Here is a 72,089-nt window from a genome sequence, read left to right on the forward strand (position 1 = left end):
CAAAAACAAAATAAAATGACATTCTAAGAATAGCACACATCATGTGAAGAAGCAAAAACTTAGGACCAACCGATAGTAACCGATAATTGTTGATGAAGAAAGGTGGGATGCCCACCGGGGCATCCCCAAGCTTAGATGCTAGAGACTTATTGAAATATTATGTTGGTATGCCTTGGGCATCACCAATATTGAGCCTTTGTGTCTCCTTAATTCCTTTTATATCACGGTATCCCTAAATCTTAAAAACTTCATCCACACAAAACTCAACAAGAACTCGAAAGATAAGTTAGTATAAACCAATGCAAAAGCCTTATCATTCTCTACTATAGAAAATCACTAAAATTATTATTCAAAATTGCATACTAAATTCCTCTGCATATTTAATACTCCTATCCTCAAATAGAATCATTAAACAACCAAACATATGCAAACAATGCAAACATAACAGCAATCTACCAAAACAGTACAGTTTGTAAAGAATGCAAGAGTATCAATACTTATTTAACTCCAAAAATTATGAAAATTTACCACATTGTAGAAAATTTATCATATATTATTGTGCAACAAGTTTCATCATTTTATCACATTCTGACTTTTCTCGGGAATTTTTTCAACATCGGTAAAACTTTCTGTTTTGAAACAGCAACTCATATACTTGCAAAATAAGCATGGTGAATGATATCCTTGACATTTTTATTGAAATGAAAGATGCAAAAAATTATTCTAAATAACAGCAAGAAAATCCTAGAAAAATAAAATGACACTCCAAGAAAAACACATATCATGTGATGGATGAAAATATAGCTCCAAGTGAGGTTACCGATAATGTTGAAGACAAAAGACGGGATGCCTTCCGGGGCATCCCCAAGCTTAGTTGCTTGGATATTCCTTGGATATTACCTTGGGGTGCCCTGGGAATCCCCAACCTTAGGGTCTTGTCACTCCTTATTCTCCTCATATCGATGTCTCACCCAAAACTTGAAAACTTCAATCACACAAAACTTAACGGAACTTCGTGAGATAGGTTAGTATGATAAAGCAAATCATTCACTTTGGTACTGTCAAAAACAAGATTCATAATTGTTTTCACACAATTCCTAATTTACCTTATCATTTCCACAAGTTATATTGATGAATATAAGCCATAGAAACTAGGAAACAAGCTAACTATGCATTGAAAACAGAATCTGTCAAAAACAGAACAGTCTGTAATGATCTGGACAACAACCATAATTCTGCTACTCCAAAAATTTGGAAAACCTGGGAAATTTGTATATCAATCTTGCGTAGAAAGAATCAGGATTTTATCACGCTTCTGTAAAAAATGAAAATTATTTTACTGGGCACAACAGTTCCTGTTTTTCAGCAAGATCAAATCAACTATCATCCACACTATCCCAAAGGCTTTACTTGGTACTTTATTGAAACAAAAGCTATAAAACATGATTACTACAGCAACCTAATCATGTGAAAACACAAAAACAATAGGTAAAAGTGTTGGGTTCTCTCCCGACAAGCGCTTTTCTTTAATGGCTTTTCAGCTAGGCATGATGATTTCAATGATGCTCACATAAAAGATAAGAATTGAAACATGAAGAGAGCATCATGAAGCATATGGATAGCACATTTAAGTCTAACCCACTTCCTATGCATAGGGATTTTGTGAGCAAATAAATTATGGGAGCAAGAATCAACTAGCATAGGAAGGCAAAACAAGTGCAACTTCAAGATTTTCAACACATAGAGAGGAAACTTGATATTATTGAGATATGTAGAAGCATATGTTCCTCCCTCATTGCAATTTTCAGTAGCATCATGAGTGAATTAAACAATATAACTATCACATAAAGCATTCTTTTCATGATCCACAAGCTTAGACATTTTATTCCTCTTCACATAAGCAAATTTATTCTCATGAATACTAGTGGGAGAAAACTCAACAAAATAACTATCATGAGAGTGAAAATTAAAATCATGATGACAAGTTTCATGGTTATCATTATTCTTTATAGCATACATGTCATCACCATAATCATCATAGATAGCAACTTTGTTAAAACAGTCAATTGAAGCCTCATCCAAAATGGTGGATTCATCACTAAATTAAGTCATGACCTCTCTGAATCCACTCTCATCATTATAATCATCATAAAATAGGAGGCATGCAATCAATATAACAAATTTGCACATCAAATCTTGTGGGACTAAAAATAACATCTTCATCAAATATAGAATCGCCAAGCTTATGGCTTTGCATATCATTAGCATCATCGATATCCAAAGAATTCATACTAACAACATTGCAATCATGCTCATCATTTATACCAAACATACTATTGAATTATTCTTCTATCAATTGAGCACAATTTTCCTTTCCATCATTTTCATGAAATACATTATAAATATGAATAATATGATGCAACCTCAATTCCATTTTTTGTAGTTTTCTTTTTATAAACCAATCTAGTGATAAAACAAGAAACTAAAAGATTCAATTGCAATATCTAAAGATATACCTTCAAGCACTCACCTCCCAGGGAACGGCGACAGAAAAGAGCTTGATCTCTACTACGCAACTATATTCTTGTAGACACGTGTTGGGCCTCCAAGCGTAGAGTTTTGTAGGACAATAGGAATTTTCCCTCAAGTGGATGACCTAGGGTTTATCAATCCGTGGGAGGTGTAGGATGAAGATGGTCTCTCTCAAACAACCCTGCAACCAAATAATAAAAAGTCTCTTGTGTCCCCAACACACCAAATACAATGGTAATTTGTATAGGTGCACTAGTTCAACGAAGAGATGGTAATAAAATGTAGTAATGATAGTAGATATTTGTTTTTGTAATAGTAACAATAAAAACGGCAAGGTAGAAAGTAACAAAAGTGAGCACAAACGGTATTGCAATGCTTGAAAATGAGGCCTAGGATCCGTACTTTCACTAGTTCAATCTCCCAACAATGCTAATATAATTGGATCACATAACCATCCCTCAAAGTGCAACGAAGAATCACTCCAAAGTTCTTATCTAGAGGAGATCATAAGAAGAAATTGTTTGTAGCTATTCTTTCCAATCGATTTATCCAAGAGTTCATACTAAAATAACACCAAGTTATTCTTTTTGGTCGACCTATCAAGAGTTCGTACTAAAATAACACTAAGTTATTCTTTCCGATCGATCTATCAAGAGTTCATACTAAAATAACACCAAAGCAAATTAAGATTCATAATACTCAATCCAACACAAAGAACCTCAAAGAGTGCCCCAAGATTTCTACCCAAGAAACAAAATACAAGAACGTGCATCAACCCCTATGCATAGATTACCCCAATGTCACCTCGGGAATCCGCGAATTGACTGCCAAAACATATATCAAGTGAATCAAAATAGTACCCCATTGTCACCATGGGTATTCATATGCAAGACATATATCAAGTGCTCTCAAATCCATAAAAGTATTCAATCTGATAAGAACGAAATCTCAAAGGGAAAACTCAATTCATCACAACAACATTGAGAGGGAGAAACACCATATGATCCAACTATATTAATAAAGCCCCCGATACATCAAGATCGTGCCATCAAGAACACGTGAGAGAGAGATTAAACACATAGCTACTGGTACAAACCCTCGGCCCCGAGGGTGGACAACTCCCTCCTCATCATGGTGGCCGCCAGGATGATGAAGATGGCCACCGGTGATGATTTCTCCCTCCGGTGGAGTGCCGGAACGGGGTCTAGATTGGTTTTTCATGGCTATAGAGGCTTGCGGCGGCGGAACTTCTGATCTAGGGTTACCCCGGGGGTTTTGGAATATTTGGGAATTTATAGGGCGAAGAGGTGGTGCGGGAGGCCACCGAGGTGGGCAGAACCCACCTGGGCGTGCCTGGGGCCCCAGGCACGCCCTGGTGGGTTGTGCTCCCCTCTGGAACTTCTCTGGCCCACCGGGTGTCTTCTGGTCCAGAAAAAATCTCCAAAAAGTTTCGCTGTGTGTGGACTCCATTTGGTATTGATTTCCCGCGATGTAAAAAACAAGCAAAAAGCAGCAACTGGCACTATGTCAATAGGTTAGTCCCAAAAACTGATATAAAGTTGCTATAAAATGATTGTAACACATCCAAGAATGATAATATAACAGCATGAATACTTCATAAATTATAGATACGTTGGAGAAGTATCACACCTCCGCCCCATATGAAGGAAATATGCCATAGAGGCAATAATAAAGATATTATTTATTTGCTTATATCATGATAAATGTTTATTATTCATGCTAGAATTGTATTAACTGGAAACTTAGTACATGTGTGAATACATAGACAAACAGAGTGTCACTAGTATGCCTCTACTTGACTAGCTCGTTGAATCAAAGATGGTTAAGTTTCATAGCCATAGACATGAGTTGTCATTTGATTAACGGGATCACATCATTAGAGAATGATGTGATTTACTTGAACCACTCCGTTACCTTAGCATTTGACGTTTAGTATATTGCTATTGCTTTCTTCATGACTTATACATGTTCCTATGACTATGAGATTATGCAACTCCCGAATACCGGAGGAACACTTTGTGTGCTACCAAACCTCACAACGTAGCTGGGTGATTATAAAGGTGCTCTACAGGTGTCTCCGATGGTACATGTTGAGTTGGCATAGATCGAGATTAGGATTTGTCACTCCGATTGTCGGAGAGGTATCTCTGGGCCCTCTCGGTAATGCGCATCACTATAAGCCTTGCAAGCATTGTAACTAATGAGTTAGTTGCGAGATGATGTATTACGGAATGAGTAAAGAGACTTGCCGGTAACGAGATTGAACTAGGTATTGAGATACCGACGATCGAATCTCGGGCAAGTAACATACCGATGACAAAGAGAACAACGTATGTTATTATGCGGTTTGACCGATAAAGATCTTCATTGAATATGTGGGAGCCAATATGAGCATCCAGGTTCCGCTATTGGTTATTGACCGGAGACGTGTCTCGGTCATGTCTACATAGTTCTCGAACCCGTAGGGTCCGCATGCTTAACGTTCGGTGACGATCGGTATTATGAGTTTATGTGTTTTGATGTACCGAAGGAAGTTCGGAGTCCCTAATGAGATCGGGGACATGACGAGGAGTCTCGAAATGGTCGAGACAGAAAGATCGATATATTGGACGACTATATTTGGACATTGGAAAGGTTCCGAGTGATTCGGGTATTTTTCGGAGTACCGGGGAGTTACGGGAATACGAGGGAAGAAGTATTGGGCCTCATGGGCCAAGTGGTGGAAGAGATGAGGCAGGACAAGGCAGGGCGTGTGGCCCCCTAGCCCAAACCGAATTGGACTAGGGGGGCGGCCCCCCTTTCCTCCCTCTCCTTCCTTCTCCCTCTCCTACTTCCTTTCCCCCTCCTAGTAGGAGTAGGAAAGGGGAGTCCTACTCCTACTAGGAGGAGAACTCCTCCTCTTGGCGCGCCCTGCAAGGGCCGGCCAGCCTCCCTCCTTTCTCCTTTATATACGGGGGCGGGGGGACACCCAAAGACAAACAAGTTGATTGTTCCAAGCCGTGTGTGGTGCCCCCCTCCACCATAATCCACCTCGATCATATCGTAGTGGTGCTTAGGCGAAGCCCTGCGTCGGTAGCAACATCATCACCGTCATCACGCCGTTGTGCTGACGGAACTCTCCTGTGAAGCTCAGCTGGATCGGAGTTCATGGGACGTCATCGAGCTGAACGTGTGCTGAACTCGGAGGTGTCGTACGTTCGGTACTTGGATCGGTCGGATCATGAAGACGTACGACTACATCAACCGCGTTCTCTTAACGCTTCCGCTTACGGTCTATGAGGGTACGTGGATGATACTCTCCTCTCTCGTTGCTATGCACCACCATGATCATGCGTGTGTGTAGGAAAACTTTTCAAATTACTACGTTCCCCAACACCATATACCATGAAGAAGGGAACGTAGCCCATGGATTTGTTTGGCGTTGTGCGCAAGCTCCAGAGGACGAAGGGGAGTTCTTCCACCCAGTAATTTCCCTTGGCCCGAATGAGAGGCTTGATGAGTCGTGGCTTGAGGCATTGCATGATCAGCCCATTAGCTCGTTCGGCCTGTCTGTTGGACTGAGGGTGTGCCACAGATGAGTAGTCGATGTGGGTCTGTCATTGGTGAAAGAAGTCTTTGAACATCGAGGCGGTGAAGTTGGACCCGATATCCATGATGATGCTTTGTGGGACGCCGAAGAGGTGGATGAGGCTGAAAATGAATTTCACTGTCGTATCGGCCTCCGCGTTTGTTATCGGTTTGGCCTGAATCCACTTGTTGAGCTTGCCGATTACCACTAGTAGGAATTTGTGGCCTCCTGGTGAAGGAGTGAGCTATCCAACCATTTCCAACCCCCACACCACGAACGGCCATGTCAACTGGTGCGTGAGGCCAGAAGAAACTGTGGCAGAAGGCCTTTGCTGCAATTGTTCTGGAGGCTGCATGATGCCCACAAGCCCCGCATGTATTTCTTCGAGGACTTTCTTTCTCTCCTCTTCTGTGACGCAGCGTTGAAAAATGCCCACCCTGGCTACGCTTGTAGAGATCGCCATTGATTATTGTGTAGGACTTGGAGTGACAGACGATGTGTCGGGCCTCCGTTTTGCCTTGGGGGAGCTCGCCCTTGGTCATATAGGCGTGTAATGGTTGGGTCCAGTCTTGAGTGAGGACTACCATTACGTCCTCCTCTGACATCTTTGAGGGTGGTGGGGTATCCTTCGGAGCTGCACTTTTGGAGGTGTCGGGGCCTATTATGGTTTCATCGAGGCCTTGGATCTTGATGGATGGCTTATGTAGTATCTCTAGGAAGGTCTTGTCCAGCATAGGCTCTCTTGACAACCTGACACATGCTAGGTTATCTGCTATGATGTTGTTGCTTCTCTTGACATGGTGTAGCTCTAGTCCATCAAACTTCCCTTCTAGTGCTCGGACAACAGCGCGGTATGTCGTCTTAGGATCTTTAGTGTCGAACGTTTTCATGACCTGCTAGACCACGAGGTTGGAGTCGCCTCGGCATATGAGGCGTCGAATGAGGTCGCAATTCAGAGTCCATGAAGGAGGCCCTCGTATTCCACTATGTTCTTGGAGTTCCGAAAATGGAGTTCAAGGATGTCATTCGTTCTGTTACCTCTGGGAGAAAAGAGGACAACCCGGCTCCCAGTCCTTGCACTATCATCAATCTATCAAAGTACATGGTGGAGTAATCTGATAACCCACAAGTATAGGGGATCATTTGTAGCCTTTTTCGATAAATAATTGTGTCGAACCCAACAAGAAGCTAAAGGTAGAACAAATATTCCCTCAAGTTCTATCGACCACCGATACAAGTCTACGCACACTTGACGCTTGCCTTACCTAGAACAAGAATAAAACTAGAAGTACTTTGCAAGAATAAGACAACGAATAAATTGCAAGATAATAAAAGTTAATTTTAGATAGGTTTTTGTCACACAAGAAGGTTATTTGTACCTAGGTGATTGATAACTAAACTGGTAATCATTATTGCAATTTGATATGAGGGAGAGGCCTGAGCTAACATAATTTCCCCACTTGGATCATATGCACTTATGATTGGAACTCTAGCTAGCATCCGCAACTACCAAAGATCATTAAGGTAAAACCCAACCATAGCATTAAGTATCAAGTCCTCTTTATCCCATACTAAACAACCCCCTTACTCAGGCGTAAGCTTCTGTCACTCTAGCCACCCACCATAAGTGAATCATGAACGTATAGAAACACCCTACAACGAGGATCCCTCAAGTTTGCGCGACACGAAGGGCACCATAGGAAAACACCAACATAAAATATACAACTCAAAACAATCACGATCATCAATCAACCCATAGGACAAAACAGATCTACTCAAACATCATAGGATAACCACATATCATTGGATAATAATATATAGTGCACCATGTTTAAGTAGAGCATTGCAGCGGGAATAGAGAGGTTACACCACTCCATAGAGGGGAATAAAGTTGGTGTTGACGGTAGCAAGGTTGTCAATGTAGATCGTCGTCACGATACTTTCCCCGGTGGCACTCTGGCGGCACTAGGGGGGAGGGGGAGAGAGCCCCCCTCCTTCTTCTTCTGCCTGGGCCTCCCCCCTAGATGGGAGGAAGGGTTCCCCCTCTCGTCCATGGCCTCCATGGCGGAGGAGGGGCCGGTGCCCCTCCTAGATTGGATCTATCTCTCTATTCTCTTCTTTTTTGCATTCCCGTTTTCTGGCCAAAACCGTTTCTTAAACTCCCAGAGATCCGTTACTCGGATTGCGCTGAAATTTTAACATGATTTTTTTCTAGATATAAGCTTCCTTGCGCCCGAAGTAGAGCCCCAATCAACTTACTTGGTGCCCACAAGGCACCACCGCCCGCCAGGGAGGAGGTCGCGCCCTGGTGTCTTGTTGAGGTCGTGGGCCTCCGTTTGCATTGATTCCACCTCCCGAAAATCATATATATTCCAAAATAATTCTCCGTAAATTTTTATCGCATTTAGAATTCGTTTGATATGGATATTCTGTGAAACAAAAAACAAGCAATGAATAGGAACTAACACTGGGCACTGGATCAATATGTTAGTCCAATAAATCATATAAATGTTGCAAAAAATATGTGAAGTTGTATAATATTGGCATGCAGCAATAAAAATATAGATATGACGGAGACATATCAGCATCCCCAAGGTTAATTCTTGCTTGTCCTCGAGTAGGTAAATGATAAAAAAGATAATTTTTGATGTGGAATGCTACCTAGCATAATCTTGATCATATATCTAATCATGGCATGAATATTAAGACACGAGTGACCCAAAGCAATAGTCTATAATTTGACATAAAAACTTCAATACTCAGGCATCCCAACAAACAATCATGTCTTTCAAAATATCAATGCTAAAGAACGCTATCCCTACAAAATCATATAGTCTTGTCATGATCCAGCTTCATAACACAAAGTATTTATCATGCACAACCCCGATGACAAGCTGAGCAATTGGTTCATATTGTTTAACGCGCTTCAGCTTTTTCAACCCTCACGCAATACATGAGCGCAAGCAATGGACATAGCACTATGGGTGCAATAGAGTATGATGATAGGAGTAAACATAGAGGAGGCACAAAAGTAAGAAAGTCTCACATCAACGTGGCTAATCAACGTGCTATGGGGATGCCCATCAATTGATAACAATGCGAGGAGTAGTGATTGCCATGCAAGGGATGCACTAAGAGCTATAAGTGTATGAAAGCTCAATATGAAAACTAAGTGGGTGTGCATCCAACTTGCTTGCTCATGAATACCTCGGGCAGTTGAGGAAGCCCATCATCGGAATATACAAGCCAAGTTCTTTAATGAAAAATTCCCACTAGTATATGAAAGTGACTACATAGCAGACTCTCTACATGAAAAATGTGGTGCTACTTTTAAGCACAAGTGCGGAATTTGCATGCACATTCAATCTTTTTCTTTCCGTTTTTCTTTTTATTTTTTTGGGCTCTTTATGGCCTCACTTTTTCCTTTTTTTCATTTTATCCGAAGTCGCATCTCGACTTGTGGGGGAATCATAGCATCCATCATTGTTTCCTCACTGGGACATGCTCTAATAATGAATAATGATGATCATCACACTAATATTTACTTACAACTCAATATTACAATTTGCTACCTAGAACAAAGTATGACTCTATATGAATGCCTCTGGCAATGTACAAGGATGTGCAATGATCTAGCGTAGCAAGGATATCAAAAAACAGACAAGCCATGGAAATACCGTGCTAGCTATCTTATGATCATGCAAAGCAATATGACAATGAATGCTCTAGTCATAAAAACAGAACGGTGGAAGTTGCATGGCAATATATCTCGGAATGGCTATGGAAATGCCATAATAGGTAGGTATGGTGACTGTTTTGAGGAAGATATAACAAGGCTTATGTGTGATAGAGCGTATCATATCATGGGGTTTGGTTGCACCTGCGAAGTTTGCACCACGTCTTGAGGTGAGAAAGGGCAATGCACGGTACCAAAGGGGCTAGCAAATTGCGGAAATATTAAGAGTGCATATAATCCATGGACTCACATTAGTCATAAAGAACTCACATACTTATTCCAAAAGTTTATTAGCCCTCGAAGCAAAGTACTACTACGCATGCCCCTAGGGGAATAGATTTGTAGGAAAAGACCATCGCTCGTCCCCGACCGCCACTCATAAGGAAGACAATCAATAATAAACCATGCTCCAACTTCATAGCATATAACGAGAGACTATACGTGCATGCTTAGGGAATCACAAACCTTAACACCAATATTCTTCCTAACCACAACCGTCTACTAGTACCTCCCACATATTATCATCTATATATCGCAAAACATTGCAAGGAATCAAACAAATCATATTCTGTGATCCACAAGTTTTATGTAGGATTTTCTAACTAACCATGCAAATGACCAATTCCTATTGACTCTCTAAATAGATATAAGTGAAGCATTAGAGTTTAATTATTTCTACAAAATATCATGCTCTAATAAATAAAAGTTAAGCAAAAGAGTATTATACAAATAACAGTTTTCCTTGTGAAGAGAAACATGCAATCCAAACTTCAAATGATATAAGTGAAGCACAATGAAGCATTCTATGAAGCAACACTCAAATGATATAAGTGAAGTGCAAAGAGCATTCTATAAATCAACCAAGGACGATCCCATACCATCATGGTGCATAAAAGAAAAGTGAAAACTAAACACAAAAGACGCTCCAAGATTTACGCATATCACGTGAACAAAACGAAAACCGAAACATACCAATTCTTGTTGAAGAAAGATGGGATGCCTTCCGGGGCATCCCAAGCTTAGACGCTTGAGTATCCTTGAATATTTACTTGGGGTGCCTTGGGAATCCCCATGCTTTATCACTTGCCTCTCTTCCTTCTCCTCATATCGAGACCTCCTCAATCTTTGAACACTTCATCCACACAAAACTTAACAAAAACCTTCGTGAGATCCATTAGTATCATAAAGCAAAGCACTACTTTAAGTACCATTGCAAACCCATTCATATTTTTTTTTCCATTATCCCTACTGTATCCTAACTTATCCATGGCTTATACCAATGATACAATCCATAGTTTCATCAAAACAAGCAAAACAACGCATCAATAACAGAATCTGTCAAAAACAGGATAGTCTGTAGTAATCTGAAGATTGACCATACTTTTGTAACTCCAAAAATTCTGAAAAATTACGAAAAAACAAAAAATTTGCATATAAGTAACGCGTAAAAAATTCAGAAACTTTTGAAGTTTCAGTAAAAAATGTAAATTCACGCACTACAGCCAAAGTTTCTATTTTTGCACCGCACATACTAACAAGCAATATAATCATCCTAAAAGAAAATATTGGCACATTATTTTTATAATACAATGGATTTGTAAAATGGGATAATTATTTTTGTTTAAAAATTTCTGTAATTCAAGATTTGCAAAGTTTCCATGGGCATGAAAAAAGTTCAAGGAGCTCCCCCACTTCAACGGTGCTCGTCTTTCTTACTTTCACTTTTCTTTTTGAATTTTTTAAGTTCCACTCTATATTATTTTTGTTTTTAAACTTTATAAAAGCACACAAGAGAATAAAATGACTCACTAAAACTTCCAGGTTGTCTCCCTGGCAGCTTTCTTTAAAGCAATTAAGCTGGGCATAAAGTGCTCAAGTAAACGATCCACCCGAATCCCAAGGTATATCAAACCAATTTTATTTAGCAATGATTCATAATTTAGTAGTGAGCACAAAGAAACAAATATCATGCAATGACGAAGTCTAAATCTCTTATTGTGCATTGGCACGTCATAAAAGAACAATTCATGCACCTCAAGTAAAGGCCAACAAATAGTGTAAGTAGTTTCTTGCAATTTTATCGTGTTGGAAACATAGAGAGGCGGAGATATAGTTCCTATCTTATAATAGTTGCAAGTAGGATCAGCAAGCACGTGCATATTATATTCATCAAAATCATCATGTGTAATAGTAGAACGCAACCCATCAATATAATCCTTAATAAGAGCAAACTTCTCCGATATAGTGTAGTTTCGAGAATTCAAAAAGATAATAGGACTATCACATGTGCGTGCAATAGCAACAATTTCATTCTTAACATAAGGAACCATAGCAAGTTCATCTCCATAAGCATAATCCAAATTGGCATCTTGGCCGCAAGCATCAAGTTCATCAAAAAAGGATATTTCAAATGAATCAATGAGATCATAGCAATCATCATAATATTCATCCTTCGCTAAGCACAAAGGGAAATTAAATAATGTATGAGTTCAAGAGTTACTCTCATTAGAAGGTGGGAACGTGTAGCTAATCCACTCTTCCTCCGTTTGTTCTTTGCTCTCCTCATCATCTTTTTCATCCAATGAGCTCACAGTTTCATAAATTTCTTCTTCCATAGATTCCTACAAAATATTAGTATCTTCTTGGACAGCGGAGACTTTCTCAATAAATACATTAACATCGGAATTGTATTTATAATTCTCATAGCAATATTTAAGTATAGAAAAAAATTTAGGTCGATAAACAGCATCATCAAAATCTTCATACTTTGCAAACAAAGATTCAATTTCGTAAGCACCCTTAAAAGCAACAAATTCTTCTATTCATTCTACATCATAGTAATAATATCTACCATTAGCATAAGAAGCCAAAGTTTCATTATCATTAAATTCACATGAAAACGGAAGGTGTCGAGCCTTCGTCCTAGAACAACAAGTATAATCATATCTCGAGCATAGATTCCAAGCATACCATTGCAACATTTCAATTTGACCCCATAAGAGTTTTCCTTTTTGAGTCAAGCGATACTCCCTAAAGTATTCACATTCATCCAACGTGTGTCCCATTATCAAGTTGAGTGGGGTTTTCTCAGGATTATCAAAGTAGTGTTTAATATTTTTCACATATCGAGCATTGAGGATTTTAGGAGTTTCTCCATCTCCATGAGTAGCAAGTACAACTAATTTTTTTGGTATTTCGTGTTCCATATCCATAACTAAAGATAAAGAACAACTTAGAACAGAAGATAAAGACTACTTAGTGATAAAGCAACCAAGCACACACGAGAATATTCACCCCATGCTATTGCTCCCCGGCAACGGCGCCAGAAAAAGGTCTTGATAAAGCACAAGTATACGGGATCATTTGTAGCCTTTTTTGATAAGTAAGAGTGCCGAACCCAATGAGGAGCTGAAGGTAGAAAAAATGTTTGCTCAAGTTCTATTAACCACCAATACAACTCTACGCACACTTGACGTTTGTTTTACCTAGAACAAGAATAAAACTAGAAGTACAAGAATAAAACTACGAATAAATTGCAAGATAACAAAGTTACTTTTAGTAGATAGCTTTTTGTCACACAAGAACATTATTTGTCCCTAGGTAATCGATAACCAAACCGGTAATCATTATTGCAATTTTATATGAGGGCGAGGCATGAGCTAACATACTTTCTGTACTTGGATCATATGCACTTACGATTGGAACTCTGGCAAGCATCCGCAACTACCAAAGATCATTAAGGTAAAACCCAACCATAGCATTAAGTATCAAGTCCTCTTTATCCCATACGCAACAACCCCCTTACTCGGGCGTAAGCTTCTGTCACTCTAGCCACCAACCATAAGCGAACCATGAACATATTGCAACACCCTATAGTGGGGATACCACATGTCTGCGCGACATGTAGGGCACCATAGGACAGCACCAAAATAAAATATACAACTCAAAAAAATCACGATCATCAATCAACCCATAGGACAAAACAGATCTACTCAAACATCATAGGATAACCAAATATCATTGGATAATAATATATAGTGTTGAGCACCATGTTTAAGTAGAGCATTGCAGCGGGAATAGAGAGGTTACACGACTCCATAGAGGGGAATAAAGTTGGTGTTGACGGTAGCAAGGTTGTCAATATAGATGGCCGTCACTTTACTTTCCCCAGCGGCACTCCGGCGCCACCGGGGGAGAGTCTTCTTCTTCCTTGGCCTCCCTCCTAGATGGCAGGAGGGTTCCCCCTCTGGTCCATGGCCTCCATGGCTGCGGAGGGGTAGGAGCCCCTCCTAGATTGGATCTATCTCTCTGTTCTCTTCTGTTTCACAATCCCGTTTTCTAGCCGAAAACCATTTCTTAAATTCCCGGAGATCCGTAACTCCGATTATACTGAAATTTTAACACGATTTTTTTCTAGATATAAGCTTCCTTGCGCTAGAAGTAGAGCCCCAACCAACTTAATGTGGGGACCGTTGCATGGAAAACAAAAACAATTGTACACACACACAAGATCTATCCATGGAGATGCATAGCTACGAGAGGGGAGTGTATGTCTATGTACCCTCATAGACCGCTTAGCGGAAGCATTTATCAACACGATTGATGTAGTCGTACACATTCACGATCCAATTGATCAAGTACCGAACGTACAGCACCTTCATGTTCAGCACACGTTCAGCTCAATGACGTCATCTCCTTCTTGATCCAGCAAGATGGGCCAAGTAGTAGATGAGTTCCGGCAGCACGACAGCGTGATGGCGATGATGGTGAACTCGTTCCATAGGGCTTCACCATGCACTGCAGAAAACTAGATGGAGGATGAAACCGGGGAGAGGGGCGCCGCACACGGCCCATGGATTGTTGTGGGTTGTGTGGCACCCCCTCTCTCTCTCATATATATAGGTGGGTGAGGGAACGCAGCCAGGGTGCACCCCAAGGGTCCCCCCCCCTTGGGCGCCTGCCCTATGGCGCCCCCTTCCTTATTTGCAATCGGGGGGAGGAACCGGGAGGAGAGGGAAGGCAAGGGGAGGCCGACTTCCCTCCTTCCTATTCTCCCCAAGGGCTGCAGCCAGAGGAGGGGCGTGCCAACCCCTTGTGGGCTGGTGTGCTCCCCTCGTTTGGCCCATCTAGACCATTAACCTCCCGGAGCTTCCTGGAACCCCTTATGGTGATCCAATGACTACCTGATACATTCTGAAACCTTTTCGATAACCAAATAGCATCATCCTATATATTAATCTTTACCTCTGGACCATTCTAGAGCACCTCGTCATGTTCGTGATCTCATCCGGGACTACGAACAACATTTGGTCGCCAACTCACATAACTCATATAATACTATATCGTTAGTGAACGTTAGGCGTGCGGACCCTACGGGTTCGAGAATGATGTAAAGATGACCGAGATGCCTCTCCGGTTAATAACCAATAGCAGGACCTGGATGCCCATATTGGTTCCCACATATTCTACGAAGATCTTTATGGGTTAAACCTTTATGACAACATACGTAATTCCCTTTGTCTGTCGGTATGTTACTTGCCCGAGATTTGATCGTCGGTATCTCCATACGTAATTCCCTTTGTCTATCAATATCAGTACTGGCAAGTCTCTTTACTCGTTCCGTAATACATCATCTCATAAATAACTCATTTGTCACATTGCTTGCAAGCTTCTTGTGATGTGTATTACCGAGAGGGCCCAGACATACCTCTATGATACAAGGAGTGACAAATCCCGATCTTGATCCATGTAAACTCAATAGACACCTTCGGAGATACCTGTAGAGCATCTTTATGATCACCCAGTTACATTGTGACATTTGATATATAGCACACAAGGTATTCCTTCGGTATCCGGGAGTTGCATGATCTCATTGTGAAAGGAATATATGTTTGACATTAACAAAGCAAAAGCAATAAACTAAACGATCATATGCTATGCTAATGGATGGGTCTTGTCCATCACATCATTCTCCTACTGATGTGATCCCATTATCAAGTGACAACGCATGTCTATGGTTAGGAAATCTAAACCATCTCTTATCAACGAGCTAGTCTGGTAGAGGCTTACAAGGGATGTGGTATTTGTTTATGTATCCACACATGTATTTAAGTCTTCGGGCAATACAATTCTAGCATGAATAATAAACCTTTATCATGAATAAGGAGATATATAATAACAACTTTATGATTGCCTATAGGGCATATTTCCATCAGTCTCCCACTTGCACTAGAGTCAATAATCTAGATTACATAGTAATGAATCTAACACCCATGGAGTCTTGGTGCTAATCATGTTTTGTGCGAGGAAGAGGTTTAGTCAACAGGTCTGCCACATTCAGATCTGTATGTATTTTGCAAATTTCTATATCTCCATCCTTGACCTTTTCATGAATGGAGTTGAAGCGTCTCTTGATGTGTTTGGTTCTCTTGTGAATCCTGGATTCCTTTGCCAAGGCAATTGCCCCAGTGTTGTCACAAAAGATTGTCATTGGGCCCGATGCGCTGGGTATTACACCCAGATCGGATATGAACTCCTTCATCTAGACTCGTTGATGTGCTACTTCCGAAGCAGCTATGTGCTCCGCTTCACACGTAGATCCCTCCACGACGCTTTAGTTGGAACTGCACCAACTGACAGCTCCACCATTCAATGTAAATACGTATCCGATTTGTGAGTTAGAGTCATCTGGATCTGTGTCGAAGCTAGCATCGGTGTAACCCTTTATGACGAGCTCTTCGTCACCTCCATAAATGAGAAACATATCCTTGGTCCTTTTCAGGTACTTCAGGATATTCTTGACCGCTGTCCAGTGATCCACTCCTGGATTACTTTGGTACCTCCCTACCAAACTTATGGCAAGACACACATCAGGTCTGTGTAGTGACCCAACCTCGAATGGTCAAGCCTCTGTGTGTATCTGTGCCATCCCTAGGTTAGTATGCTGGCACACATAGTACATGAATGTATATATCAAAGTGTAGTCACATGTATAAATAACGTAAAATTGATATATATATATATAAGTCTCTGCGGAAATAATCAAATGAGTGTAGACCGTAACCTTGTATCGTAACTCTTACTCGTTGAAGAAATATCTGCAACATGAGACGTTGCGGCCGTGTAGGTCGGTACATTGAATGTACCGGCAAGATCACTGTAAGAAAAAAACAGATGGTAAACTATACTATATGCAATATGGCTTTGTGGCTGTATATCTTAGTTTTGTTTGCGTAAAAGCTGGTTTTATATTCCCTATATCAAAGGAATATCAGGAGTCTGTACTACTGAGTTTTCTATCATGACATGGTTCCGCCAACCGATGTCTCATAGCCCAAAATTATCATAAGTTGCCCACAATTATGTTATCAATCCGGTGTTGAGAGTTCCGAGATAGATCCAAGTCCAGATGCTCAAATTGTCTATAACAGGGGACACGGCTGATAGACTAGGTTTTAACCCTCTGCAGAGGTTTGTACACTTTACCTGCAAGATTCAATCCCTCTTTTTATGTTCTCGCACTTCATGATGTTTGAGAACAAGACGACCAAAACATGGTATTTCGAAGAGTTCCCCTGACCACTGTTCGATGCCCATCCAATCCCACCATAGTTCGGCATCTACTGGCACCGTCCCAGCCAGAGTCACCACTAAGGCCAACCAAGCCAGAGCCCATAGTGACTTGCGGTTGCACATGTAAGCTTCCGGGCATGAAGTATTCTTCCGTCTCTTTGAGTTTGGGTGAAGCTTTCCGCAAGATGTCATGGCGCTTCTCCATGCATCCCAGGTCATCCACTGGTTGCTCCAGGGTGCCCATCTAAACCATCCTTCACCCAGTAGTGTGTATTGCATTCTTGTCTCGAGTGTTGAAGTCTTGAGGTCTTGAAGATGCAGTCCTTGTCGATGCCATCATGGAGTTGTCGTCATTGCCGTAGAGTCCTCCATTCTCACACCACTCCCGAACACTCATACCAACCCCATCTACTATAGCGTAGCATTTAAACTACATTACGTCCCAGACTTGATAACAGAGATGGGTTCCTACCTCATGCATTCTACTCGACTACAAGAAGTGAAAAACACTACTGGAGTGATCATGAATGGTGACACTAAATGCAATGAAAACATGGGTATGAATAACATGGTCAAAGTGAACTTGCCTGGTATGTTGATGAACATAATAACGCTCTTGTAAACTTTGATAAACTATTCGTCACTCCGAGAAAATCTTGTCGGTGTACAAAAGTAGGGGCTCTCCTTTTGCACCCCTTAACTTGTGCACAAGCAGTCAGAGCCACGCCCACGGCCACACTAAGTAGGGCAGGGGAGGGATGCCAGAGCAACGCCAGGAACAGAGACGCTAAGAGAGCTTGAGGGTGAGGTGGACTCCCCCAGCAAGACTCTTGCCGGGGTGGCTTCCGCAGCCTCGACAAGATCCTTGCCGAGGCAACTTGCCTGACGGCAGCAGAGGACGCCACCCTTGAGCCTAAGGGGTTCCTACGCCACATTGGAACCAAGGCTTGGGAGGCACCTCTGTGCTGGCATGCAGATCTTTGTAGAGATCATAGACACACAAGATCAGATGGAAACCAGACGACGACGATCCTTGGCGAGACCCTTGCCATGGAAATCCACGAGACCCCCGTCAATGTCCTTGCCGGGGACGACCGCGGTGCCGCAACGAAACCCTTGGCGAGACCCTTGCCGAGGACGCCTGCGGGGCCGCAGCCAGGGCCACGTCTGCCAAAGACTCCACCGCCGCTCCCATACAGCTGCCAGCTCGATCAACTGAACAGGCATCTGTGTGGCAGCGTGCGGCCTCTGCACCAACTCAGCAAGCACCTGCATGGTGGCATGCAGATCTTCGTGAAGGCTCCACCACCGCGCCAGCCCAGTGACCGGCCAACATGGCGCTACAACGCCTCGTCAGCTTGGACGCGCGTCGGAGCCAGGTGAGGCGATGACAGCTGGGACGAGCTTCCTTGCCGTCCCCAATAAAGCAAGAGGGGCACGTCGGCAGCGCATGAAAGCGTTCGTCCGTCGGTGCCAGGGGATAGACTCAGCCCCTGTACACCTTTCCACCTCCTGTGTGCCACTGTGGAAACCCCTTTTTGTCTATAAAAGGAGGCCTGAGGCGTACTGGAGGGGGATTCGGATCTTTTGGACTAGAAAGCCACCGCAGCTAGTTCAAGAACACAAGAACACCTCAATACGCATACAAGCAGGACTAGGGTTTTACGCGTCTCCTCGGCCCGAACCTGGGTAAACAATTTGTGTGCTGACCGCCAGACCCGCTCTTCGCACAACCCCGCACCCGCCAACCGTAGAAGGGATCCCAATGACCCCATATGTGTCGTTTCCCACAGACATCTCTGGCGCGCCAGGTAGGGGGTGCGCAGTTGTGAGAATCCGGCCTGGACGAAGCAACGGCTTCATCGTGGTCGTCACTTCAAGCAAGGAAATGACCGAACAAATGGCATCCTCGGTGGACGCGGCGAACACTCACGCAGCGGCAGAAAATCTAAGTCATACAAAACCTTGAGTAATTCCTTTTTATATATATGGTTATCATCCTCGACGATCTTACCCTTTGTGTGGCAAGCCTGCATGCAATGGGGCCCTACCACTATTGGCAACGCCCTCGTTTTGTTTCGAGTCCGCTCAATAGTTCGAGCGACTGCGTCGAGAACGCGAGGGCGACCTTCTGCGATTGGCAACGCTCTCATTTTATCTCGAGTCCGCTCAACAGCTTGAGCGGCCGCGTCAAGATTAGCGAGGTGGTTTACCCGACAGCAAGCATGCCCGGTAGGCCATTGAGGATCCGTCCTCAAGACGCCGCCTAGGCTTCCACGCCGGCAAACCTACACGAATAACGTAGGGTGGACATACAAAGGGAAATCAAACAGGATAATAACATGCATCATTTCAAAAGTACTGCAGAGTTATATTACATCATTTGTCGCTGCGGTTCTAGCTAAAGATAAAAATTGTCTTGGTCTTGAACCTGCAGCGGCGATAAGAAACGGGGTGCCTAGTCCCGACGTTGGCCTTGTACCCTCCGAAGTCCATCGATGCGGCCAATGACGGGCTCAATGCGCTCCTCGAGCTGCGCGGGGTCCACGTCATCCGGCAAGCTATCCAGCGAAGCTTCAAAGTTGAGGTGAGGGTTCCAGTACGCCATCTTGGTGAGGAACTTGGTCATGGCACCCCGACAAAGCCTCCGAGCCTCTTCGGCCAGAGAGGCCGCCCTGTTGGAGTGGAACCACTCCAGGGCCCCGAGAACACCCTCGAAGAATAGATTCAGCCTGGCGTTAGGGCTCACATTTGGCTCAGGGACGTACCTCACATTTGGCATCCCCATCGTAGCCAGTTGCGTGGTGATCCTGTCGGCGACATCGGCGAGGCGTCTGTTCCAGAGCTTCTCGCCCGCCACAAACTCTGTGTGGCTGGCGGCGTCGTTCTTCCGCAGCTGCTTCTCCTCCTCCAAACTCTTGGTTAGGGTCCCCTCCCGGGCCCTATGTGACGCCTCGAGACCGATGCGCCAGGTGTCTTCCAGTTATTCGATGTTGTTGCCTTGTCTTTGCTTGCGTGTCATGCATTGCATATCATGTCATCATGTGCATTGCATCATCATGTTTTAAAACTTGCATTCGTCCGGGTTCTCTGAGTTATCTCTGTTGTCCGTTCTGAGCCCAACCACACTTACACGCGCCCGCGGCATGTTCGAAATAGTATTTTATAAGTGGCCAGAAAATGTTCTCGAAATGGGATGAGAGTTGACGTGTGGTCTTATTGTAGTGTAGATAGATCGCCTGTCAAGTTTCATCGCATTCGGAGTCCGTTTGACGCCCCAATGGATAACTATAGAGGCATTATAGCCGGTCTAACGTCGGACGTTTTTGGTCTCCGGAAACAGTCGCCGGGCCTCACTCTCTTCTCTTCTCTCAGCTCGAGACCATCTACACAGCTCACTACCTACCGCCAGGCCTAACCTAGGCTCTCTCGTCAGTCCGCTATCAACCACCAGGCCCCGAAACCCTCTCTGCACAGTGCATCAAACCTCATCGCGCACGCGTCCGAAAGTTGTCCCGGACCCGACCCGGGCAGTCATTACCGATGGGTCCGGATCATCCCCAAACGTCCATAAAACGTCTCTGTTTTCTTAATTGAGCTCCCTAACCTATTTATCTGAGACCGTCTGATTTTGATCGGAGGGTCCAAAACTAATGCTTTTGTCCCTATATATAGACGAACCCCTACCCAAATCAGATCAAACCCTAAGATCCAGGAGGTTGTCCCATCGCCGCCGCCACTCTTCTGGTTCCCCTCGGGATCCCTCCTGATCTCTCCACCCAACCAGCGAGCTTCCTTCCGATCCCTCCCAAATCAATCGCAGTAACCTCACTCCGTTCGAGAGGAGCTCGACCCCGAGACTCCAGGCTCCTCTCGCGCCCGAGGGGCTCCCCGAGCACCTCGCTCATGTCGGCTCTGACACCGAGCCACCGGCGAGCAGCAGCTGAAGAGCCATCGCCAGGACAGCCCCGTCGCGCTCCCTTTTTTTCCCTTCCTCCCGGGCTCACTTCTCCTTCCGTTCTCTGATCCCTCTCTCTCTTCTCGATGGTGTTGCCCGCAGGAGCCACCATGAACATCACCGCAGTAGCCGCTGCCCCGCCAAGTCCCTCTGGAGCCTGCAGTCACCTCGCGTCGCACCGCCGGTCTCCTCTCCAGCCAGGCCTGACCCTGCTCCTCCCCTGTGCCTGAAGCTTGATCCGCCGGCCTCTGTTTTCCCTGTATCGAGCAGAGGAGAACGCCAGTGCTTCGCCTCGGCCCTCCTCGACCTCCTTCGCCCAGGACCCGGCCAGATCTCGCCGTTCCCGATCATCCTCCGTGCACCAAGTCCATCCAGCCGCCGCTGCAAGTCCCGTCGCTGTCGCGCCTCCGTCGTCTTGCCTCGAGCGCCGTCGTTCCCCTGCTTGCAGCCACGACGCCCAATCGCTCCTCTGCTTCGTGCAATAGGACGAGCGCCGCCCCTCGTTGACTCGATCCGGTGTCAGTATGAACGATCGCCACGGCCCGCCTCTCCTCGGCCTCGTTCTGCCCCGCATCTCCAGTGCCCCGGCCCAACTTCTCCCGGGAGAGAGCCAGCCTACCCCTCCTCCTTAAACAGGCCGAAGCCCATGGGTGAGGCCACCCCAAGCGCCCCTCCTTTTTTTTCTCTTACTGCTGGGCCAGTTCAGTTTTGGCCCAGTGGATGTCTTTTTTTGGTTCTGCGAATTTAGCTAATTTCCAGGGTTTTGCAGATTTACAGATAACCCGCTAGCCTTCATGCATTTAATATCTCACAAACTAAGCATCACATGTAAAAACTTTGTATATGAAACTTGCTTAGTTTTTCATCTAGTTTCATAATATGTCTTTTTCATCCATGTTTAAAATGTTGTTTGTTTAAATTTGCTCCTATGTCATGTTAAAATGATTTATTTCATAACTAAATAACTGTAACTCGGAATTTAATAAACTTTATATGTAATTGGGGTGGAAAAATGCCTAGTTTACCATGGTGCACTCATCTTGCATGTTTAACAACTATAAAATTTGGTTTAGGGAAGAACAGTACCAAACCTAATATATGCATATGAGGATTTTTCCGGACTTGTTGTTTGTTGTTCCGGCCTCATTTAAACTTGCCTAGATAGGTAGTTTTCATTTGCTTCACCCCTTGTCATGTTAATCAACATTTAATATTTTTGGGTACACAAACGAGATCGAACTAAATAACTTGTTGTGGTGTTTCGTCAATATGCAACTCGTTGCATATTGAGCTCCATTTAATTTGTAGGATTGTTTGTGCATCTTGCCATGCCATGTATCATTAAACCGGACATGCATCATACTTGGTTGTGCATCATGCTATGTCCATGTGATGATTGTTTACTATGTTGTTTGCTTTCTTTCCGGTGTACTTCTTCATTCCGGTAACGTTGCGTTTGTCAGGATCCGTTGGCTACGTCCGTTTATCTTCTTCATGGACTCGTTCTTCTTCCTTGCGGGATTTCAGGCAAGATGACCATACCCTCGAAATCACTTCTATCTTTGCATGCTAGTTACTCGCTCTTTTGCTACGCCTATGCTGCGATACCTACCACTTGCTTATCATGCCTCCCATATTGTTGAACCAAGCCTCTAACCAACCTTGTCCTAGCAAACTTGAGAGTTGGTTTTACTCGTAGCTAGTCTCATCTGAGTGTGCCCTGAGAACGAGATATGTGCAGATCCTATCGGGATTTGTCGGCACATTCGGGTGGCTTTGCTGGTCTTGTTTTACCTTGTCGAAATGTCTTGTAACCGGGATTCCGAGTCTGATCGGGTCTTCCCGCTAGAAGGAATATCCTTCCTTGACCGTGAGAGCTTGTGATGGGCTAAGTTGGGACACCCCTGCAGGGTTTTGAACTTTCGAAAGCCGTGCCCGCGGTTATGGGCAAATGGGAATTTGTTAATGTCCGGTTGTAGAAAACCTGAAGTTGACCTTAATTAAAATACATCAACCGCGTGTGTAACCGTGATGGTCTCTTTCCGGCGGAGTCCGGGAAGTGAACACGGTGTTGGAGTTATGCTTGACGTAGGTTGTTTTAGGATCACTTCTTGATCATAGATTTCTCGAAAGTGCTTTGCCTTCTCTTCTCGCTCTCTTTTGCGTATGTTAGCCACCATATATGCTAGTCGCTTGCTGCAGCTCCACTTCATACCTTTTACCTTACCCATAAGCTTAAATAGTCTTGATCGCGAGGGTGTGAGATTGCTGAGTCCCCGTGACTCACAGATACTTCCAAAACCAGCTTGCAGGTGCCGTTGAACCGTGCAGATGATGCAATCAAGCTTAGGAGGAGCTCGATGAAGATCTTGTCCTTTGTGTTGTTTTGATCCAGCTGATCAGTAGTGGAGCCTAGTCGGGACGATCGGGGATCTGTGTAGCATTTGGGGTAGTCTTGTTTTATTTTGGTTCCGTAGTCGGACCCTGATTGTATCTGGTTGATGTAATGCTTTATATATGTAATTGTGTGCAGTGGCGATTGTAAGCCAACTATGTATCTTTTTCCCTTATGTATTACATGGGTTGTGTGAAGATTACCTCACTTGCGACATTGCTTTCAATGCGGTTATGCCTCTAAGTCGTGCTTCGACACGTGGGAGATATAGCCGCATCGAGGGCGTAACACCCTGGCCTCCGAGAGCGTCCCTTCGAGGCCCTCCAGCTTCAGTTTTAGGTCCTTGATGGATTCGTTGGCCGTGGAGAGTAGCTCGGCCTTCTCGAGGACTGTGGCATGCACGTCAGCCATAGCGCCCTTGGCTGTGTCCCTCTCCCCCGTGAGCTCCTAGGCCTGCCGCTTCAGCCCATCACGCTCCACCTCCATCTCATTTACCTTGCCGGCGTAGACCTGGGCCTGAGCATTGAGGGCCTGCTTGTACCTCTGCTCCAGTTCTCAGGTCCGCTGCACGACGAGCTCCTGGACCTCCTCATCCTTGCCATGGAGTGTCGCGGCGAGCTTCTCCTCGCGGGCAGCAAGGTCCTCCTCCTGGGAGTTCAACTCGGCCTGGTGCTGGAGCCGAGCGGCCTCCTCCTTGGCGGCCTGTCGACTCACCGTCTCCTGGGCCTTCTCGATGTCAGCCTTCTTCATCATGAGCTCGAGCTTGCGCTCGGCCAGCTGGTCCTGGGCGGCCTTGAATTGCTCACAAGCCTGGCGGAACCAAGCCTGTGCCTCGGCGACGCGCTCTTCGAGGTCTGCCTCTGCCTTGTCCACCGCTGGCATCCTAGACTTGGCCTTGTCCAGGTGGGCACGGTGAAGTGCCTGGAGCTTGTGGAAGCTGGCTCTCACGCTCTGGAGGAGCCACTCTTCCTGAGAAACGCCGCCACCGACGCTCGGTCCGTCGACGACCTCGAGCCCGGCGGTGCCAAACACCTCGTCATTGAACACCTCCCCCTCGGCGGGCGCCCTGGTGCTCGCCGTCCATGGGAGGTGGACGAACAAGTCGCCCACCTTCAGATACTTGCCCGAGCCAGGGGTGGCGGAGGAGGAAGGCTGGTCGTCAACCACCTCCTCCTCAGAAGCGGCCTTGTTGGCCTCCCTGGCAGGCCCCTTGCAGGCCTCCTCGGCTGTAGCCTCGCCGGGCTCCCTAGCGGATCCCTCAGCGGCGTCCTCGGCAATGTCCTTGGTGGCCTCCTCAGCGGGGATCTTGTCGGCCTCGGCCGCGGCCTCTCTGGTGACATCACCAATGACGGTATCCACGTCCTCCCGGTCCACTGAGGAAGGATCTGGATACCAAGATGCAGAATGAGGCGAAGCCAAGATCAAGATTTGAAAGAAGAAAACGAGCAGGAACGGAAGGCAAACAACTTACCTGCGCCAAGCTGGGACGAAGTGGGACCCTCCCCACTGGCATTCGGTGTGGGGGCGGAGCCGCCGGCGCCCGGGTTCACCTCCTCCTCCTCCGTGTGCATGGGCTCGGTGCTTGGCACCCTTGCGGGGGACTCCCTCGGGGTGGCGTGGTCGATGGGGGCGGCGCATTGGGGTTGGCCCTCAGTGGCTCCTCCTGCTGCCGTTCTCGTCCTGCAACCACGGCAAGGTCAGCACCAGGAAACCATGCCGCAACCCACGTCAAGGGGGAGTGAGTGATGAAAGCACGCTGGGGGCTGTGCCGGGGGCTGCTCTCTGGGTTGCTCTCCACCACCACCAGCGGCCTGCTTGAGGTGCCCGCCGGGGACTGGCCGCCCGCCGAGGCCTTGACCCTCTTCGCCACCCTTTGGGCCAGCGTCTCCCTATACCTGCGAGCATGGAGACAAGTCAAGAGAAGTGGCACGGTCCGAAGGGACGGAGATGACGAAAGGCCAGACACTTACTTATCCTCCGCCTCTTCTTCTGTGGCTTTCCTCTTCCTCCTCGAGCTAAGAGACCCGAGGTCGAAGAAGACCTCCAAATCGTCACCTGCGGGAGGAGGGGAAGCAGGTGGAGTTGGGGGCGCTTGGACGGAGAAGGGGCAGCTTCTTTCTTCTTCGCCACCACAACCCTCACCGCCTTCCCCGCCGCCGCGGCCCTCGTCTGGCGCATAGGCGCCACTGGAGGTTGTTGCGGTTGTGCGGCCCCGCCGGACTGGACCGGCTCACCAGAGACAGTCCGCCGCAGGACACACCCTCTCCCCGTGATCGGGGGCTTGACAGCCTCAGCCTCCTGCGACGACGACTAGTCGACGTTATCTTCAATGAGAGGGGCCCCGGTGCCGGCGCCGCTGGCCTCCCCAGCGGATTCCGCCCACTAGGCGAGCTCCTTCTCCTTTGCTGCCGTCACGGCCTCATCCTCCATGCCGCCAGTGTTGCCGGCCCCCTTGGCTAGCTCTGCCTCCGCCGCCCTACGGCGATGTAGTCCAGCTCCGCCTGGGTGGTGTCCTGGATGAGCCGCGCTCCTCGCGGACGTACCCCTCCACCAAGGTGTCAAAGAACTCCCGCACCCGATCCTCCTCCGGCTCGTCCCAATTCGGGTCATGGCCGTGCGCGTTGAAGTCCGGCATCATGGCGACGATGTCGTTTCGGCGAGATTTGTTGCTCAGCAGGACCACCCCTGTCGGTAACCCAAACAAGGGCCCCTTGGCGACCTTGCCATCCTTTGCGGCCTTGCCGTCCCTTTCGGCCCCGCCATCGCGACCCATGTCGAGCTGGAAAAGCTGCTGGCAGAAGTGGGCATGCAGCATCACCGTGAAGTTGTGGTTCAGCCCAGGGCAGAGCCGCATGATGTCGACCGTGTTGCTAAAAAGCCAAGCAGGCCTCCCCTTGTTGTGTAGAGGAGCGATCCGGCGGCAGATGTAATCCATCCCGATCATCTCCATTGTGAGCCCGGCAGCGGCAAGGCGGTGGATCCTAGTGGTGGCGACCGTGAGCCTCCTGTCCTGAGCGTCGACGTCACCCCAGTCATCTCTACGGACCGGCGGCGTCTGGCGAACTTGGCAAAACTCCAGAGGGTCCTTCTCCTCAATGCAAAACCACCGGCTCTGCCATTCCTCCCACCTCTCCTTCTGGGCGCCCTCTGGATACGTCCCCCTTTCTAGGGCCCTTGGGATCCAAGTGACGCAACCATTGATGGCGCCTCCATTCTAGATCCGAGGGTAAAAGTAGTGGCGGAAGAGCGTCGTGCTAGGGAGCACTCCCGTAAAGCCCTCGCAGAGATGGGCGAAAAGAGCCATGCACGCCATGGCATTCGGAGTGAAATCCAGAAGGTGGAAGCCGTAGGTGTGCATGATATCGCTGAAGAAATCAGAGAAAGGGGGGCAGAGGCCATAGGAGAAATAGTCGACGAAGAATGGGTACCGATTCGGGGCGGCCTTGGCGCAATTGGCGAGGATAACACACGTGGCCGGGTGCCCCGTCGTCTCTCCCCCATCTTGCACCCCCACAGGGGCTTGAAGTTGTCCCGGAGGTAGACCGCGTTGACCCTAGAGGGGAAGTAGGCGAGCTACGTCTGTCGCACTCTCCAGCAGCTCTGCCCCCCCGGCGTCCCTAGCCACTCCTTTGCTCTTGCCGGTCTTGGGCGCCATGGCGGCTGCGAGAAGTGGAGGAGGAAGGGCAGCGAAAACGCGGCAGCGGCGAGTGAGAGCAGAGGCGTGAGGAGGAAGAAGGAGGGGGCGGCGGTTCCGAGATTGGAGAAGACACAGGGGGTAAATGAGCTACGCGCCCGCGGTCGTTCCTTTTTACGGGGAAGGTGCGGGCCGCCTCTTTACCACGATGTGACGCATGCGTGTAGAAACTGACCCACGCATGACCCCCACGTCACGCATGACCCTCCACGTCGCGCGTTCAACACGGGTCGTGGGGAAGCGCAGCGGACAAGAAATTAGTGCAGTAAAAATCCGCCCACCTGCCCGCGCACCGTTCTGGGCCTAACCCAACAACGCGTCACGCTTATGTGTGGCCCAGGCCCGGGGGCTCCTGTCGGTGTACAAAAGTAGGGGCTCTCCTTTTGCACCCCTTAACTTGTGCACAAGCAGTCAGAGCCGCGCCCACGGCCACACTAACCAGGGCAGGGGAGGGATGCCGGAGCAACGCCAAGACCAGAGACGCAAAGAGAGCAAGAGGGCGAGGTGGACTCCCTGGCAAGACTCTTGCCGGGGTGGCTTCTGCAGCCTCGGCAAGATCCTTGCCGAGGCAACTTGCCTGACGCCAGCAGATCACGCCACCGTTGAGCCTAAGGGGTTCCTACGCCATATTGGAACCAAGGCTTGGGAGGCGCCTCCGTGTTGGCATGCAGATCTTTGTAGAGATCATAGACACACAAGGTCAGATGGAAACCAGAAGACGATGATCCTTGGTGAGATCCTTGCCATGGAAATGCACGAGACCCCCGGCAAGGTCCTTGCCGGGGATGACCGTGGTGCTGCAGCGAGACCCTTGCCGGGCCCTCGGCAAGACCCTTCTTGTCGGCGTTCTGGGAACGGGGGTCCCCAGACTTGCCTGCCTGCAGCCCACGGAGTGGCTTTGCTAGCAGGCCTGTACGGCCCATCTTCATCAACAAGGCATTCAAGACCTTCGCGAGGGGTTAAGCATCACGAGGTGGATGACGCAAGACCTCCTAAGGAGTGGCCTCACCAGGAGGGCTCGTGAGGGGCGGAGACATCAAGGCAAGGCAAACCTAGCGAGGTTCTCGTGACGTGAGCCATGACGATCGAGACCAGGCGGGCGCCAGCGCGTGCAACGTCCTTGTTTCCTCTTTGCTGCTAAGGGGGCAAGCGCAGGAGCGGGGTACCGAGGCATCAAGCAAAGGTTTCCATATCAGTGCAACAATACCAAGACCAGCAGGACGGCAAGATGGAGGTCACCATGGAGCCCAAGGCGGCGTCACCACCAGGGCCTTTTGCAGGCAAAGACCACTTTTGTCAGGATAAGCTATACTAGTTGTCCCGTTTCAAATTCGCCGTTGTTGTCTCCCATCCCGCTCAATATTTGGGGAGAGGACCAGGGCCTCTATAAATAGGACTAGCCACCACCATAGCTAAGGGGGCCAGAGATAAAGAGAGACCAGTACAACCAAAAGTTCACTAAGGACAAGAAAACCTCTCCTCAGGACGATGTTCTTCCCCTTGTACTGTTCATCCTCAGCCCAAGAGGCAATCCACCACCACCACACTGGAGTAGGGTATTACACCACAACGGTGACCCAAACCAGTCTAAATCTTGTGTCCTTTGTGTTGCGAGTTCATTGAGTTAGTTCATAAGATCTTAGCTGAGCTAGGACGTGGATCGGTAGGGGGAAATCTTCGCGTGCAACCTTGTGTTCGAAACTTAAGGGTTTTATCGGAACCCGTGATCTGACATTTGGCGCACCAGGTAGGGGTGCGCAGGGGCTCTCCTCCCATCGGCCGATCCGCTCGTTGATCCTTCGGCGCCCCGCGGCTCCGATGTCAGCCGACTCAAGGACCAACGTCGACCGCTGGGCAGCCTGGCCAGCCCGGACGGCGCTACCAGCCCAGGAAGACCACAACCCCGCGTCTCAGGCGGCACGTGCACCTCCAAACACCGCGGAGCATCGGCAGCGGGGTCACTCACCCTCTGCTCTTACGCCCTGACAGACGCGAGCTACTGCAAGGGCCAAAAGCCACGCCGTGGCGACGGCGCCGCACACCAGGAGGGAGCAGGAGAACATGTGGGCCGCGCTCACGGTGGCACGAGAGCTGCTGCGGTGCCGACTTATGGAGAGTGGCTGGGACACACTGCTAGAACGCATCGCCGAGCTATATGATGCGGCGGCCATTAGGGCACCGCCCTTCTGCTACCAGCTCACGCCCCAGGCAGCGGCAGGATCCCACGGCGGGCCTCGCCTTGCCCGCATACCACCAAGTGCGCCCGGGGGCTTTGTCGACATTAGCACGATTCATGGCGGAGGGTGCCCCCTCACACCCGCACCACCTCAGATGGGTGCAGGCACGAGCGTCATCGCGCACGGCCCTGGTGAGCCGCTACCCCACCATCCTCAGGATGGTGTCTTGAGCCAGGCGACATCGAGCGTGGGGCATTATGACAAGGCCTTCGAAGCAAGGGCCTCGGAGGCCTACGTGCCCCGCATGATGAACCAGGAGTATGCGCCAGAAGATGACCCTGGCTCGTTCCTCGAGCCGGGCTGGGAAGAAGAGGCGCTAGGAGCTGAGGCCTTCCAGGAGCCGCCGGAGAGCCCCTCCAACCGCGCTGTCGACAATAGCTACAGGGTACACTAATCTCCCAGGGGTAGGCTTACGCTAACCATGAATCGCATGTGAGCCAAGTCACAGCACCCAATGACGGTTCCGACGAGGTGGTATCCGTCTCGCCAGAAGAGGCTCACTTGGGGCTGCGTGGGAGGGGCCAGGAGCAAGGCCCCTCCCCGCGTCGCACAGAGTAAAGCAACGCCTGGAGGTAGGCCCTATGCCGGGGTGGCGGCGGCGACCCTTCCCCCGGTAGAGGACCCGTGGTCGCCGAGGGCGCCGCTGGCGTCCCCTATGCCCTCGTTGGGCCGTCCTGGTTTCCAGTCGTCCCGGCGGTGGTAGGGGGTGGCGCAAGGTGGGGCACTCGTCAGGCGATATGAAGTAAGGCTCGCGTCTGTGAAGATCGCCACCCGTGACACTCTCACGTAATAACAAGTGGAGTTGTACACGCCCCGGAGTCTCAGGAGTGCCACCCTCGGGCCTCGAGGGCTCCCTCCCATGCCTAGTGGCTGCAGTTAGCTCCACGCTGGTTAGAATACGTCAAAGACTAGACTAGGCACCGGACACGGCCATTTGCTTTGGATCTCTTTTCTGTAACCCCGCCTTCTGGATTTGGATTTAAGTTGAAGTTGAATTTTCATTTGATGCGCGCGGGGGGGGGGATGCCTTTTCTCGTTCAAGCTATTTCTCGCAGTCTGGTTCTTGCCTTATTTCGGAGTTCGCGACTATCGCTCCCTCCTCGCAGGCCCCTCGTGAGCGGGGCTGGGAATGAAGCACATGAGCCACGCACGTGTCGCGCCACGGCTGGCGCTTGCTTATCACGTGGCCCCCTCGGGTGTGTCGATGAATTCCTCGGGAGCTTCCCATAAACCCACAATCTCTTGAGCTGGTTTTGGGCTCATCCAGGCTAAGGTAAACCGCAACAGCAACCTTGCCCCAGCATACGTGAGTTCGTGAAGACGCATATTCAATTCAAGCTAAAGGGGTAGAGGCAGTAGTATATTTACATGAGGGGCTCCCCCTCCCAAAATGCTCTTACAACCTCTGGGGCCACGCCCGAGCTTCTACATGCAGGGAAAACAGGTGAGAAGCACGAAATCAATTAGACAGGCCGCTCGCCGCGCCCCCAGGATCACCCTCGGATGCGCCACTAGCATCGTTGCCTTCATCTTTTGCATTACCATCACCTCCCTCGGCGCCGCCATCGCCATCATCGACCACGACGCCTTCGTCCGCTGCAACTACCACCCTGCCGTCGTCAGAAGTGAAGGCCCTGACCAGCACATCCACGTTGTCTTCAACCCATCGTGCCAGGTCGCCCCGGATGGCTTCAGGTACGGGAGCAATGGCGGCGTCAAAATCAAAGTTGGGATCGGCATTCTGGAGATGGATGAAGACACGGGAGAATGCGCACCCGAGCAGGCTGCGACTCCTCTCTTCAACCAGTTGGCAAGCCCTCTCGGAACGGTTCTACAGGCGTGTCACGACGTCGGCGAAGAAGCGGAGGTGGCTGGCGTAGTCATTCGCATGGGGATTAGGAGCATTCTCATTGCAGATTGGCCCAGGGCGGTGTTGGCCATATTCCTGAGGTCCTCGAGCATGGGGGCGTGCACGCGCTTCAACGTCCGCCGCTGAAGCACTTCGTCCTTGTTCTGCCGCGCGACAGACTCGGTGTCGGTGACTCGCTGCCGAAGAGAGAGCAGCTCGGCGCGGGCGGAAGCCAGCTCAGCCTGCGGCGAGGCCAGGGTGGTTGCGGCGGCCTCCTCGCGCCGCTCCACCTCGATCAACCTGGACTTGAGGGAAGCAGTCCTACGAGCGGCCCCCGCTTCCACGAGCTTCAGTTTCAGGTCCTGCCTGCTCTCGAGATACGTGCGAGCAAGGGCCACCCGGCAGTCAACCTCGTCCTGGGCCCTGGCCTCGCGCACGCTGACATCATCCTCTGCCTGAGCAACCCGGAGCTCCCTCATCTCTAGCCATTCGATTTCAAGGCTGCGCTCCATGACTTTCGGCGCCAGCACCTCCTCGCACTTCCGGATCTCTTCCTCCTCGGCGGGCGTCCCCCTCAACGCCGCAAGGGCAGCCCTGCGCTCCTCCACCTGCTGATCCAAGACAGCACTCCAGGCTTGGAGATCCCACGCGCACTTCTCCGGGGCCTCGCGACGGCGGTCAGCTTCCCGAGCCTCCTCCAGAGCTCGGGAGCAGGCCTCACGGGAGGCTGCGAGGGAAGCCTCGGCCTTCGCATTATCGAGCTAGCGCTGGTGGCGCCCGAGGTTGATGACCACCTTCAGCTTATGCCGCTCCTCCACCGGTCGAAGACCCTCGGCGACGAGGCATGCGTTCACATCCACGAGCTCTTCACCAAGCCAGTTCATCACGCCCATCGCCTCCTGGAAGAGCTTGTGGCGAACGATGCTCCTTTCTCGCACTGACCCGAGCATGCTGTTGTCCTCATCCTCCACCGCAGGGACCACGGATGGGGCCTGAAGTGGCTCGGCCCCTCTCAGCAGGGGCTGGAGGCTGTCATCCACCCATTAGTGGGGCGGGCCTCATGAGGGGCCCGAACGAGTGAACGCCCGCTGCTTGAAGAAGACCCCAGGATCGAAGACAACCAGCCACCGTCCACGACCAAGGGAGGAACCCTTGGCACGCTTGATGTGCTCCGAGCAAGGCCGCGAAGAAAAGACGGCGAAGGCGCAAGCTCAAGACACCTTGATGACGGGCCGACTCCCACGGTTGACCCCACGCCGTGGGCAGCGCACGAGCCTGCGGCGCTCAAGTTTGGCGGGGGAAACGGAGCCAAAGGGAGCTACTTCTCAGGAGATTTCGCGGCCTTGGCATAAGGGGTCCTGAGGAGACAATCGCTAGGAAGGAAAGCAACACACAAAAGATCACCAAGATGAGGTACTTACTCGTCAACCGCGATGTACTTCCTCCGTTTTAACTGCCCAAAGGTGCCGCTGCCGCAGCTCGGGGACCCCATCCTCTTGTGGAGTTCTTCAAAGTCCACGCAAAGCCAGCCGAAGTGCTAGACATGGCGGCCGACACGAGGCGCAACTAGAGAAGTGCTCGGAGGGGCAGCCTCAAAAATGCCAAGCTGATGGGAGCTATCCGGCTCTGCCTCACAGTGACTTGACAAGGCCTCAGGAGTCCCGGCCTCGGGAGATTCGGGCTGCGTCGCCCCTTCAACTGCCGCCCCATGGCAAGAGTCACGAGTCCCCGAGGTCGACGCCTCGGGAGCCTTGGGCGGCATCAGCATCTCGGCACCTTCACTATCGCCCCCAGCGGTGCTCGCCCCCTGCATCCATAATTGGGGCGAGCTCGACGCCGGCGTCAAGGAGGGGGACCACAACGATGGGGTTCTCACGGGGCCCCATGAGGCCAACTGGGTGCAGCCCCCACTCGTCGAAGGAGGGCAACCGCTCCATGAATGTATGTTGTTCAAGCAGCGGTACAAAAGGCAACTCCTCCTCGGCAAGTCGTCTGGCAATGGGACGCCCGTCAGGACCTCAAGCACCATTCGCCGTGCCTCAAGGGAGAGCCCTGACTCCTGAAGTCTCATGTGGTCCAGGCTGCTGAGCAAGCCCCACATCGCCCAGCAGTGGCGCTGAAGTGGAGCGATTCGGCGCCGGACGAAGTCCTTCACCACCATAGGCGCAGTCACGCCATGGTCTTTGAGCCACCTCAACCGGAGCCAGACAGGGGCAAGACGCGGATCGGCGAGCCTCCGGTGGCACCAAGCGGAGTTAGGAATGGCGGACCCTAACGGAGATGGGAGCAGGGGGCTGAGCAGTCCGGCATCAAAAAACACCCACCGTGTCCGAAACTCGCTCGTGGATGGTGGAAGTTCGAAGTCGATCCTGTCGCCGGCCGTCGCCACCATGGCCTGAAAGCTCAGGCACCCGGAGCTCTGCCGAGGATCAATCAGGTGCAATGAGAAGAAGTGGTGAAGAAGAGCCATGGAAGGAGCAATGCCTACCATGGCCTTGCAAACAAAGGCGAAGAAGGCAAGAAGGGTCACAAATTGTGGATCAAGGTGCAGCATATGGATCTGATAATGCGCAAGCACAGCATTGAAGAAGGCGCAGAAAGGAGGGACCAAGCCGGCCCAAAGGGCGTCGATGAAGAAGCGGACTTTAGTGGCCGCCCGGTCAATGCGAGCGCGAGATGCAGGCCAAGCCACCGTCTTTCCCCACTCATTGAAGCTGGAGGTGAGCATGGGACGCACCTTGCCCATAGCCTCATCGTTGAGCACCAGCGATCGGCCAACTGCGGGCTCGGTGGACAGGGGCGCACTAGCCGAAGACAGAGGCTTCTTCCCCTTATCTGCTTGCGTCGGCGCCATGGCGATGGGGAGAGCAGAGCTAAGGTCAGATTGGAAAGAGGAGCAGAGTCCGGGGGGGAAGTAGAGGAATTGGAGGAGAATGGCACAAGCGATGGAAGAATAACCGTGTAGACCGCGGTGGCCGTCTAGCCAGGCGAGTATCAAGGCAGCATGGGGAAGCGGAGGTGCCCACGTCCAATCAACCGCCACGCATCGACCAAGACCGCAGGCTATTAGGGCCCGTGACGCCCCGCACTTGGCCTTTGGCTTCACTTCGAAGCCAAGCTCAAGCGCGCCTTGGGCCCGGGGGCTACTGTCGGCATTCTGGGAACAGGTGTCCCTAGACTTGCCTGCCTGCAGCCCACGGCGTGGCTTTGCTAGCAGGCATGTACGCCCATCTTCATCAACAAGGCATTCAAGAACTTCGCGAGGGGCCATGCCTCGCGAGGCAGACGATGCAAGACCTCCTCAGGAGCGGCCTCACAACGCGGGCTCGCGAGCGGCGGAGAGATCAAGGCAAGGCAAACCCCGCGAGGTTCATGTGACGTGAGCCATGATGATCGAGACCAGGCGGGCGCTAGGCGGGCGCCAGCGCGCACAGTGTCCTTCTTTCCCCTTTGGTGCTAAGGGGGCAAGTGCAGGCACGGGGTACTGAGGCATCAAGCAAAGGTTTCCATATCGGTGCAACGAGACCAAGACCAGCAGGACGGCAAGACGGATGTCACCATGGAGCCCAAGGCGGCGTCACCACCAGAGCCTTTTGCAGGCGAAGACCACTTTTGTCAGGATAAGCTGTACTAGTTGTCCCCTTTCAAATTGGCCATTGTTGGATCCCTTCCAGCTCAATATTTGGGGAGGGGACCAGGGCCTCTATAAATAGGACTAGCCACCACCATAGCTAGGGGGGTCAGAGATAGAGAGAGACCAGAACAACCACATGTTCACCGACCACAAGAACACCTCTCCTCAGGAGGATGTTCTTCCCCTTGTACTCTTCATCCTCAACCCAAGAGGCAATCCACCACCACCACACTGGAGTAGGGTATTACACCACAATGGTGGCCCGAACTAGTATAAATCTTGTGTCCTTTGTGTTGCGAGTTTGTCGAGTTAGTTCGTAAGATCTTAGCTGAGTTAGGACGTGGATCGGTAGGGAGGAAATTTTCGCGCGCACCACAGTGTTCGAACCTTATGGGTTTTGCCGGAACCCGTGATCCGACACTTGCCGAGGATGCCTGCGGGGCCGCATCCAGGCCCGCGTCTGCCAAAGACTCCACAGCAACTCCCATATAGCTGCCAGCTCGACCAACTGAACAGGCATCTGCGTGGCAGCGCGCGCCTCTACACCAACTCAACAAGCACCTGCGTGGTGGCATGTAGATCTTCGTGAAGGCTCCACCACCGCGCCAGCCCAGCGACCGGCCAACGTGACGCTACAATGCCTCGTCAGCTTGGACGTGCGTTGGATCCAGGCGAGGCGACGATAGCTGGGACGAGCTTCCTTGTCGTCCCCAATAAAGCGGGAGGGTCACGTGTAGCGCATTAAATGCATTTGTCCGACGGTGCCAGGGAATAGACTCAGCCCCTGTACACCTTTCCACCTCCTGTGTGCCACTATGGCAACCCCTTTTGTCTATAAAAGGAGGCCCGAGGCGTACTGGAGGGGGATTCAGATCTTTTGGACACCGCAGCTAGTTCAAGAACACAAGAACACCTCAATACGCATACAAGCAAGACTAGGGTTTTATATGTCTCCACGGCCCGAACCTGGGTAAACAATTTGTGTGCTGACCGCCAGACCCGCTCTTCGCACAACCCCACGCCCGCCAACCGTAGAAGGGATCCCAGTGACCCCATAGGTGTCGTTTCCCACCGACAAATCTATATAGTCAAACATTGTATTCACATAAGCAACAATTCTAGCAATCGATTCTATTAACCAAAGTAACCATCAAAAGCAATAAATAAACAATAATGTTCAAATAAAAACAAATGAAAATCAAAGGAAAACCTCAAAAGAAAACTTCAAGGAAAACTAGTTGAGACCAACTCACACAAATTTTATCATAATAGCACTAAATTACTCTAATAACTTTTCTACAGCAAAGAAATTATAATACTAATAAAACAACAGAAAGTAATTTAATAAATAATTAACTATCAAAAAGAGCTAATTTAACATCTATTATAACTATATAGTTAACACTAAACCACAATATCAACCAAAACAATACCTTAATATAATACTAAATAACTATAAAACGGAATTGTTCCTTTTTGACAAAAACAAAAACTAACTACAATAAAGAGGCAAAAAGAATTACTTTAAAAAGAATAAAACTATTTCTATTAACTAAAACTATGAGCTATGCAACCAAAAACAAAAACAATAGCTAAATACTAATAATTAATTATAAAAATTCATCTACTGATGTCTAACAAAAATATATAACAACATGTAAAAAGTTACAAAAAGAATTAACTCAAAAAAACACTAATTATATGACTGAAACAGCTACATAAGCAAAACAGTACTGTTTTTGCAATAAACCTAATTTAAAATAAACTAAAAATAAATCGGTATTTGCTAATGGATAGACAAAACAATAACAAAACAACACCAAAAGGAATCAATCAAAAATCCATTATAGAATTCAAACTAGATCCAAAACCTTCTTTGAAGCATATTTGAAATAACTCAAATTTAAACTATTCAATTTTGAAATACAAATGCATTAGCGTAAACTTCAAGAAATTTTGAGTCTAATAAAAAAAGAATCACTCAATTTGGATTTAAAACATAAAATTTACAAGCAATCTAAAAACAGAACTATTTCTGTTTTTAAAACAGAAACTGAAAAAAACAAAAGAGCTACGGGCCGATCAACCGTGGCAGTGTTGTCAGGTGGCGACCTCTGAGTGGCTGCGGCTGTCTCTTGTGGTGGGTGGCCGCTGCTTAGCGGTTTCGGCAGTAGCGGTTGAAGGAAAAATAACCTAGCGCGACGTGTCGTGCTGCGACTGGCCGATGAGTGTTCGCTGCCTGGCTAATTGAACGAACGACCGCAATATAGAAGATAACGGTTCAAAAAAACTGGACCTAGATCTAATCTCAGCGATTCATTTCAGATCGGACGGACGAGGGGGAGCGACGGCTTACCGCGCTGGTAGGCGTCAACGTCGCCGGAGAAGGAGGTCGTGGCGGCTCGGGCGTGGTCGTGGCACCTTCTCCGGTGGTCCTCTGGGGTGGGTGCAAGGTCAGAGAGAAGCGGCATGAGTTAGCAAAGCCGATGGTGGTGACAGAGTTCGCTTTTGGTGTCGAAATGGCGCGGGGCGAGACGGTGGAGCTGCGACGTCTCCAGCGAACTTCGGAAGATATGGGGAGCTCGGTCCCTTGCGCTTCTACGAGAGAGAAAAGCTCAGGGAGACGCGCTGCGTCGAGGCAGAGCCAATAGAGAAGAGGAGGGACTCGGGGAACCTTCGGCGTCGACCAAACCGACCAGCGACAGAATCTTTCGGGCGAGAACTCATGCGAGATCGATCGGGCGCTCTAGGGTATGGGAGCTGGCGGTTTTGCAAAAATTGGCAGAGGAGAGAGAGAGCATTATTTATAGGAAGGAGGGCATGTGCAAGGGTCAAGGATCGGATCAAACATGCGGGATTCAATTTGAGGCATAGTTCGTGAACAACACGAAAGGGAGAGGGTAGGGAGATGACGAGCGGGTCCCGCGTGTAGTGACTTCGAGGGAGAGACAAAGAGATCGGGCGCGTGAGGCGATAATGGTTCAGATGAGGGGAGGTTGCTAGGCCAGCCCAACGTGTAGATGGTTCGAGGGGAAGAGAGAGAGAGAGAAGGAGAGGTGGGGCCTCGGTGGCTTCGGCTAGTTTTTTTATAAATAGAGAATAAAACTAATACAAAAAGTGAATAAATAAAAATTATAAAGAGACATATAATATATCAAAATGTTTAGAAAAATAAATCCTAAAACATGAACATATTTTCAGAGACAAATAAAATCCACAAAAATTCAAGAAAGTCAAACAATGCTAGTGTTGCAATAAAACACAATAAAAATTATTTTTCAAAATACCAAAATGATTTCCAATTTATTTTCTCCTAATTTTCCATTGAAGGGAATCATTTTGCCCTTATTTCCATTTATTTATTTTGAGGAGAAAAATAATTGGAATAAAAGCCCAATAACTCCTAAATGGTTTGGAATTTGAATTTCAAACCACTTCCAAAACTTTCCTATTTTTCCTCATGGCCAAAATATTTCAAATGCCTCTGATTATATGAAGTGGCATATTAAATTCTATCATTTGAATAACTTTCAGAGAATTTGAATTTTGGAAATTCAAATAACTTCAAAATGACTTTCCCAGTGATTCTTTGAAACTTCCAACTCTCTTTCTTCAAATATGAAGAAGTCATTTTATCTTCTCTCATGGAACTCACTGAGTTGCTTAAAGTTTCTGAATTTTAAATATTTTCAAATGGAATTCAAATCATTTAAAAAACCCTTTTCATTTCAAATGGAAGAAGTCATGCCATCTTCACTGTAGGGTTTTGTGTTTGAATTGAATTTGAATTCTTTGAGATCAAAATGCAAGGTCGAAAGTTTGGAAAAATCATTTCATTCCCTATCATTCAACTTTCAAAAGGTTCCAAATTCCACTCAATTTCACACAATCAACCACACAACAAACAAACAACCAATCAAAACTATTTATTTAATATAACACTCCAAAATTTAGAATTTTGGGACGTTACAAACTAGCACACTTAAAATGAATGTTGTCCTCGTGATTCAAAGAGTCTAGCAAGAAGAGGTTAGGGCCTTGGAGTATTCTTGAAAGTTTCATTGATCGTTGCAACGGTCTGGGCTGCTACCGCACTTAGAAGCATGGTTACGGTTCCATCAACACTTATGTCTTTCTTCTCATATTCTATGGAATAACTCCTTCACTAAGGCACTTCCGGTAGGGGCATATCCTTTTCCTCAAACTCGTGTCCTTTCATCTTGGTGAGGCTCTTCCGAGACTGGTTCTCCTTAGCTGATAGATCTATTGCCAATACTAAACAACTGCCAAAATCTCATGGTGGTCAATCATTATTGGTTTCTCCTACAGGAAAATGGGTCTAGGCTGAATCTCACCATATAACCTATGTTCACATCGTCGTCTCTCTACTATGGGTAAGTCACTCTAGATTTATCATTCCAAATAGCAAGAGTGAATGATACGAGTAAGTCGGTATGGTGATCAATCCATTCCACACCCAGATCATTACTCTATATAAGGTTTAGCGAATCTCGCATTTATAACACTCGGGCATTCTCTCAAGCATTACAGAATTTCTCTTGTCGACAAACCGAGCTTGGATATATCCATTAATTCTGCAAGCTGAACAAAACATCTATCGTTCTTCACAACTTTCAGGGTTTTCATAACCTCCTAAGAAAGGTTTGTTGATCAAATCGTAGTCTTTCCAAAATTTCTTATTCCAGTGGGTACCTATCCTTATTAATTCCCGGGCATGTGGGTTATGGCCCACTTTTCAACACTAGTACAACTTTAACTCATCATTTTGAGTTATATTGTTCCACCTCCTTTAAATCCAATAGTACTCCATTTCCTTCATAGCCTTGGGGTAACCAACAAAACTTAGAACTACACTCTGTGGAATACTTTTTTTCAAGTGTTCTCATAGGATACTACCACCCTTAAAACGAAATTCACAGTCATCCATAAACCATATTTCTCATATCCTCGAATCTGGTCCGAAATCTTTGTTCATAGAATAAAAACTCATACAACATATGAAATCATAACACATTAACTATATTGATTCATGAATTCATTACAATCTCTGAGACATCCATCACATAATTCAACTCATTGTACTCATGAAAATAAATTTTCTTCCTACTACAATTACTACCAATATCAAAATTCCAACTACTCAGCTCCAGCTTTCATCTTGTCGGGACATTTAGTAGCATAATGTCCGTCTTCCTTGCCACGAAAACAAATAAATTCCGATAAGTCTTTGGGCTTCTTGGAGATGGTGTCTTCTCTTTGGGTTCTTGGCTTCTTCTCCGGCTTCTTTTTCGGACACATATTGGTATAGTGACCTAAGGTCTTGCACTTGAAACATGTGATATTGTGACGCCCCTGATTTGACCGTACACTAATCATACACGCAAATGTGTACGATCAAGATCAAGGACTCACGGAAATATATCCCAACACAACTCTCAACACAAATAAAAATAATACAAGATTTATATTACAAGCCATGGGCCTCGAGGACTCGAATACATCAGCTCGAATAAACAAGAGTCAGCGGAAGCATCAATATCTGGGTACAGACATAGATTAGACAAGTCTGCCTTAACAAGACTAGCACAAAAGCAACATCGATCGAAAAGGCAAGGCCTCCTGCCTGGGAGCCTCCTAACTACTCCTGGTCATCGGCGGTCTCCACATAGTAGTAGACACGCTCGGTGTAGTAGTAGTCGACTGGGTGGCATCTGGCTCCTGGGATCCACCATCTGATCGCAACAACCGGAAAGAATAAAGAAGGGGAAAAGAGGAAGCAAAGCAACCGTGAGTACTCATACAAAGTACTCGCAAGCAAGGATCTACACTACATATGCAACATTATCAAAGGAAGGCTATATATGTGGACTGGACTGCAGAAAAGCTAGAATAGAGGGGAGAAGCTAGTCCTATCGAAAAGTAGCATCTTTTGGAAACCACCATCTTGTAGCAATAGGAGGGAGTAGAGTAGCATAAAGTAAAGTAGTAGTAGTGTCATCAACCTCGGCCAGAGATCCCTTCTCGACTCTCTGTGAGAAAGCAATCCCAGAGCCATACTATCCATTTCTCATCTCAAGTATCCAGTTCTAGTTGTATCGACCGAGATACAACTCCAAGTGTCCGTTATCGTAGGACAGGCTATCCATAGATGTTTTCTTCCCTGCAGGGGTGCACCAACTTACCCACCACGCTCGATTAACTCCGGCCGGACACACTTTCCTGGGTCATGCCCGGCCTCGGCCAAACAATACGCCGCAACCCGACCTAGGCTTAATAGAGAGGTCAGCATGCTGGACTAAGCCTATGCCCCCAGGGGTCATGGGCCATCTCCCGAGGAACTCCTACACGTTGCGTACACGGCCGGTGAGCAGACCTAGCTACCTCGTTAAACAAGGCAGGAGCTTACGCAGTCCTACACGGCGTGCGCCGCACAATCGCTGGCATCTATTAAGCTTCAGCTGATGTATACGACAGAACACCCATACTATGCCCATGTGATGGTTAGTGCTACCAGGCCAGAGGCCCCTCGGATCAAATATCCAAACCGTTAGTGTGTTGGTAGTGCGGTCACGAGCAGAGACTCATGAAAGATGTGACCCCGTTGCCCCGTCTCGAGTACTTGCGGCAAGGGCTAAGAATGCCCGGCCATGCCTCGTAAGTATGTCGCGGGCACCTTCCGGGTCAACCCGACTCCACATCACTCGCAATTAAGCTCGCGCGGGTACCCCTCAGGGCCGACCCGTGTTTAGTAACATGGTTCAGTGTAAAGTCATAGTAACCATAGTAACTGTGTGTCTAACACCAAGGGAAACCCTGAGGAACCACCCTCAGTGGATTCCACTCGATGTAATAATCAAGGTGAACATAAGAGGAACCACCCTCGAGGTTCACACTTGAGGAGTTGCACGACAGAGTCATATCAGAAGTGGTTAAGGAGGAAATCACCCTCGATGACGACAACCGAATAGCTACACTACAGAGATCTCATCAGGAGTAACTATGCAGAGTCGTACAACTAGGGGGGTGATGTGCGGTGTCGGGGCCTGGACGTCGATCACGTTGGTCAAGACATCGAACATAAAGCGGGGCAACAATGACAAGGTGGGGGGTCATTGATGGATCACTAACCAACCTATACTAAGCAGTTTAGGATAAGCAGGAAGGTAACAAAAACAAGCTATGCATCAGAGTAGGATCATACAGAAAGCAGTAGCAGTTCTATTGCAAGCATGAGAAGGAAAGAAATGGGCGATACCGGAATGCTCAATGGGGGTTTGCTTGCCTAGAAGCTCTGCTGAAAAGGAAGAAGTGTCATCGTCGATTTAGTCGATCACAGGGGGAGCATCAGTCTCGGGGTCTACCGGAGAGAAGAGGGGGAAGAAAGATTAAATAAAGAGCAAACAAGGCATCACAAGGCATGACATGGCAATACACGGTGCTAGAGGTGAACTAACGTGGTACTACACGTTGAAGACGGAGAGGGAAAACATCCAAAGGGGTTTTCCTGGTGTTAGACATTCTTCGGGCAGATGAAAGAGAGGGGAAAGTTCCATGTTCAGAATCCTAGGGCATGTGACAGATGAACGGATCCCGCATTCGGACTCTTTGCATTTTTCTGAGCAACTTCCATGTAGAAAACATTTTCATCCGAGCTACGGATTATTTTATATGACTTTCTAAAGTTTAAAGGATTTTTTAATTTATTTAATTCGAATTATAAAGTGTGAAATGTTTTTTTGACTCAGCAGGGGGCTAGTCACACTCAATGACATGTGGGGTCAAGGAGCTGGGTTGACTCAGTCAACACCTTTACTAGCAACCAATGAACATTGCGTTGGGCCCTACTTGTCATTGGCACAAACTATTAATTAGGCTTTTAAATAAAAGGGGCCGCATGTCATCTGTGCATAGACTATTCTAGCAATTAATTAACACCAAGTAGTACTTAATCTAAGCAAGGGTCGGCCACTACTCCGGCCACGTGCACGACGGACACACACAACACACACAAGTTAGTAGGCTAGGAGTTATTAACATAAGATGTCATTTTGTGATTTTTGTAGGATTTAATCTTTTCATCACAAGGATTTGGTCCAGTGGGATAAAATGGAGTTTGTCATGTATACTTTCTACTCATATTATTTTTAGGCCTGTTTGTAGTTGTTTAACCGCTGATCAGAGGCTGTCAAGAGGGTTAATCATTGTGGAAATAGGAAAGCTAGCAAGTAGTAACTACAGTAGCATTCAGTAGCACATTCAGCAGAGCAGCAAGAGCATGCACATGAGATGGGCACGGGGTGCGGCGGAGGCAGGCGGCGCGGGGTTGGCACGAGCGTGGGTGGCAGTCAGCGGGTGACAGGGCAGCGGTGACTGGCGACGGTGTGGCCGGCAAGGGCAGACGCGGTACGAAACTGGCAGTGGCGCGAAGCGGCAGCAACAAGAAGCAGAAGTAGCGGCTCGCAACAGCAGTAGGCTGGTGCGCGAGGCGCGACGGACGCGCGTACATGCGGGCGTGTGCGATAGCGGAGCTCCTGGCGCGGCGGGCAGGGCACACCGGCGCGGCTACGGGGGGTCACGGGCGGAGCGGCGAGCTGCGGATGTAGCATAGAAAGGTGGAGGATGCAGCAGCAGTGGTAGCAAGAGGCTGTGCCAGCGAAAGCAGCAGCAAGCAACATCGGGTGGTCGTGGGCGTGCGGCGGTTGCGGTTGTGGTTCAACACGCGCGGGCGCACGACAGCGAGGCACGGCGGAGACGGTGGCCTACGGCGTCCAAATCGAAAGGGGGAGAGGGGGTTTTGGAAGAGGACCTCACAGCGAGCTCGGGTGCGCAGACGAGGAAGCCGGGGGTGGACCGAAGCGGTGGGAATCAACGTCGGCAGCCGGAGATGTACACGACGACGAAGACGGCGATGGCGAGCGCACGAGCCACGTCGGCTTGAGATGATGCCCGATACGGACGAAGCCGATGGCCGCGGTCCTCTTGGACGTCCTCCCGCGCGAAGGCGACGACGATGGCCGCGATGATGATGATGGCACGACGACGGTAGCTTCGGGTGTGTGCGAGGGAGCGAGCAACGGCGCGAGAGGGGGAAGTAGTTGCGGCCAGGGTTCAACCGGGGGAGAGAGGAGGGGCTTGGGTGCCCTTGTAGCCATCGGGAAGGCGGGGGATGGCCGCCACGCACGACATGGCCGGTGGATAGGCGCCACGATCCCCTGTCTCCCTGTAGCAGGTTGAAGGAGAAGGGAGGTGGGCTGGGCCGGCCATTTGGCTAGTTGGGCCAAAGTGCAAGTAGAATAGGCCCTTCTCTTTTTATTTATATTTTATTTACTGTTTTCGATTTTAGCTACTGTTTTCTATTTAATTGCAAGACTAAATGAGTTTTGTTTGATATGAGACTTGTCACATAAATCAAACACATTATTTGTAGGAGTCACAAAAAGTTTGAGGCAAAAAGGAGTGTTCTAACCCTTTTTAGAAATTGAAAAGGACAAATTAAATTGCTGCTAGGCCACTAAATAATTTCCAGGGGCACTTTGGGAAACCAATAGAGGTTGGTTCCAACATGAAAAATATCCAGGGACTATTTTCCACACTTTGAAAATTTTAGTTTTCATGTTATACAAAATTGAATTTTTGACTTTATTTGAATTTGAGTTTGAACTAAGATTTGGATCAAGCGAGGATTAGAAACAGTAATGTGATGACATGGCATCATTAGCAGAGAATTACTATAGCTTAATTATCCAGGCGTCACAATTGTCCTCCACCACAAGAAATCTCGTCCCGAGATTTAAAGGGTGGAGTAAGGGGGAAAGACTCGGGAAGGACGGAACTCAACACAAGATAGGTACCTAGGGGCTATCTCAATGAACGTGGCATAGAGGCATCTCTCAAGTTGGAATTCAAGAAAGTCATTGAAAGCAAGGTAAGAAGGTGCAATAATAAGATTTAAGCGGGTAGGCAATCGTTCGTTGCCTGAAACAGAGGGTGAAATGGGTTCAGAGCAATGGGAATAAGTATTGCGAGAAAACAATTTTAGAAAACTGGGATGTACAAGAGAGTCAGGTTTCGATCCTGTGGAACTATGGGTTATGGGCCCACCATGTGGGTTAACAGTAGGAAGGCGCTAATCAATTTGCACGGTCATGATAGCAAGGCAGGTCAGAGTATCGCATGTCAGTTATGCCGACAACAACATTGGTACCAAGGGTGAGGGATGAAGAGAACCATTTTCTTGCTCATTAAGACGAGGCGGACCAATAGGCAAAGTTCTCGTCCATCGGTGGCTACCGGAATGTCATAAACAATAGTAACAAGGTCTTACTGACAGAGTTTGTACACCGAGGTGTTACATAAGCAGGGAATTATCACTACTCAGGTATGTCAGGTTACAAGAAAGGTTAAAAAAATCAATGGAAAAGGAAGTGTAGACTCGAACCAGTTATCGGTGTTCTCGAGTGCCTAACAACTTAGAACCTGTGGAAAATTTGAATCAGCGAGAAATAATAGTTGATGAAAAACTCATAAGTTATGTAGTTCTGTCATATTCTCGAGATACTAGAGGGTAATACTCGAAGGTAGATCAAAGTAGAGGTTGGACAGGTGAAAAGATCTGCAGAAGACTAGCACTTTGTCGGCGTTCTGGAACGGGGGTCCCCAGACTTGCCTTCCAGCGGCCTGCGGCGTGGCTCAAGTGGGGCCCAGCACAGCCCATCTTCATCAGCTCAAGCTCAACACCCTCGCGAGGGTCCAAGCCTCGTGGGGCGGACGACGGGAAGCTTCCTCAGAGGCAGCCTCATTAGGCAGGCTCACGAGGAGGCGGAGAGATCAAGGCAGGGATACCTCACGAGGAGCCCGTGAAGCGAGCCATGACGATCGAGACCAGGCGGGCGCCGGCCTGCGCAGTGTCCTTGTTTCCCCTTTGGTGCAAGGGGGGCAAGCACATGCCAAGGCATCGGGCAAAGGTTGCCATTCCGGTGCAACGAGACCAAGACCAGCTGAGCGGCAGGACGGAGGTCACCGTGGAGCCCAAGACGGCGTCATCACCAGTACTTTTGGCAGCCGAAGACCACCTTTGGTCAGGATAACTTGTACTAGATGTTCCCCTTCAAAAAGGCCAATTGTTGGCGCCCTTCCCGCTCATTATTTGGCGAGAGGCCCAGGGCCTCTATAAATAGAGCTAGCCACCACAGAGTAGAGGGAGACATCGAGAGGAATAGAGACACACCTAGACAGATAGAAATCTGGTAGAGCCCTAGCAAAGAGAGAGAGGCGACTGAACTCATTCAAGCAGTACATCGCACCAGCTCAAGAACACCTCTCGCGAGGCTGTTCTTCCCTTGTACTGTTCATCCTCAGCCCCTGAGGCAATCCACCACACCACACACTGGAGTAGGGTATTACACCACAACGGTGGCCCGAACCAGTATAAACCTTGCGTCCCTTGTGTTGTTCATTGTTTTCAGCTTAGATCACGCGAGGAGATTGGACATAGATCGGTAGGGAAGAGATCTCCGCGCGCACCCAGTGTTCGAACCTCAAGGGTCTGCCGAAACCCGAAATCCGACATTTGGCGCGCCAGGTAGGGGTGCGCCAGAATCTTTCTTCCGCTGTTCGCGTGTGATCTTCCGTCGTGTCCATGGCTGACGCTCGTCGGGCTCGCGCCGAGCGCCGAGCTGCTCTTGCCACCCGCGTCGCCCAGACGACGCCCGTCGGCGGACGCCCTCGTAGTTTCCCGTCGTCTGCCGCCAACGCCGCCACCGGCCCGGCGGGGAACGAGCAGTAGGCCTCGTCCCAGCATCCTTCGGTACGGCGGGAGGGCCGCACCGCCACACCGTCGCTGACTCCAGCCGCTTCGTCGTCCCACGCCCGTCGCGCCCCCACGGACACGCACGCTGCACTGCTCCTGGCAAGAGAGCTCTTGCACTACCGCCCCGTCGACGACCTCTATGAGGATTGGCTCGCCCGCATCACCGAGCTCGTCAGCGCCGCAGGGGGCTCCCCCTTGCCGTCCCTCTCGCTGGTTCCTCCACCACCTCCTCCCCAAGAAGGCGCCCTGGCTCCAAGGCGCGCAGCCCCAGGGCGAGACCCTCCGCGTCCGGCGCCTGCGCAGCAAGAAAGGAGCTGCCAAGAGATCCCTCGTCCCCAAGAAGGTGCTCGCGCGCTCCCAGCGCCGGCGTGCCAAGATCGCGCCCTGCACCTCCACGCCAAGACCCCATGCTGCTCCAAGCGGCGGCGCGTGGTAATCCCCAGGAACAATCCCAGCACCAGCAAAAGGCGCCGGTGGCCACGGCAGGCTGCCGTGCCCTCAGCCCCGAGCTACGCGGCGTCGCATGGCCAGGCAAGTTCAAGCCTGACCTGCCCCCTCGCTACGATGGCACGGCGGACCCCGTGGAGTTACTACAGCTCTACGAGCTATGCATCGAAGCCGCCGACGGAGACGAAAGGGTCATGGCGAACTGGTTTCCCATGGCGCTCAAGGATGGGGCCCGCACCTGGCTCCTGAACCTGGCTGCTGGCACGATCTCCTCCGAGGACGAGATGCACACTCGCTTCATCGCCAACTTCTAGGGCACTCGCGACCGGCCACCGGCCATGAGCGATCTGCGCCGCATCAAGCAGCAGCAAGGGGAAACCCTGCAGAAATACATCCAGCGCTTCAACAACGCTTGCCTCAAGATCCCCAAGGTGACTGAAGAAGCCATCAACTCGGCCTTCTCCGATGGCGTACGCGGCATCAAGATGAAGGAGGAGCTAGCAATCCATGAAGACCTATGCACATCCCTGGAGCTGTTCAACTTGGCGACCAAGTGCGCCAGGGCTGAGGAAGGGCGCCTTTCCCTCCTCGAACTCCCGGCAGCCGACCCAGAAGAGAAGAAGCCCAAGGCCAAGGACGTGAAGCGCAAGGGGGCTGCCGTGCTAGCAGCGGAACCAGACACCAAGCGAGGCAGGGATTAGCCTGAGTCATCCAAGGGCAGCCGGTACTGCGTGTACCACGACCTCCACACCCACAACACCAACGAATGTCAAGAGGTCAGGGCTGTGAGAGACGGACGTATCGGCCGACGCCCCGAGCGCAATGACAGGGGCTATGGCCGAGGTGGAGGAAGAGGTGGTGGACGATGGGAAGCCCATGGCCCTCGCCAAGGGTGGCGTGACCGACCTCGCGAGGATCGCTGGCAGGACCAGCCTCGCAAGGAAGCCTGGAGAGATCAGCCTCGTGAGGATCGCCCGCGTGGCAACACAGGCCTTCCTCCTCTGCCGCCACCGCCAAGGAGGAATGAAGGCCAGCATCAAGACGAGGAGGCTGGGGGCTTCCAGGAGCCGCGCGCAATCGCTTGCATCTTGGGTGGAGCGCAGGGCCCAGCCTCACAGCGCATCTTCAAGCAGTTTGCTCGCGATGTGAATGCAGTCCTCCCCAAGCTTGAGGCCACACGCCCTCTCAGGTGGTCTGCGTGCTCTATCACGTTCAGCTCAACGGATCAGCTCAAGTGCGCGGCAACGGTCGGAGTCCTCCCGATGCTTTGCTCCCCAGTCATCAGCAACATGCAGGTCACCAGGACCCTCATTGACGGCGGAGCAGGACTCAACATCCTATCCGTCGAGACGTTCAACAATCTCCAAGTGCCGTACGATCAGCTTCAGCCGACCAAGCCCTTCTTAGGAGTCACTGACGGTTCCACTGTTCCAATAGGGCAGGTTCGCCTTCCAGTCACCTTTGGGCAGTGCAACAACTACCGCACCGAGCTCATCGCCTTCGACGTCGCCCACATCTGTCTGCCATACAACGCCATCCTTGGGTACCCAGCCCTGGCCAAATTCATGGCAGTGACTCACCATGGATACAATGTCCTCAAGATGCCAGGAAGCAGTGGAGTCATCACCGTACCCTGTGAAGAAAGGGACGCAGTGTGTTCACTTGAGCGCGCGTTCCAAGCCGCAGCAATTGAAGACCCAGACCACAGGAACGGAAGACTTCCAGAGGCGACCCTTAAGAAGAAGAAGGTTTCGCCTGGCCCAAGCCATAAGGAGGCAGTCGCCACCGGAGGTGTTGTGTCAGGATCTGCGTCCAATCAGGGAGCGCCACCCTCTCTCGCATAGGAAGGCACGCCCGACGCCCTCCTCAGGCAGGGCTCGGGGGCTCTTTCTTGGAGAGCCACCGACTTTGCCAAGGTCGCGATGGAGGAGCTCGGGCACCACTTGGAGGGGTGGTTCCAGGCACGTTTCCCTCAGGAATGTACAAGGCAAGAAAGACCAAACCCATAGGAGTTCATCGCAAGGAACACCCAGGAGCTACAGGAGTCGAAAGTCATGCGCGGAAGCCACCGCTTGCCTGCCGTAGCCCCACATCCAGGCGAGGATGGTGGGCAGTGCGTCTGCATCGGCGTGCCAGGGCTCTACCGAGCCACGTCTCAGGAGCGCCTCTGGCCTTCGCGTGTGGGGCGTTGCGACGGTCCACCTCACAGCTACGTTCGCATGCCTTTCGGCCTGCCGAACGCGGTCGCCACTCATCAGCGCCTGCTGAGGAGCATTCTGGAGGCTCAAGAGGTCAGGCATTGTGCGGTCCTGGCGGAGATGGAGATGGCCCTCGGAAACCCACCTGTGCCCCCGGAGCCTCCCGAGGCTCCTGAGCCTGGGGGCTCGTGAGGGTCGACGTCTTCATCGCGCATCGCCTGCTTCTTCAACATCACTTCATCTTCAACGGCACCAGGTGACATTTCTCTAAGTTCTATTTTTAGCTGGGAGCGCCCATAGGGCCGCATCATTCCCAGGTCGCGTGGGTCCGTCCTTGCGGCATGTATCCGTTTTGGTTATGCTCTTTACTTACCTTGTTATGGGCGCCCCTCGGGCTGCATCATCCCCGAGCTGCTCGGGCCTGGCCCAGCGGCGTTTGCTTCTCTCGCGTCTACTTAAAATGAATTTGCTCTTTCGCGCTTAATTGTCACCTGCTGCTTATCGCGGACTTCTCCGCTTTCATGCAAAGCGCTTGCACGTTAAAAGGGGGGTACCTGAGCATCGCGACTCATGGGCTCCTACTGGCTCTCCAGCCCTCACCCCCTGGCCTTGACCCACGGCACCACGACCTGTCATACCAGCGGCGGCTGAGCTAGCTCGAGGGCCAGGACCTGAGGACGTAGAGCATTTGCATTCTAACCACCCTGCAGGAACACACCATTGATAAAGGCCCAGAGCCAGGCTCAACCCGCCTTGAGGTAGGGCCTCGTGAGTCCTGCGCTGGCTCACGAGTGCCCAGATACACCTCTCCTAGCCCTACCATGCCAGCCACATGTCAGGGCGGGGCTGTACATGCCCCGGGGGCTCCTCCCGGAGGGGAGCCCCCCTCCCACGTACCGGTGGAAGCACCATGCTCCGCGCTGGCTGACGACACTGCCGAGGAGCGGCTATGCCCGTACACATACGGAAGCGCTATGCTCCGCGTTGGTGATAAACAACTGAGGGTGTCCTACGGCCATACCAACCTCAGGGAGCCCAGAGCTCAGTATCCGGCACCATCGCAACGCCTCCCCCCAGGAGCGCCGCGCGAGGGGGCTGGACATGGGGGCTACGCCCGGGCCTCGCCCGAGCGCACGCCACCCAGCCAGGTCCCTTGGACCTGGTCGTCACGCGCCCCTCCCCGAGCAGAGCCAAGGTATGGAAACCCATTTGAACGTCAAGGGGGACTCCTGAGCATCGCGACTCAGGATCCTAACTTGCCCCGTAGCCCCTCGCTCCTTAGTCCCGTCCTGGTTTCCAGTCGGGGCTAACATTGGGTGAGGTATGCGCGGGGTCGGGCCCTGCCGACGTAGAACGATCAATCCACTCCTCATCCCCCCTTTTCTACTTGTTGCTTGCACGTCAAGGGGGACTCCTGAGCATCGCGACTCAGGAGCCTAACTTGCCACGTAGCCCCTTGCTCCTTAGTCCCGTCCTGGTTTCTGGTCGGGGCTAACGCTGGTGAGGTATGCGCGGGGTCTGGCCCTGCCGACGTAGAGCACGAGCAAGTAGGGGAGAAAAATGCAAATTCCAGGAAATTCAAAGCAAATATTACAAGCCATAGATTGTTTCACGACGCCAAACACAAGTTTAAACGCCTCCGCGAGGCATGGTGCATGTTGCAAGAATAAAAACAGGACAGAAGCCGCGAAGGGATCACTCTCAAGTGGCGCCGCCGCCTGTGGTGGAGTCACGCTGGACGACTCCGCCTCCCGGGGCCGCGGAGCTGGCGGCACCACGCCCGGGCAAGATGCTGAAGGCGCGGAACCTCCCCATCAAAGCTTCGGCTCGGCCTTTCACGGCCTCAGCGGCAGCGGCGGCAAGGTCGCCGCTCACGGGTTCTAGCAGGCTATCCAAGTCGACGTCGGGGTCGCGCAGGTAGACGTGGCTGAGGACATGCTTCAGCGCCGCAGAAGATAGGGCACGCGCCTCGGCCATGGGGCCAAGGCCGTCTACGACATCTTTGAGCGCACGGACCAGGAAGGGAAGCAGCTTGGCGGGGCCATCCTCCTCACCGGCCAACGGCTCCTCCAAGCTGTTCTCGTAAAGGGTCTTCAGCGTGGCACGAGCCTTCTTCTCCATCTTCGCGAAGGCCACCCGATCCTCCGCCAGGACCTTCGCCTTGGCGTCTAGCTCGGTCCTCTCCGCCTGCAGTGACTGCTCCAGCGTCTCCAATAGGCTGTGGCGGTCATCAAGCTCGACGTCCTGGTCCTTGACGGCAGCCTCCCGAGCCTTCATCTCCTTCTCTTTCTCCTAGCCGCCATGGACCTCCTTGGCGAGCTCGTCGCGAAGGCCTTGCAGCTCGGTCTCCAGCGCCTCACAGCGAGACTTGGCAGCCACAGCGTCGCCCAGGGCAGCATCGTGAGCGGCCTTGGCTTGGTTGGCAGCCTGCTTCTCCCCATCGAAGGCCGACACGGCCTCACTCAGCGCTGTTCGGACGGAGGCAGCAAAACGGGCCCAGCCAGAAGCTAGCTCCAGGCGCCCGGCCGCTAGACGAGGGTCCGCGCTCAGAAGATCCTCCTGCAGCTGGCTCAGTTCGCCGCCGGCCTGGTCCAGGACGGGGACAGAGGGAACAGAAGAAGCAGGAAGCGGCGGAGCGGTCGAAGAGGCCGGCAGCGTGATCACGTCTTGGCAGGAAGGAACCCCCTGGGCCTTGGCTGCAGCATCGAGCGCAGTCGACTCCAGGGTCAGCGGGGCCACGGGGGCTGACTCCTCGCCGAGGCATCCCAGTCGGCCTCGCGAGGACGACCGGGCAGGGGAGGCGCGAGCCTCGCCGTCTTTCCCCTCAGCGGACGAAGGCGCCATCCTGGCAGGTGGACTCGCCCCAAGCAGGGCCGCAGAAGCCCCTTTCAACCTCTTCGCCGCAGGCGCCGGCCTGAAAAAAGAATATGGACGTCAAGCCTCGGCAGCAGAAACCAAGCAAAGCATGAATCGAGCACTTACTGGTCGTCGCTCGCGGACCCAAGCAACCTCCGACCAAACTTGAAGCCCGAGAGCCTGCAGCTGGGGTCAGCCTCGGGAGGCCCGGAAGCAGAGGGCACGTCAGGAGGGCTGGAGCTGGCCTCAGACCGCCCAGGGACCAGAGCAGACCCTGGGGGAACCAGCCCCGACCTGCCCTTCCTTGCGACAAAGGGGGAGTCCTCCCCTCCTCGCCTGGAGCCGGCCTCGTCATCGTCGGCATGGAGCGGAGGGCCTGGGACCTGCGCCGAGGGAAAGACTCCTTCGACTCCTTGCCAGTCGCCTCGGAGTCAGACTCTTCCTCCTCCGCCTCTTCTTCCCCCTCGCTCCCGCTGGAGCTGTCGGAGGACACGTTCACCATCGCCAGCGCCGCAAGACCCTCGGGAGCTTCCGCGGGCACCAGCCCCTCACCATTGAAGGTGGGCATCGCGTTCACCACTTGCTCCCAGTCGTCACGAAGGAACAGGGGGACGGGGGCGCCCACCAGCTTCGCCATGTCTCCCCCAACCAAGGAATGGACGGTCGCGACCAGATTCTCGTCGGTCAGGGCCTCAGAGCTTAGGCGCAAGGCGGCGTCCGCTTCCCCAAGCCTCCACAACGGGAGCGAGTGCTCCTGGAGTGGAGCCACCCGGTGCTCCAAGAACTCCCTCAGGAGCATGGCCCCGGTCAGCTTCGCCGCCCCAAGTTGCTTGGCCTCAGGTCCATGTTCATCCTCTTCAACACCGCCTTCGCACGGGGGTCGACGAGCTCCGCGCGGGACCAACGCGTCGACAGCCTTGGGCTGCCCCATAGGCAACACCAGACGGGGGTGGAGGCGCCCGACGTCCACCATGACCCACTTGCTCCAGAAGCCTTCGATTCTCTTCCCAGGCTTCGAGATAGCATTGGAATTGGAGTATGCGATGATGCTCGCACATGCGGAGATATGGCCACCAGAAACCCGGAGAGAAAAATAGTGACACTACAGGGCCACCGAGGGCTTTACCCCGACGTGAGCCTCACAGTAGTAAGCAAAAATCGCCAGGAGAAGAACAGAGTTGGGGTGGAGATGTAGAGCCTGCAAGTTGTACTGGCGGAGAACAACAAATAAGAACTCAGAGAAAGGAGGCACCAGACCGGCGACGATGGCACTCACAAACAACGGATAGAAGGTGCTCCCCCTGCCTTTAGGCTGGTCGGAGCCGGCCTTGCGCATAGTCGCCCCCATGCTGCCCTGCGCCACCGTCATCAGGCGCGTGAGGGCGAGGTTCTTCTCCGGCAGGTTCAGGGAATCCAGAGCCGGCGAGTACCAGGCCTTGATCGGGGACTTGCGACGCGCCATGGTGTGCCGGATGAGGAGGATTGAGACAGATCTGGAGGATTTCAGGAGCAAGAAGGAGGAGAGCGAGAACGGGGATCTAGGGCGAGGCGAACAAGAACAAAGCAGGTAAGTCTGGCCCGGGCACCTCTTTTGTCAGATGGACAGTTGCAGAAGCATCGTGGGAAGTGCAGACGCCCACGTCCAATCAATCGCCACGCGGCGCCCAAGGCCGCAGGCTGTTGGGGTCCGCGGCGCTTCGCGCTTTCCCCTTCACTTCCCTGCCAGGCCAAGCCCGGGCGCGCCTTGGGCCCGGGAGCTACTGTCGGTGTTCTGGGAACGGGGGTCCCTAGACTTGCCTGCCTGCGGCCCGCGGCGTGGCTCAAGTGGGGGCCCAGCGCGGCCCATCTTCATCAGCTCAAGCTCAAGACCCTCGCGAGGGGCCAAGCCTCGTAGGGCGGACGATAGGAAGCTTCCTTAGAGGCAGCCTCATCAGGCAGGCTCGCGAGGAGGCGAAGAGATCAAGGCAGGGATACCTCGTGAGGAGCCCGTGACGCAAGCCATGACGATCGAGACCAGGCGGGCGCCGGCCTGCGTAGTGTCCTTGTTTCCCCTTTGGTGCAAGGGGGGCAAGCATAGGCCAAGGCATCGGGCAAAGGTTGCCATTCCGGTGCAACGAGACCAAGACCAGCAGAGCGGCAGGACGGAGGTCACCGTGGAGCCCAAGACGGCGTCATCACTAGTACTTTTGGGAGCCGAAGACCACCTTTGCTCAGGATAACTTGTACTAGATGTTCCCCTTCAAAATGGCCAATTGTTGGCGCCCTTCCCGCTCATTATTTGGGGAGAGGCCCAGGGCCTCTATAAATAGAGCTAGCCACCAGAGAGTAGAGGGAGACATCGAGAGGAAGAGTGACACACCTAGACAGCTAGAAATCTGGTAGAGCCCTAGCAAAGAGAGAGAGAGAGGCGACTGAACTCATGCAAGCAGTTCATCGCACCAGCTCAAGAACACCTCTCGCGAGGCTGTTTTCCCTTGTACTGTTCATCATCAGCCCCTGAGGCAATCCACCACACCACACACTGGAGTAGGGTATTACACCACAACGGTGGCCCGAACCAGTATAAACCTCGTGTCCCTTGTGTTGTTCGTTGTTTTCAGCTTAGATCACGCGAGGAGATTGGACGTAGATCGGTAGGGGAGAGATCTCCGCGTGCACCCCAGTGTTTGAACCTCAAGGGTCTGCCGGAACCCGAAATCCGACACACTTTAACTTGTCCGAGAAATGGGATCAAAGAAGAACAATATGGTCGGAACCACGGTTGCAAAGGACCAAATATAGATACAAGATGAACTTATCACAAGGCGATTATTATTATTATAACAAGAAGATTCCATGATAATTTCCACATCGGGTCCGTGGGCATGAACACAAACGTTCAAGGTCGACTCCCATTTCTTCAATGCATAACCTTTCATTCACTCCTTGTTTTCGAAGAAATTGTAGTGCAGAAGATTTATCTGGCGAAGTACCAGAAGAGTAAGACTCGTGAGAACTCTCGGGTTCATACGGATTATGGAAGGCATAAGTTCAACCCATCGGGGTATTTTTACGAATCTGTACAACCATCAAGCAAGCAAAAGAAATGAGTTCGAAGTATGAGTATCGAAATCAAAGTAGATGATACAATTTACCGAAGGTATTATGTATCAGGGAAAAACTCACAAGATTTTGGATGTGAAGGACTCTATTGGACAACAACCCAGCAATGGATCTGGTGATTCACGACAGAGTTGATGTGAGTATCGGTAATCAACTACATGAAGAAGGGGATGCAAAGGCATCGGCTTATAGAAACGTCTGAATGATCTGATGCTTGGGTACAAAGGAATTATGATTTCAAGACGAAGGATCAGAAGCAGAGGCTCTGATCAAAAGATGAGTAAGTTGAATAGACTTAGAGGTGCACCCGATCAAATCTTGATTGGGAAAGAACCATCTCATATGAGAAACGATGTCTGGGCCAGAAAGGAAAATTTAAAAGGAACAACCAATGATTGCGTGCATTCGCACTCATGTTGAATCAATAGGATCAAAATGACGGTGTCAAAGGAGACTAATGAATATTACCAGACATATGGGAAGCTTCCGTAATGCAAGTAGACAAGTATTTGCAGAGCAATAAGCTTCTAAGTATTTTTGAAGGATCGAATAGTATATCGAAGACTTTTGTGAAACACTTGAACAATTGGTGATGAGCGAATAATCAGTAAGTGCGAGGAATTATCCGTAGGGGTATTCATGTGGCAAAGAACAGCAAGGTAGTAGGCACAAGTATTCTCAGAACAATAGAGAGAATTTTAAGGTATCTTATAATGACAAGATCAACGGGGAATGATTGTATGAATGGCAAGTGTACGTGGTTATCCATACAGGTTTATCGATGGATGGGAATTGCAAAAGCGATGGCACAAAGTCTCAAGAGAACATCATTAAGTATCCTTGGAATATTCTGGTGCAGTAGACGATCATCGTAATAAGGTGGTCTCCTGGTGAAAGTGATCACGGGATCCTAATGGCAGTCTTAGCAAAATTCATTAACCAGAAGAGAAGAGAGATAAGAGTCCCAGAGTATAGATGAGGAATAAAAGATCATAATACCACCCAACGGCGACGTGGGCCCATGGGCCGCACATCCATGTTAGTAAAACAGTTTTCATCGACTAGACTCAACTTCGGTCAAGGAGTGTGGAAGGGGCAGGCAGTCGACTCTGATACCAACTTGTGACGCCCCCGATTTGACCGTACACTAATCATACTCACAAATGTGTATGATCAAGATCAAGGACTCACGAAAAGATATCACAACACAACTCTAGACCCAAATAAAAATAATACAAGCTTTATATTACAAGCCATGGGACTCGAGGACTCGAATACATCAGCTCAAATACACAAGAGTCAGCGGAAGCAACAATATTTGTGTACAGACATAGGTTAGAGAAGTTTGCCTTAAGAAGGCTAGCACAAAAGCAACATCGATCGAAAAGGAAAGGCCTCCTGCCTGGGAGCCTCCTAACTACTCCTGGTCGTCAGCGGTCTCCACGTAGTAGTAGACACCCTCGGCGTAGTAGTAGTCGACTGGGTGGCATCTGGCTCCTAGGATCCACCATCTGATCGCAACAACCGAAAAGAAGAAAGAAGGGGGAAAAGAGGAAGCAAAGCAACCGTGAGTACTCATCCAAATTACTCGCAAGCAAGGATCTACACTACATATGCAACATTATCAAAGGAAGGCTGTATATGTGGACTGGACTGTAGAAAAGCCAGAATAGAGGGAGAAGCTAGTCCTATCAAAGACTAGCATCTTCTGGAAACCACCATCTTGCAGCAACATGAGGGAGTAGAGTAGCATAAAGTACAGTAGTAGTAGTGTGATCAACCTCGGCCAGAGATCCTTTCTCGACTCTTTGTGAGAAAGCAATCCCAGAGCCATACTATCCATTTCTCATCTCAAGTATCCAGTTCTAGTTGTATCGATCGGGATACAACTCCAAGTGTCCGTTACCATAGGACAAGCTATCGATAGATTTTTTTTCTTCCCTGCAGGGGTGCACCAAGTTACCCACAATGCTCGATTAACTCCGACCGGACACACTTTCCTGGGTCATGCCCGGCCTCGGCCAAACAATACGCCGCAACCCGACCTAGGCTTAATAGAGAGGTCAGCACACAGGACTAAGCCTATGCCCCCAGCGGTCATGGGTCATCTCCCCGGGAACTCCTGCACGTTGCGTACGTGCCCGGTGAGCAGACCTAACTACCTCCTTAAACAAGGCAGGAGGTTATGCAGTCCAACCTGGCGCGCGCCGCTCAGTCGCTGACGTCTATTAAGCTTCGGCTGATGTATACGACGCAGAACGCCCATACTATGCCCACGTGATGGTCAGTGATATCAAGCCAGAGGCCCCTCAGATCAAATATCCATACCGTTAGTGTGTTGGTAGTGCGGTCACGAGCAGAGACTCACGAAAGATGTGACCTCGTCGCCCCGTCTCGAGTACTTGCGGCAAGGGGTAAGAATTCCCGGCCACGCCTCGTAAGTATCTCGCGGGCACCTTCCAGGTCAACCCGACTCCACATCACTCGCAATTAAGCTAGCGCGGGTACCCCTCAGGACCGACCCGTCTTTACTAACATGGTTCATTGTAAAGTCATAGTAACCATAGTAACTGTGTGTCTAACACCAAGGGAAACCCTGAGGAAGCACCCTCGGCGGATTCCACTCGATGTAATCACCAAGGTGAACATAATGGTTAAGGAGGAAATCACCCTCGAGGTTCACACTTGAGGGGTTGCATGACAGAGTTGTATCGGAAGTGGTTAAGGAGGAAATCACCCTCGATGACCACGACCGAATAAATACACTACAGAGAACTCATCAGGAGTGATGTATGAGGTGTCACCCTCGGCACTTGATAGTAACTCTGCAGAGTCGTACAACTAGGGTGGTGATGTGCGGTGTCGGGGCCTGGACGTCGATTAGGTTGGTCAAGACATCGAACATAAAGTGGGGCAACAAGGACAAGGTGGGGGGTCACTGATGGATCACTAACCAACCTATACTAAGCAGTTTAGGATAAGCAGGTAGGTAACATTAAGCAGGTAACAAAAACAAGCTATGCATCAGAGTATGATCATACAGAAAGCAGTAGCAGTTCTAATGCAAGCATGAGAGGGAAAGAAATGGGCGATATCGGAATGCTCAAGGGGGGTTTGCTTGCCTTGAAGCTCTGCTGAAAAGGAAGAAGTGTCATCGTCGACGTAGTCGATCACAGGGGGAGGATCAGTCTCGGGGTCTACCGGAGATAAGAGGGGGAATATACAGAAAATACAGAGTAAACAAGGCATCACAAGGCATAACATGGCAATACACGATGCTAGAGGTGAACTAACGAGGTAATACACGTTGAAATTAGAGAGGGAAAACATCCAAAGGGGTTTTCCTGGTGTTAGGCATTTTCCGGACAGATGAAAGAGAGGGGAAAGTTCCATGTTCAGCATGCTAGGGGCATGTGATAGATGAACGGACCGCGCATTCAGATTCTTTGCATTTTTCTGAGCAACTTCCATGTAGAAAACATTTTCATCCGAGCTATGGATTATTTTATATGACTTTCTAAAGTTTAAATGATTTTTTTAATTTATTTAATTCAAATTATAAACTATGAATTTTGTTTAACTCAGCAGGGGGCTAGTCACACTCGATGACATGTGGGGTCAAGGAGCTGGGTTGACTTAGTCAACACCTTTACTAGTCAACCAATGAACATTGCGTTGGGCCCTACTTGTCATTGGCACAAACTATTAATTAGGCTTTTAAATAAAAGGGGCCACATGTCATCTGTACATAGACTATTTTAGCCATTAATTAACACCTAGTAGTACTTAATCTAAACAAGGGCCGGCCACTACTCCGGCCACGTGCACCACGCACACACACAACGCACACACGTTAGTAGGCTAGGAGTTATTAACATAATATGTCATTTTGTGATTTTTGTAGGATTTAATTTATTCATCACAAGGATTTGGTCCAGTGGGATAAAATGAAGTTTGTCATGTATACTTTCTACTCATATTACTTTTAGGCCTGTTAGTAATTGTTTAACCGCTGATCAAAGGCTGTCAAGGGGGTTAATCATTGTGGAAATACGAAAGCTAGCAAGTAGTAGCTACAGTAGCATTCAGTAGCACATTCAGCATAGCAGCAAGAGCATGCACACGAGCTAGGCGCGGGGTGCGGCGCAGGAAGGTGGCGCGGGGTGGGCACGAGCGAGCGCCGCAGTCAGCGGGTGACAGGGCAGCGGTGACCGGCGACGGTGTGGCCGGGCAAGGGCAAACGCGGTATGGAACAGGCAGCGGCGTGCTGCGGCAGCAACAAGAAGCAGAAGTAGTGGCTCGCAAGAGCAGCAGAGCAGCAGCAGCAGGCGGGTGCGCGAGGCGCGTCGGAAGCGCATACATGCAGGTGCGTGCGACAGCGGAGCTCCTGGCGCGGCGGGCAGGGCACACCGGCACGGCTACTTGTGGTCACGGGCGGAGCAGCGAGCTGCGGGCGTAGCAGAGAAAGGGGGAGGATGCAGCAGCGGTGGCAGCAAGAGGCTGCGCCGGCGAAAGTAGCAGCAAGCAGCATTGGGTGGTCGTGGGCGTGCGGCGGTTGCGGTTTGATACGTCTCCAACGTATCTATAATTTTTGATTGCTCCATGCTGTATTATCTACTGTTTTGGACATTATTGGGCTTTATTATCCACTTTTATATTATTTTTGGGACTAACCTATTAACCGGAGGCCCAGCCCAGAATTGCTGGTTTTTGCCTGTTTTAGGGTTTCGAAGAAAAGGAATATCAAACGGAGTCCAAACGGAATGAAACATTCGGGAACGTGATTTTCTCAATGAACAAGACCCGTGAGACTTGGACCCTACGTCAGGAAAAAAAAGAGGAGGCCACGAGGTAGGGGGCGCGCCTAACCCCCCCCCCAGGCGCGCCCTCCACCCTCGTGGCCCCCCTATTGCTCTATCGACGTACTCCTTCCTCCTATATACACCTACGTACCCCCAAACGATCAGATATGGAGCCAAAACCCTAATTCCACCGTTGTAACATTCTGTATCCACGAGATCCCATCTTGGGGCCTGTTCCGGAGCTCCGCCGGAGGGGGCATCGATCACATAGGGCTTCTACATCAACACCATAGCCCCTCCGATGAAGTGTGAGTAGTTTACCTCGGACCTACGGGTCCATAGTTAGTAGCTAGATGGCTTCTTCTCTCTTTTTGGATCTCAATACAATGTTCTCCCCCTCTCTTGTGGAGAACCATTCGATGTAATCTTATTTTTGCGGTGTGTTCGTTGACACCGATGAATTGTGGATTTAGGATCATGTCTATCTATGAACAATATTTGAATCTTCTCTGAATTCTTTTCTCTATGATTGGTTATCTTTGCAAGTCTCTTTGAATTATCAGTTTGGTTTGGCCTACTAGATTGATCTTTCTTGCAATGGGAGAAGTGCTTAGCTTTGGGTTCAATCTTGTGGTGTCTTTTCCCAGTGATAGTAGGGGAAGCAAGGCACATATTGTATTGTTGCCATCGAGGATAACAAGATGGGATTTTCTTCATATTGCATGAGTCTATCCCTCTACATCATGTCATCTTGCTTAAGGCGTTACTCTGTTTTTAACTTAATACTCTAGATGTATGCTGGATAGCGGTCGATGAGTGGAGTAATAGTAGTAGATGCAGGCAGGAGTCGGTCTACTTGTCTCGGACGTGATGCCTATATACATGATCATACCTAGATATTCTCATAACTATGCTCAATTCTGTCAATTGCTCAACAGTAATTTGTTCACCCACCGTAGAATACTTATGCTCTCGAGAGAAGCCACTAGTGAAACCTATGGCCCCCGGGTCTATCTTTATCATATTGATCTCCTACTACTTAGTTATTTCCTTTGCTATTTACTTTGACTTTATTTTACTTTGCATCTTTTATCGTAAAAATACCAAAAAAATATCTTATCATATCTATCAGATCTCACTCTCGTAAGTGGCCTTATAGGGATTGACAACCCCTATTTGCGTTGGTCGCGAGGATTTATTTGTTTTGTGTAGGTAAGAGGGACTCACACGTAGCCTCTTACTGGATTGATACCTTGGTTCTCAAAAACTGAGGGAAATACTTACGCTACTTTGCTGCATCATCCCTTCCTCTTCGGGGAAAACCAACGCAGTGATCAAGAGGTAGCAAGAAGGATTTCTGGCACCATTGCCCGGGAGGTCTACGCAAAAGTCAACATACCAAGTACACATCACATACCCTTATCTCCCGCATTACATTATTTGCCATTTGCCTCTCGTTTTCCTCTCCCCCACTTCACCCTTGCCGTTTTATTCGCCCTATCTCTCTATCCTCCATCTCTTTCTCTATTTGCCTCTTTTTTCCCGCTCGCTCTCTGTTTGCTTGTGTGTTAGTTTGCTTGCTTGTCACGATGTCTCAAGATAATACTAAATTTTGTGACTTCACCAATACCAACAACAATGATTTTATTAGCACTCCCGTTGCTCCTCTTACTCATGCTGAATCTTGTGAAATTAATACTGCTTTGCTGAATTTTGTCATGAAAGATCCGTTTTCTGGCCTTACTAGTGAAGATGCCGCTACCCATCTAAATAGCTTCATTGATTTGTGTGACATGCAAAAGAAGAAAGATGTGGATAATGATATTTTTTAATTGAAGCTATTTCCTTTTTCGCTTAGAGATCGTGCTAAAACTTGGTTTTCGTCTTTGCCTAAAAATAGTATTGATTCATGGAACAAGTGCAAAGATGCTTTTATCTCTATGTATTTTCCTCCCGCTAAGATCATCTCTCTTAGAAATGATATTATGAATTTTAAGCAACTTGATCATGAACATGTTGCACAAGCTTGGGAGAGAATGAAACTAATGATACGTAATTGCCCTACTCATGGTTTAAATTTGTGGATGATCATACAAAATTTTATGCCGGATTGAATTTTACTTCTAGAAATCCTTTAGATTCAGCCGCGGAAGGCACTTTTATGGAAATCACTTTAGGAGAAGCTACTAAACTCCTAGATAATATTATGGTTAATTATTCTCAATGGCATACTGAAAGATATACTAATAAAAGGTGCATGCGATAGAAGAAATTAATGTTTTGAGTGGAAAGATGGATGAACTTATGAAATTATTTGCTAATAAGAGTGTTTCTTCTGATCCTAATGATATGCCCTTGTCTACTTTGATTGAGAATAATAATGAATCTATGGATGTGAATTTTGTTGGTAGGAACAATTTTGGTAACAACGCGTATAGAGGAAATTTCAACTCTAGGCCTTATCCTGGTAATTCCTCTAATAATTATGGTAATTCCTACAAAAATTCTTATGGAAATTATAATAAGATGCCCTCTGATTTTTAATCTAATATTAAAGAATTTATTACTTCGCAAAAGAATTTTAATGCTATGATTGAAGAAAAATTGCTTAAGATTGATGATTTGGCTAGGAACGTTGATAGAATTTCTCTTGATGTTGACTCTTTGAAACTTAGATCTATTCCACCTAAGCATGATATCAATGAGTCTCTCAAAGCCATGAGAATTTCCATTGATGAGTGCAAAGAAAGAACCGCTAGGATGCGTGCTAAGAAAGATGCCTTTATAAGAGCGTGTTCTTCTAGTTCCTATGAAAACAAAGATGAAGATCTAAAAGTTATTGATGTGTCCCCTATTACATCTTTATTTTTCAATTTGAATCTTGATAATGATGGGGCTGAATATGATCCACCTTTACCTAGAAGGCGTTCCAAGAATTCAGAATTTGTTGATCTTGATGCTAAAATTGATAAAAGTGGGATTGAAGAAATTAAAACCCTAGATGTTGCTAAACCCACTATTATGGATTTCAAGGAATTTAACTATGAAAATTGCTCTTTGATTGATTGTATTTCCTTGTTGCAATCCGTGCTAAATTCTCCTCACGCTTATAGTCAAAATAAAGCGTTTACTAAACATATCGTTGATGCCTTGATGCAATCTTATGAAGAAAAACTTGAATTGGAAGTTTCTATCCCTAGAAAAATTTATGATGAGCGGGAACAAACTATTAAAATTAAAATTAAAGATCATGAATGCTATGCTTTATGTGATTTGGGTGCTAGTGTTTCCACGATTCCAAAGACTCTGTGTGATTTGTTAGGTTTCCGTGATTTTGATGGTTGCTCTCTAAACTTGCACCTTGCGGATTCCACTATTAAGAAACATATGGGAAGAATTAATGATGTTCTTATTGTTGCAAATAGGAATTATGTGCCCGTAGATTTTATTGTTCTTGACATAGATTGCAATCCTTCATGTCCTATTATTCTTGGTAGACCTTTCCTTAAAATGATTGGTGCAATTATTGATATGAAGGAAGGATATATTAGATTCCAATTTCCATTAAGTAAAGGCATGGAACACTTTCCTAGAAAGCAAATTAAATTACCTTATGAATCTATTATGAGAGCCACTTATGGATTGCCTACCAAAGATGGCAATACCTAGATCTATTCTTGCTCGTTATGCCTAGCTAGGGGCGTTAAACGATAGCGGTTGTTGGGAGGCAACCCAATTTTATTTTAATTTATTTCTTTTTGCTCCTTTTTAGTAATTAATAATTTATCTAGCCTCTTTTTTGGTTGTGTTTTTTGTGTTTAATTAGTGTTTGTGCCAAGTAGAACCGTTGGGAAGACTAGGGGAAAGTCTTGTTGAACTTGCTGTAAAAAATAGAAATTTTAGCGCTCACGAGAACTTCTGTCATTTTTATTTGGAAGTTCCATTTAGTTAATTCTTTTTGCAGATGATTAATAGATAAATTACTCACGTGCAGGAGTTTATTTTAGAATTTTTGGGGTTCCAGATCTTGCGCTAGCTACAGATTACTACAGACTGTTCTGTTTTTGACAGATTCTGTTTTTCGTGTGTTGTTTGCTTATTTTGATGAATCTATGGCTACTAAAATAGTTTATAAACCATAGAGAAGTTGTAATACAGTAGGTATAACACCAATATAAATAAAGAATGAGTTCATTACAGTACCTTGAAGTGGTATTTTATTTTGTTTCGCTAACGGAGCTCACGAGATTTTCTACTTTAAGTTTTGTGTTGTGAAGTTTTCAAGTTTTGGGTAAAGATTTGATGGATTCTGGAACAAGGAGTGGCAAGAGCTAAAGCTTGGGGATGCCCATGGCACCCCAAGATAATCTAATGACACCTAAAATCCAAATCTTGGGGATGCCCTGGAAGGCATCCCCTCTTTCGTCTACTTCTATCGGTCACTTTACTTGGAGCTATATTTTTATTCGCCACATGATATGTGTTTTGCTTGGAGCGTCTTGTATTATTTGAGTCTTTGCTTTTTAGTTTACCACAATCATCCTTGCTGTACACACCTTTTGAGAGATCCATACATGATTTGGAATTTGTTAGAATACTCTATGTGCTTCGCTTATATCTTTTGAGTTATATAGTTTTGCTCTAGTACTTCACTTATACCTTTTAGAGCACGGTGGTGGATTTGTTTTATAGAAAATATTGATCTCTCATGCTTCACTTAGATTATTTTGAGAGTCTCAATAGCATGGTAATTTGCTTAAAATCCTAATAAGCTAGGTATACAAAGTTAGTAAAATTTTCTTAAGAGTGTTTTGAATACTAAGAGAAGTTTGATGCTTGATGATTGTTTTGAGGTATGGAGGTAATAATATCAAAGTAGTGCTATTTGAGTAGTTGTGAAATTGATGAATACTTGTGTTGAAGTTTGCAAGTCCCGTATCATGCACGTATGGTAAACGTTATGCAAAAAATTTGAAACATGAGGTGTTATTTGATTGTCTTCCTTCTGAGTGGCGGTCGGGGACGAGCGATGGTCTTTTCCTACCAATCTATCCCCCTAGGAGCATGCTTCGTAGTACCGAGGTTTTTGATGACTTGTAGATTTTTGCAATAAGTATGTGAGTTCTTTATGACTAATGTTGAGTCCATGGATTATACGCACTCTCACCCTTCCATCCTTGCTAGACTCTTCGGTACCGTGCATTGCCCTTTCTCACATTGAGAGTTGGCGCAAACTTTGCCGGTGCATCCAAACCCCGTGATATGATACACTCTTTCACACATAAACCTCCTTATATCTTCCTCAAAACAGCCACCATACCTACCTATTATGGCATTTCCATAGCCATTCCGAGATATATTGCCATGCAACTTTCCATCATTCCGTTCATCAGACACATTCATTATTGTCATATTGCTTAGCATGATCATGTAGTTGACATAGTATTTGTGGCAAAGCCACCGTTGATAATTCTTTCATACATGTCACTCTTTGTCCATTGCATATCCCGGTACACCGCCGGAGGCATTCATATAGAGTCATCTTTGTTCTAGTATCGAGTTGTAATCATTGAGTTCTAAATAAATAAAAGTGTGATGATCATCATTTTCTAGAGCATTGTCCCAAGTGAGGAACAAAAAAAGAGAAAGGCCATAAAAATGAGAAAGGCCATAAAAAGGAGAAAGGCCATAAAAAAGAGAAGGCCCCCAAAAAAACAAATATGAGAGAAAAAGAGAGAAGGGACAATGTTACTATCCTTTGCCACACTTGTGCTCCAAAGTAGCACCATAATCTTCATGATAGAGAGTCTCTTGTTTTGTCACTTTCATATACTAGTGGGAATTTTTTCATTATAGAACTTGGCTTGTATATTCCAACAATGGGCCTCCTCAAGTGCCCTAGGTCTTCGTGAGCAAGCAAGTTGGATGCACACCCACTAGTTTCTTTTGTTGAGCTTTCATACATTTATAGCTCTAGTGCATCCGTTGCATGGCAATCCCTACTCCTTGCATTAACATCAATCGGTGGGTATCTCCATAGCCCATTGATTAGCCTCGTTGATGTGAGACTTTCTCCTTTTTTGTCTTCTCCACATAACCCCCCTCATTATATTCTATTCCACCCATAGTGTTATGTCCATGGGTCGCGCTGATATATTGTGTGAAAGTTTATAGGTTTGAGATTACTAAAGTATGAAACAATTGCTTGGCTTGTCATCGGGGTTGTGCGTGACGAAAATGAAACATGACTAAACTATATGATTTTGTAGGGATGAACTTTCTTTGGCCATGTTATTTTGAGAACACATAATTGCTTACTTAGTATGCTTGAAGTATTATTATTTTTATGTCAATATGAACTTTTGTCTTGAATCTTTCGGATCTGAATATACATACCACAATTGAGAAGAATTACATTAAAATTATGCCAAGTAGCACTCCGCATTACTCGAGGATGAGCAGGAATTAAGCTTGGGGATGCTTGATACGTCTCCAACGTATCTATAATTTTTAATTGCTCCATGCTATATTATATACTATTTTGGACATTATAGGGCCTTATTATCCACTTTTATGTTATTTTTGGGACCAACCTATTAACCGGAGGCCCAGCCCAGAATTGTTGTTTTTTGTCTGTTTTAGGGTTTCAAAGAAAAGGAATATCAAACGGAGTCCAAACGGAATGAAACCTTCGAGAACGTGATTTTCTCAACGAACAAGACCCGGAGACTTGGACCCTACATCAAGAAAGAAAAGAGGAGGCCATGAGGTAGGGGGCGCGCCTACCCCCCCCCCCCCAAGCGCGCCATCCACCCTCATGGGCCCCCTATTGCTCCACCGACGTACTCCTTCCTCCTATATATACCTACGTACACCCAAACGATCAGATACGGAGCCAAAACCCTAATTCCACCACCGTAACTTTCTGTATCCACGAGATCCCATCTTGGGGCCTGTTCCGGAGCTCCGCCGGAGGGGGCATCGATCACGGAGGGCTTCTACATCAACACCATAGCCCCTCCGATGAAGTGTCAGTAGTTTACCTCAGACCTAAGGGTCCATTGTTAGTAGCTAGATGGCTTCTTCTCTCTTTTTGGATCTCAATACAATGTTCTCCCCCTCTCTTGTGGAGAACCATTCGATGTAATCTTCTTTTTGCGGTGTGTTTGTTGAGATCGATGAATTGTGGGTTTATATCAAGTCTATCTATGAACAATATTTGAATCTTCTCTGAATTCTTTTCTGTATGATTGGTTATCTTTGAAAGTCTCCTCGAATTATCAGTTTGGTTTGCCCTACTAGATTGATCTTTCTTGCAATGGGAGAAGTGCTTAGCTTTGGGTTCAATCTTGCGGTGTCCTTTCCCAGTGACAGTAGGGGCAGCAAGGCACGTATTGTATTGTTGCCATCGAGGATAACAAGATGGGGTTTTCTTCATATTGCATGAGTCTATCCCTTTACATCATGTCATCTTGCTTAAGGCGTTACTCTGTTTTTAACTTAATACTATAGATGCATGCTGGATAGCGGTCGACGAGTGGAGTAATAGTAGTAGATGCTGGCAGGAGTCGGTCTACTTGTCTCGGACGTGATGCCTATATACATGATCATACCTAGATATTCTCATAACTATGCTCAATTCTGTCAATTGCTCAACAGTAATTTGTTCACCCACCGTAGAATACTTTTTCTCTCGAGAGAAGCCACTAGTGAAACCTATGGCCCCGGGTCTATCTTTATCATATTGATCTCCTACTACTTAGTTATTTCCTTTGCTATTTACTTTGCCTTTATTTTACTTTGCATCTTTTATCATAAAAATACCAAAAATATTATCTTATCATATCTATCAGATATCACTCTTGTAAGTGGCTTATAGGGATTGACAACCCCTATTTGCGTGGGTTGCGTGGATTTATTTGTTTTGTGCGGGTACGAGGGACTCGCGCGTAGCATCCTACTGATTGATACCTTGGTTCTCAAAAACTGAGGGAAATACTTACACTACTTTGCTGCATCATCCCTTCCTCTTTGGGGAAAACCAACGTAGTGCTCAAGAGGTAGCACGGTTCAGCACGCGCGGGTGCACGACAGTGAGGCACGGCGGAGATGGCGGCCTATGGCATCCAAATCGAAAGGGGGAGAGGGGGTTTTGGAAGAGGAGCTCACGGCGAGCTCATGTGCACAGACGTGGAAGCCGGGGGTGGACCGAAGCGGTGGGAATCAATGTCGGCAGCCAGAGATGTACACGACGACAAAGACGGCGATGGCGAGTGCACGAGCCACGTAGGCTTGAGCTGATGCTCGGTATGGACGAAGCCGACGGTCGCGGTCCTCTTGGACGTCCTCCCGCGCGAAGGCGACGATGATGGCCGCGAGGGTGACGATGGCACGATGACGGTAGCTTCGGGTATGTGCGCGGGAGCGAACCACGACGTGAGGGGGGGAAGTAGTGGCGGCTAGGGTTCAACCGGGCGAGAGAGGAGGGGCTAGGGTTCAACCGGCGGATGGTTGCCACGATCCCCTGTCTCCCTGTAGCAGGTTGAAGGAGAGGGGTGGGTTGGGCCATCCATTTGGCTAGTTGGGCCAAAGTGCCAAGTAGAATAGGCCCTTCTCTTTTTATTTATATTTTATTTACTATTTTCAATTTTAGCTACTATGTTTTATTTAATTGCAAGACTAAATGAGTTTTGTTAGATATGAGACTTGTCACATAAATCAAACACATTATTTGTAGGAGTCATAAAAAGTTTGAGGAAAAAAGGAGTTGTCTAACCCTTTTTAGAAATTGAAAAGGACAATTTAAATTGTTGTTGGGCCACTAAATAATTTCCAGGGGCACTTTGGGAAACCAAAAGAGGTTGGTTCCAACATGAAAAATATCCAGGGATTATCTGCCACACTTTGACATTTTAGTTTCCATGTTGGACACATTTGAATTTTTGACTTTATTTGAATTTGAGTTTGAACTAAGATTTAGATCAAGCAAGGATTAGCAACAGTAATGTGATGACATGGCATCGTTAGGAGAGGATTACTGTAGCTTAATTATCTGGGCGTCACAGATATAACTCATGTCTTTTTCTGCAGACATTGGGTTGTTCTTGGGATGCCTTCGTTTTCTCTTCCTAGGTTTCTCCGTAATGATCAGAGATTCTATTTCCGGAGGTCAAACTTCACTTCTACTATCGAGAAATCTCCTAGATACTCTTCTCTTTCCTTTGTGCAATACCGTGAAAAATGTCCTTCTTCTCAACATGAATAGCAGGCATGAGCAAAAAATCTGGTTAGGCCTTCTCCATCAGGGTCTTCAATAACTTCCCCCATAATGGGTTCTTCTAAACTTTCCCTGAGGGCTTCTATCTGCTGTTTGGTAACTTCTTGTACCATGGGGTAGATTTGGCACTGAGCCGGGAAATGAGTAGATCCTTCACCAAGGAAACAACTAACCTGCCTAGTCGGGCATTCTTCAGCTAGGTGATTTACTTCACAATAAGGGAATCCATCCTTGTGTTCTTCATTGGTGTGTCCTATTTCTCCGCAAATCTTGCAGGCACAAGGTTTCTTCTTTGGGTTATCATAGTGCGTCCGGATAAGTCTTCTTGAATTCCTCCCAAGTTTTTGCTCCGTTGCATCCTTGTATGGCTTGATGCATTTTCCACCAGGTTGTGGCACTCTCGGTAAAATACTGGAGAGCATATTGAACCTCATACTTCCTTGCAATCAAATATTTCCTGAAGTGATTCTCCATGTTTTGAATCCATTGCTTCAGTCCAACTTCATTCATCATCTATGGTGTCCAAAGTTTTTGGGATGAGATACGAGAGAAGAATAGAGGAATATACACACAATACAAACAAAAGTTTTGAAGAAATGTGTCACAGCCCTAGAATTTGCTTGTAGCTAATTACCTGAGTGAGCATCATGCATCATGTCTAAATTCTGAAAGTTGAATTGTGGTTAGTTGAAACCCTCATAAATCACTTCAAAAATAATCAACATTAAAATCTTTTCAAAGAAGTCCAAGAAAATGTTCCTCTTAGTCTCTGAAAATATTGGCAAGAGGTAAAACTTAAAACAATATTTTGGAATCTCAGAGATATTTATTTCGGGCCTTTGAATTAAATCAATAACTATTTGCATTGGATATATATTTATTAATTAATTAATATATGTCCAATAATTCTGATCTTTGGTGAAGGGCTTTGGAATAATCCAACTAGTCCCTACAAGAATTATCAGAAGCAACAAAAATGATTTAGTGTCTAAAACTAAATCAAAACAATTACAGAAAAATAGAAAACAGAAACTAAATAAAAGAGAGGGAGAGAGCTACCTGGACTTACCTCTGCAGCCCACCTGGCGGCCCACGTGGCCGGCCCAGCCCACCACCGCCTCCTTCCCTGTCTCCTTCCTCCTCGCGCCAGTAGGCAGAGGGCGTGTGCCCGCGGCGTGCCAGCACGCGCCAGCCACCTCCTGCCTGCTTGCTCGCTGCCGGAGACAGCCCCGAGCGCCACGCACTCTCCCTCGACGCCCCGTACCCTCTCACTCTCCCGTGCTCATCCCCTCCCCTGTCTCTCTCTCTCACGTGCGCGACCGAACGCAGCCGTCGCCGCCGACGAGCTCCCCCATGGCCACAGCCATCTTTGAGCCTCTCCGATGCGCCCCCGAGCTCCGCCTGGTGCCCCTCTTCCTCCTCGCCAAGCCATGCAAGCCGAGGATCACCATGCCGTCGTCTTCGAGCTCGTCACCACCACTTCTGCTTGCCGGACTTCGCCGGTCGATTCGCCACCTCCGACGCTTCCCCGAGCACGCTGGCCATCCCTACGTCATCACAGTGAGCCCCCGAGTCGTTTCCCTCTTTTCCCCTAGTCGTTTTTGACCTCTAGGCCATAGCCCCATCTTGGCCGAGAACTCCACGCCGCCGGCGATGTCGCCACCGTGGCCACAGCCACCGCAGCTCATGTCCGAGCACACCATCATGCTCAGCACGATCCCATGAGCCCGCAGACAACCGCAGCGCCACCTCCCGTGCACCACAACGCCAAACCCGCAGGTGCCCGAACTCCGGCCGCCGCGGAAGTGCTCGCCGCCGCCAACCCCGGCCATCCCAGCTGCTGCCACTACCACCACTAGATGCGTGAGAGCCTGGGCTTCGCACCGGTGGTCTCGGCCGCTAATTTGGTCGCCGGAGGGCAAAATCCGAGCCCCTCCGCCGTCTCGGCCTCGTCGGCGACTCAACGCCGGCAGGGTTTGACCCCTGTTTGACTGGGATTTGACTCCCCTGAGTCAGTGACATGTGGGCCCAAGCCCCTAATTAGTTAACTTGAGATTAATTAGAGCTAACTAATTTAGTTAACTAAACTAGACACTAACATGCGGGCCCCGCCCTGCTAACAGCCTGGTTATGGTTAGTTTAACACTAACTAACTCAGTTAGTGGACTGAGTCACTGACCAGTGGGTCCCACTGGTCAGGTTTGACCCGGACCAGCCCTGTTGACTTGGTGACATCATCATGACGTCAGGCTGACGCAGTAATCCTTTTTCTGGAATTTAAATAAATGTTAAATGATTTATTTATTTCAGAAAATGCCCAAAACTTCTAAAAATCATAGAAAATCAACCGTAACTCCAAATGAAATAAATTATATATGAAA

General features: G+C 48.8%; 1 long non-coding RNA gene across 2 annotated transcripts; it reads right to left on the minus strand.

The window, feature by feature from the left end:
- Positions 1-40,678: 40,678 nt before the first annotated feature.
- On the minus strand, positions 40,679-44,413 carry LOC125553824 (uncharacterized). Of its 2 annotated transcripts, XR_007304220.2 has the most exons (3): positions 44,024-44,413; positions 42,473-42,574; positions 40,679-40,949 (listed from the first exon to the last, which is right to left on the minus strand). It is a non-coding gene; the product is annotated as an uncharacterized LOC125553824 (long non-coding RNA). The 2 variants fall into 2 exon arrangements; XR_007304219.2 differs by lacking the exon at positions 42,473-42,574.
- Positions 44,414-72,089: the final 27,676 nt, after the last annotated feature.

The sequence above is a fragment of the Triticum urartu genome, chromosome 4A (genome assembly GCF_056163025.1).
Source record: "Triticum urartu cultivar PI428250 chromosome 4A, HENAU_Tu73, whole genome shotgun sequence".
NCBI lineage: Eukaryota > Viridiplantae > Streptophyta > Magnoliopsida > Poales > Poaceae > Triticum > Triticum urartu.